The sequence below is a fragment of the Molossus molossus genome, unplaced genomic scaffold, assembly GCF_014108415.1.
Source record: "Molossus molossus isolate mMolMol1 unplaced genomic scaffold, mMolMol1.p scaffold_m16_p_12, whole genome shotgun sequence".
Lineage (NCBI taxonomy): Eukaryota > Metazoa > Chordata > Mammalia > Chiroptera > Molossidae > Molossus > Molossus molossus.
This window is the reverse complement of record NW_023425347.1, coordinates 86,990,454-87,061,938: the sequence shown is the minus strand read 5'-3', so window position 1 is coordinate 87,061,938 and position 71,485 is coordinate 86,990,454. Positions and strand designations below refer to the sequence as shown.

At 46.4% G+C, this 71,485-nt stretch overlaps 1 protein-coding gene and 1 pseudogene across 4 annotated transcripts; one reads left to right on the top strand and one right to left on the bottom strand.

Moving 5' to 3' along the window:
* Positions 1–16,780: 16,780 nt before the first annotated feature.
* PAFAH2 (platelet activating factor acetylhydrolase 2) lies at positions 16,781–57,052 on the bottom strand. 4 transcript variants are annotated; one of them, XR_004958917.1, is made up of 12 exons: positions 56,945–57,052; positions 49,072–49,212; positions 47,721–47,874; positions 46,836–46,932; positions 41,325–41,393; positions 40,829–40,970; positions 39,724–39,837; positions 34,193–34,284; positions 31,585–31,755; positions 29,505–29,659; positions 21,630–23,031; positions 16,781–16,823 (listed from the first exon to the last, which is right to left on the bottom strand). XR_004958917.1 is itself a non-coding variant. In XM_036256446.1 (11 exons), the coding sequence occupies exons 2-11, from the start codon at positions 49,159–49,161 to the stop codon at positions 22,937–22,939; spliced, it is 1,179 nt and encodes a 392-aa protein (XP_036112339.1). In that variant the 5' UTR covers positions 49,162–49,212; positions 56,945–57,052; the 3' UTR covers positions 21,387–22,936. The 4 variants fall into 4 exon arrangements, 2 of the variants coding, with proteins under 2 accessions (XP_036112339.1, XP_036112338.1); XR_004958916.1 differs by lacking the exon at positions 16,781–16,823 and having other exon boundaries at positions 21,387–21,788; positions 22,462–23,031; XM_036256446.1 differs by lacking the exon at positions 16,781–16,823 and having other exon boundaries at positions 21,387–23,031.
* Positions 57,053–65,120: 8,068 nt separating this feature from the next.
* Positions 65,121–65,239, top strand: LOC118627376 (annotated as a pseudogene).
* Positions 65,240–71,485: the final 6,246 nt, after the last annotated feature.

Genomic DNA, 71,485 nt, shown 5'->3' with positions numbered 1-71,485 from the left:
GTTGGCTCGCAGCTGTCCACCTCCACGGCTGGAAACCCTTCACTTCATAGTGCTGTTTCTGAGTGGCTCGGGCTGAGATGCAGAGGCCCGCTCTCCTCTCTCCTGGATCCCTCTCTCTGGGGCCCTTACCCTTTGTTTTCCCAGGTGCTCTCAGTTTTCCCAGCAGCAGAATGGGGCGCTTATTCTTTTTCCTGATCCCTTTTGTCATATGTGAGGTCTGCAGTGGTGGGTGGCAAGGATTTCTTATCACAAGTGCACAGGGGCTAACTGAAAAGGAAACATTTGTAATGATTAAAATAATGAGACAGTCCAGGAACACCTCAGGCTCCAGGCTGTCGCCAGGGGAGCCTCGGGTCCTAATCGGGACCAAGCCACTGACTCCCTCCCCAGCGGGGCTGATTTGATTGTCTGCAAAATGATGATAATAATGTCAACCCTTCTCATGGGAAGGAGAAGCAGAGCAGGTATGTGGAGGGAGTTACGGCTTGGGTGGGAGAGGATTAGAGATAAAAAGCATGAGCTGCAGGTTGAATTTAGAGCATGACATCATTCCTTTTAGGAGTCAAGAGTCTCTTCTAATTCACATTTATGAAACTGCATTTTGGAGTTCCTTGAATTCCTCATTTTGCTAATTTTCCACCTCTTATAAAAACAGGTGAAAAAAAGGAGAGACTTTAGTCCACAGAGTCCTGAGATTCAAGCCTTTGCAGGAGAAACTGGAGACTCAAAGGCTCACAAAGCTCCCGTCCCCCACCAAGGGCAGAGGAGGGGAAAGGAGGAGGGACTATGACAGCTTGGAAGGTGACTTTGGCTAGCTCTGGGTGTAGGATTTTCAGTGGGGAACAAAGAGGTCATGGGGCTAGATGCTCACTCTGAGCGAGGGAGGGGTCCCTCAACACCTTTCTGTTCCTTCAGTCCCACGCAGGGGCTGCTAAAGCAGACACTGTTGTCTGAGGACTTGTGGGCTCAGCAAAGATAAAAATGATATTTAGCAGAAGAGAGAAAAATGTATTCAACTCCCAGCCCAGTTATGATTTAGGCGCTGTCGTGGGCGGAATAGCAATGAGCTCCTTATTTTAAACAAGTGGTGGCGAGATGAAAATAGATTAAGTGTGTTGAATCAATCCAGGTTTTTGCAACCAGTGGATTGAAGACCACCTCTTTATCAGGCAGGAAGAAAAGGGAAACATGAGGAGTCTTTCTTAAAAATGAAAACCCCCTGTTTTCAGAGAGAAGTGTTCATATTGCTACAGAGTGGCTTTCTTCTAAATCACCCCAAGAGAAGGTTCAGACCTCATCTTGTGCTAGACTCAGGAAGGGAAGAAGACTCCAGCCCCTCCCCTTGGGCCTCTGGATCCAAGTAAGACCCTCCAGAAATAAGGGAACGCTGGATTGGATGGACCTTCAAGATTACATAGCAAAAGCTATGACAACTGTCCTCATCCTCATAAAGTAGGTACTTTTATCTACCTGCTGTAAATGGAGAAACTAAAGCCATTCTAAGGTCTAGCCCAAGGCCACACAATTCAAAAAACAGAGTCAAGATTTGAACTTAGCCTGTCTGACCCAACAGTCACTGCTCAACTGTCTCTTCTGAGAAAGGCCTGCCCTGATCACCCCAAGGAAGCGTGCAATACCTCATCCCTGGCCCTCTCTATGCCCCAACCCTATTTTATCTATCTCCTATATCTTTACTTGTTTACTTGTATATTATCTGTTTTCTTTCCCTAAAACCTAAGCTCCATGAGAGCAAATATTTTTTTTTTCTTTATTGATATTAGAGAGAGAGAGGAAGGGAGAGGGAGAGATAGAAACATCGATGAGAGAGAACATCGACTGGCCGCCTCCTGCATGCACCCCACTGGAGATCAGGCCCACAACATGGGCATGTGCCCTGACTGGGAATCAAACCGGCAACCTCTTGGTGCATGGGTTGGCGCTCAACCACTAAGCCACATCAGCCGGGTGAGGGCAAAGATTTTTATCCATATCCTTAATGCCTAGAACAGTGCCTGAAAAATTAATGAGTATTCAGTGAATAACCTTTGGCCTGATTTTCTATTGGAAAGTCAAGCATACCACTGTTAATAAAAAGCAACCCACTGATCCTTTAGAAAACCTGAAGGTTCAGACTCTGATGGAGTAAAAGGGAGGGCAAACAGACAGACAGCCTGCTTTTGGGAAGAAAGGTCATTTATAGAAAATGGCATCCTAGCTGTCAAAGTGGGTGAGATGCTGATACGAAGTGCTAGTTCACAAGTTAATTTAAGTGCACGCAGTGATCTGTGAATAAGAAAATAAAACAGGTAACTAGAGATGCTGGGGCAGACAGCAGAGCTCAGTCTCCAGGAAGAATCAACAAAGCTGTTCCCAGCTTCACTTGGCAAGATCGTGTGTGCACCTGTTGCCAGCAACTTTTTCTTCATTTAGGAAAAGAAAAGAGGGATGGGGAGATAACCCTGCCCTGTAGCACAGACACTGAAGATGTTCAAAGTCCCTTTAAAGCAGTAGTTCTTCAACTTGCCCAAACATTATTATGGGGCAAGTTTCTTGACCTCATTGGGGATTCGGTGAGATTCTGTATGTAAAACCCTCAGGACAAGGTCTGGAACATGGGGGCCTTATGATATTCACTATTAAATTGATATCCTTTTCTGAAAATCTGGTAAACATCACAAACTTTCTCTTCAGAAAAAATGGATAGTTGACCATACACACAATTTCGGTGGGTGGGGGATCAGGGGACTCTTCTTCTTCATTTTTTTTTTAAGTCATTTTTAAACTTTTCAATTACAGTTGATATACATTACTATATTCATTTCAGGCGTACACCCCAGTGATTAGATGTTACATAACTGACTAAGCGATCATCCCTATAAATTTCACACCTATCTGTCACCGTACATAGTTATTAGAAAATTACTGACTATATTCTCAGGGGAACTCTTCTTATGAACCTCCCAGAGGTCCACTGAATCAAGGGTTAGGAGCAAGTGCTCTAACGAGACAGGTCAGCTCCTGATCAACAGGATTTGGTTATCACTGGCTAGAATATATTCACACACCCAAAGAAACAATGTGCTGATTCAGTTTCGTAAACCTTGCAAGAGTTACAGAGGCAAAAACAGGCTGTCCCCACTCAAGCCCTACTAAGGAAATGGTGCTGTGGCCCAAGAACCAATTTTTCTATCCCTGGTGACAACGGGTTAGCTCTATCATGGGGATGTATACAGTAGGTGTTAGCCTGATATTTTGAACATCTGGATCATGTCACTTAATTCCCCTGGCTCTGACTGCATCTGGATCACCAATTTCTGATTATAATGTGGCTTCTGACAGTGGAGGGCCTAGAGGGACAGAAAGCTCTGGTGGATGGATGGGGCCGGTGGGGAGAGGTCTGGTCTCCCCCACTTACATTTTTCATTGAAAATCAGTACACTGGCATTCTGGATTCGTGGAACAGTCCGTGAGTACGGCTAAGCTCTCTCCCTCTGCTGACTATGTATCAGTTTTCCATGCCCAGAGGCTTTCTTTGGTGATACCTCGCAAACCCCAATGTGCTAAGATCCATAGCTCTTATTTCTTACTGAATTTTCTTATGAATAATTTCTCCCACAGGAATCTACCCAGAGGAAATAACTAGAAGTTGAGATGTACACATGTACATCCAAAGGATGTCCATGATAGTGGATCTGAAGGAACTTTTTGAGCTGATTTTTAGATTAACATGCAGTCGTAAGAAAAAAATTGAGAGATTCCATATACCCTTCACCCAGTTTTCCCCAGTGGTAATTGTCTTAGTTTGCACAGGCTGCTATAACAAAAACACTGGAGACTGAGTGGTTTAAAAAGCAAATGTGCTAGAGGCTGGGAAGTCTAAGACCAAGGTGCTGGCAGAAATGTGTCTGGTAAGTGGCTCTTTCCTGGTTCAAAGATGGCGGTCTTCTCACTGTGTCCTCACATGGCAGAGGGGGTGAGGGAACTCTCTGGGGCCCCCTTTATAAGGGCTCCACCCTCATGACCTAATCACCTCCTAAAGGCCCCATTTCCAAATACAATCACATTAGGGATTCGGTTTCAACATATAAATTTTGAGAGAATACAAACCTTTGGTCTATAGCAATAATATTTTCTATAATCATAATCAAGGAATTGACACTCATAGAATTCACACACCTTATTCATATTTCACCATTTTACATGCACTCATTTGTGTGTGTGTATTTAGTTCTATGCAATTTTGTCACATATAGATTTGTGGGACTACCACCATAGTCATGACAAACTAGTTCCACCACAGGAATAATGTTAATTTTTATAGTAAAAAAGTAAAAACAATCTCAGTGTCCAAATTAGGAGATTGCTCACATAAATTATGGTTTCGTTATAGAGTAAAATATTATTCAGTCATTTAAAATGGTGAACACATAAACATTATTAAATGTTAGCCCAGCTGGTGTGGGTCAGTGGTTGAGCATCAACCCATATACCAAGAGGTCACCAGTTCAATTCCTGGTCAGGACACATGCCCAGGTTGTGGGCCAAATCCCCAGTGGGGGACATGCAGGAGGCGGCCAATCAATGTTCTCTCTCATCAATATTTCTATCACTCTCCCTGTTCCTTCTTCTCTCTCTAAAATCAATAAAGAAAAACAAAATTTAATGCTCCTTTAAAAAAATAAATAAATGTTATATAAAGGTTGTTTAATATGGGACAATGCTCATAAGATAAAATATTTTATGAATGATCTATAATTTTTAAAGTAAGTGTTCAAATACTTGAAGAAAATATGTTAGAAGTTTATAGCACTACCTTTAGATGGTAGGATAGGTTGTGGTTTTCTTTTTTATTTTTTTCAAAAATTTTATAATAAGCATCTATTATGAACGAAATGCTTGTTTCTCCCCCAAATTTGTTTTGGGGAGTTAGAGAGTTGAAGCCCTAACTCCCAGAGTGATGGTATTTGGAAGTGGGGCCTTTTGGAGGTCATTAGGTTTATATGAGGTCATGAGGGTGTCCCCCCAATGACAGGATTCATGTCCTATAAGAAGAGGAATGGAGCCCAGGTGGGATGGCTCAGAGGACTGAGTGTCCTCCCATGGACTGAGAGGTCCTGGTTCGATTCCAGGTCAGGGCACGTGCCTGGAATGCGGGCTCGATCCCCCATAGGGGGTGTGCAGGAGGCAGCCTATAGATGTTTCTCTCTCACATTGAGTTTCTCTCTCTCTCTCTCTCTCTCAAAAAAAAAAAAAAAAAAAAGACCAGAACTTTCTCCTTCTGCTCTGCTCTGTGAGAACACCGAGAGAAGGCAGCCGTCTGCAAGCCCAGACGAGGGCCCTCACCAGAAACCGAATCAGCCCGGCACCTTCATCTTGGAGTCCCCAGCATGAGAACTGAGAAATGAATGTCTGTTGTTTAAGCCACCCAATTGATGGTATTTTACGACAGCCTCAGCTGACTAAGACAGCGTCTCTACTCAAAGAATGGGGATAGTGGGGTGTGGGTAAAACACGGGGGAGGAGGGAATTAAAATGAAAAACAAATAAAAATAGTGACTCAAGGCTGAGACCCTAAAGTGAGGAGGGACTGATCCCTGGGGCATCAACTGCCTTGTTTACACCAGGGTCCGGGGTCCAGGGGCAGTGGATCCCTTTCCCAGCCACCAGAGCAGTTAAGAGGAAGTCTTACAGGCTCTGCAGCTTTTTTGAAATCCTCACCTGAGGATATTTTTCTATTGATTTTCAGATAGAGTGGGAGGGAGAGAGAGAAACATCAATCGGTTGCCTCCACACAACCCCAACTAGGGCAGGGGACCCAATCACAACTGAGGTGCGTGCCCTTGACCAGAATCGAACCTGCAACTCTTTGGTCTGCGTGTTGATGCTCTAAACGCTGAGCCAAACCAGCCGGGGCAAGGCTCTGCGGCTTTTGAACTGGGTATTTCAGATTGGGTGGAGCAGGAAGGTGAGGGCATCCTCTGGGGTTACTTTATTTGTGGAAGACAAGGAGGCTGGAGGACTGAGTGCAGAAGCTGGGGTGCGGGCTGTGGGGTGGAAGCAGACAGCTAGTTCACCCTTGCCCATTCCACCTTCACCTCCTTGATCTGCATCCCAGGAGGGAGAGCAAGGGGGTGCGGGGCGGGGGGGAGGGTGAGACAAAGAATGGGTGGAGCATCTGCTCAGGCCAACTGCTCAGGCTGCTCAGGGGAGACAAATGAGGGCAGATCTGGGCCTGGAATCTGTCCTGGCTGGACCTGGGTGCACTCTGCCAGGAGACTGTGCCCCATCTGATAAGAGCACTGGCCTGGGAGGCAGCCATCTGAGTCTCAGTACAACTGTGCCTCAAAGCAGGGCAGTTTGGCAAAGCCAATTTGATATGGGGGACATTTTGACATGGGAGACATTTTGATAGAACTGAGTCAAAATATAAAATTACCATTAAAAAATTACCAAGTAGCTTATGAAAGACATATCCAACCCTTTTTCTCTGACGCTCACCTTACCCCTAATTTTCATTCCACCACTGACCTTGACTCTCTTCCTGATTTCCACCATGCCTCTGACCCCTCTCTACTGCGAATCATTCCTGACTTCAGAGGCGAGAGCTGGCACTGGGTGGGGCTTGGAGTGGAAGTGAGGATGCCTGCCTTACATGGACCACTTGAAAGTAAAAAAAAAAAATTTTTAAGCTATAATTTAATTATTTGGTTTTTAGGGTAATTGTCCTCATATGAATAGTGCTGTGCCAATGCATCCATGGTTGAATGTCTGCTTTAAAATCGTCTAAAGTATTGGGAGTGCTTTCTAAACAAGTGAAAGATCTTAGGGAGGGCTTCCAAGTGAAAAAGCCAGGGTCCCAGCAGGAAAAACAGAGGCAGCTCCACGCAGGAATGCATACCTTAGGATCCTTATGAGGACAGGGGTGGTGTGTCTGCCAGGATTCTGCTCTTTGGAGGGCTGCCTGCCTTTCTGCCATCCCACATGGTTCTGGTAAACATCAGTCACAGGGTCATGCCTGCCCCAGTGTAAGAGCTGGGCCATGCTATCACCTGTCTACGGCGACTGTAGAGGTGCGTACAGGATCCAAGCAGGGTCCGTCTCCTTCCACGGGGACTAATAATATGGTCCCTGGGACACAACATCCCCAAGATCTTCCTCTGGGATTATGGAGTCTGGGCTGCTGGCAGCCTTCTTGTGGACCATGCAGACGGCCAGCAACCCCACTTCCAAATTCTACTTTTGCTTAAGTTGGATCCAGTCTGCTTTCTGTCAGTGGCAACTAAGAGACCCCTAACACTGTTTCACTCCTTATTTTGCCACTTATGGGGATCCCAAGATCACCGCAAAGGAAGGCTGCTTATTGACAGGCCCTGCCCACTTACCAGATCCTAGTCAGATCTCCCACTCAGGAAAGAGATCCTCTGTGAAAGAAAACCTCACAGGCTTCAGAGGGAACCTACACCAGCGGTTTGTCTGTACTAATCGAACAAGTCCTTTATTCATAAATGGCTTTCAGTCAAAAAGAGATGCATATCTAGGCACATATTAGTGAAGTGTCTGACCTTTGAGGATAAAGGTCGGCCTCCAAAGTTCCCAGAAATAAAGGACGAAGACTTCATCAGATCTCCTAACAACAGTACTGTGTGCAGATAAAGGAGCGAGGACTTTAAAGTTCTGAGGGAAGAGACTGCACCTGAAATTCTCACCCCGGCCAAAGCAGCATACATATCTGAGGTCCTACAAGGCCTCCAAGCTTCCCTCTCAGGCAATCTTTCAAAAAAGAATGCATACTCCAGAAAAATAAAAAAGGAATCCCAGAAAGAACGTGAGACACAGGGAAATGAGGAACTAACCCAAGACACCTATGAAGGTGACCTTATATAAACCGCTTGAGTAAGAGTCTCCAAATTATTGAATCTAGATGATGGATAACAAGTATTCCTTGTATTATCACTTTTAGCTTTCTCTATGTTCTAAGTTTTTCTTAATAAAAAGGTGGAAAAGATATAAGTACAAGGGCTAGAGAGAAAAAAAGGCACATTTCTTTTTTTTTTTAATCCTCACCTGAGGATATTTTTTCTTTTTTTTTTCAGACAGGGAAGGATGGAGGGAAAGAAAGGGAGAGAGAGAGAAAGAGAGAAACATCAACCTGAGAGAGACACATCAATTGGTTGCCTCCCGTACGACCCCTAGCAGGGCCGGGACAAACCGCAACCGAGGTACGTGCCCTTGACCAGAATCGAACCCCTGACTCATTGGTCTGCAGGCCGACATGCTAACCACTGAGTTAAACTAGCCAGGGCTAAAAAGGCACATTTCTTTTATGTCAACAAGAAAAAAAAGACAGTTAAATGCTAAGATAAATGATCGGTTATCTAATGTTCTGTTAATAACATGGGTGTTTCCTAACTTACTAGGTTTTACCACTGAGATATTTTTTTTAAAAAAATTGTTTTACTTTATTGATATTAGAGAGAGAGGAAGGAGAGGGAGAGAGAGAGAGAAACATCAATGAGAGAGAACATTGACTGGCCGCCTCCTGCATGACCCCCACTGGGGATCAGGCCCACAACCTGGGCATGTGCCCTGACCAGGAATCGAACTGGTGACCTCTTGGTGCATGTCAATGCTCAACCACTGAGCTGCACCAGCCGGGCATCATTGAGATCTTTAAACTTAAGGGGTTTACTGCTGTCTCTCCAGAAAGGAATTGGTGTTCCCAATGTTCCACATTTTTGCTGACACTCATGTTTTCAGACTTACACATTTTGGCTATGAAATCTGAGTTTCGTTCTTATGGATCAGGGGTGAGCAATATGTTATTTGTCAGCATGGCTTAACAATCAGGACTGAACCAAACACGTGGTCCAGAGATGACACAATCAGGTATGGTGTTGGTTGAACTGAACTGGCCAAGAACACTTGTCCTTCAGAAAGTCCTTATGTTAAGGGGGAACCAGGCTACACAAGAAAGACCTGGACAGGAGATACACACCAAGAAAAGTGAAACTAACCAACCTGAGACAGATCCAGCAGCTGATGGGACAGGAGAGGGGTGCTGGGGCGGCTTGCCAGGTTGGCAGGGTGGAGTCAGCAGCAACGCTGGAACAGAGGGGAGGAACAGAGCTTGGTGAAGAGGTGAGGGGGTGTTTAAGAGATTATGGCCTGTTCCAAAGTTCAAAGTCAGGAGAAAATTCTTAAGCATTGAGGGAGAGAAGATGGGTGTTTGGCAGAAAGAATTCAAACTAGAGAATAATCAGAAAAAACAATGGGAAAGTGAAGTAAAATTACTAAATTGATTCATGCCTCGGTATCTTCACTTATAAAATCAGGATACTGGTAGTACCTTTCTCTTAAAATTGTTGAAAAAGTTATGTAAAATAATATTTTTAAGGTATTTGGTTTAATGCCTAGAATCAATTCAGTAAGTATTAGCTCTTTTTCAATAAGTCGTCTATGATCACCCAGCTCTTAAGTGGGTGTCTAGGATTTGAATCGTTTCTCTCATTCCAGAGCCCAGACTCCTAACCACTGCGCCTTACTGAATAATAACTACCACTCACTGAGCACAGTGCTCCAGACTCTAAATCAGTTATCTCATTTAATTTTTATAACATCCCTGAGCTTGGCATCAGCGTTTTATGAAAGAGGAAATTGAGCATCTTTTAACTCACTTGCCCAAGTTCATACAGTTGGTATACACTTTCCCCAACCCCAGTGGGAGTCAGGAGGCTTGGATCCCAGTCCCAGACCAGCCACTCATCAACCTTCATCACTGAACCTCAGTTATTTTTTAAATAACAGGGGCTAGGTTAGAGAATGATCTCCATGGTCCCTTTAAGTGCTCCTTTTCCGGGAAGGATCTGATGAAATCAGACAGCATCCCAGGTAGGAGGGAGGGGTATGTCTGAGCCCATCAGGATCCCCATCCCCATCTGACTGTACGTCAACCAACAGAGACCCAGAGGCACCGAAGATGAGTCCAGGTCTCCAGAGCATGAGTCCTCGTCTGCTCCCACTCCCTAGGGGACAAGCAGGGATGCTGCTCCAATTATACTGGATTGATGAGGAAACTCTAGGATGATGAAAAGGTAGGAGAGATGGCAGAGGACACAATGGGAGATCTGAATCACTCAGAAGAGAAGGCAAGAAGGGCCAGTCTTCAAGTTTTCAGTGAGTATGGGGGCTGGGTCCCATGGGGGCTGAGTCTTGAGCGAAAAGGTCAAGACTCAGGGTACCTGGGACCTGGCCCTAGTCCTGGCTCTGCCACTGACAAGCAGTATGGATTTTGTTTGGCAAGATACTTCACCTCTCCAATCTTTAGTTTCCACAACTAAAAATTTAGGGAAATAACTTTAAAAAAATCCCACCAATTTATACAAAGAAATGTATAATAGTATAGCTAAAAACATTTAGAAATGGCTCCTATAGTTGGCAATGGGTAGAACTACTAAGCAGTCCCGAGGGCTAAGTGGGTGGGTGTTGATGCAACAGAACATTAAGTGCTCTCTGGAACGCTGAATAACTAACATTTTTGAGTACTAACTATGTGCCAGGCACTGGGCAGAGGTCTTGACTTGATTTCATATCCTTGAGCATCTTCTGAGGTAGGTGTATTACAGCCATTTTTTCAGATGTTAGCTGAGGCCTTGAGAAGTTAAGTCACCCAACTAGTTAGTAAGTGATGACATCAGGACTCAAATCCAGAGATCCGACTAACTCTGAAGGCCATGCCCTAACCTTTACACCCTACTGCCTCAGACAGCTGGATGTGAGGACCATGCACACATAGAGAAATGCATTACAAAAGTGTTAAGAATTAGTCCTGGCTGGTTTGGCTCAGTGGTTAGAGCGTCAGCCCGCGGTCCAGAGAGAGCCGGGTTCGGATCCCGCTAAGGGCATGTACCTCCGTTGCAGTTTGTTCCCGGCCTCGCTTGGGGTTGTATGGGAGGCAGGCACTCGATGTGTCCCTTTCATGCTAATGTTTCTCTCTCTCTCTCTTCCTCTCTCTCCCTTCCATTCTATCTGAACAAAAATGGAAAAATGTCCTCGGGTGAGGCTTAAAAAAAAAAACTGTTAAGAATTACAAAACATATCTGGCAAGTTTGGTTCAGTAGCTGAGCATCAACCCATGCACCAGGAGGTCGTCAGTTTGACTCCCGGTCAGGGCACATGCCCAGGTTGTGGGCCTGATCCCCAGTGGGGGGCATGCAGGAGGCAGCCAATTGTTGTTCTCTCTCATCGATGTTTCTATCTCTCTCCCTCTCACGTCCTCTCTCTAAAATCAATGTAAGGAAAAATAAACTAAAAAAAAAAAAAAAATTCTAAAGGAAAAAAAAGGAAAAACAAAACCTTTGAGAGTGGAGGTTGATGTAAGAATGTTGCCACCAACCTTAGGCTTGGAAATTTAAATAGGCGATTTAGGATGCTGGGAACTTACTTGCGGCTGCTAAGGTTGAAATAGTTCTGCTCACTTTTTGGTAGTAGAGGTGATGAACCATAATACCTAAGTGAGGAGGTGAGTATAGACAATAGGACCTTTCTAGTTCTAATGTTGACTTTTCCAGGTGAGCAGAGAAGGTATAGCTGTACTTCCCCATCACCGAGAAGAGACCAAAAGTCTGATCACATGACTCTCCTGCTTTAAGCTTTTCAGTTACTTCCTGTTGCCTGCATCACTGGTTCTCAACCTTCGATTCACCTAAGAAATTTTAAAAACTACACATATCCATGTCTATGCCCAGAAATTCTTATTTTTTTTTTTTTTCTTTATTGATTTTACAGAGAGAGGAAGGGCCAGGGAAAGAGAGATAAAAACATCAATGAGAGCCCTGGCCGGGTTGGCTCAGGGGTTAGAGTGTCGTCACGCCAACCAGAGAGGCCCAGGTTCAGTTCCCGCTAAGGGCATGTACCTCGGCTGTGGTTTGTACCCGGCCCTGGTTGGGGTTGTGTGGGTGGCAGCCACTCAATGTGTCTCTTTCATGTCGATGCTTCTCTCTCTCTCTCTCTTCCTCTCTCCCTCCTGCTCTATCTGAAAATAAATGCAAAAAAAAAAAAAACAACAGAAAACATCAATGAGAGAACACAGACTGGCTGCCTCCTGCATGACCCCCACTGGGGATCAGGCCCACAACCCAGGCATGTGCCCTGACCGGGAATCAAACTGGCGACCTCTTGGTGCATGGGTTGATGCTCAACCAGTGAGCCACACCAGTTGGGCCAGAAATTCTTATTTAACTGACAGTTTTTAAATCTCCTTAGGTGATTCGGATATGCAGAAATACTTGAAAACCACTGGTCAACAAGATAAGGCCTAACTCATGCACTTGGCATAGAAGGCTCTCTGATTTCTTATTTTGTGTTTTTTTTAATTGTCACCCGAGGTATTTTTCCATTGATTTTCAGATAGAGTGGGAAGGAGGGACAGAGAAAGAGAGACATCAATGTATCAATTGGTTGCCTTCCGTACGACCCCCAACTAGGGCTGGGGAACGAATTGCAACCAAGGTACATGCCCTTGAACAGAATCGAACCCGAGACTCTTTGGTGGCCGGGCCAATGCTCTAACTCCTGAGCCAAACCGGTCAGGGTTCTCTGATTTCTTCTGTAAACTTGCCTACATCCTTATTTTTCACCTGTTTTCAATAAACCAGTTACAATGTACTGAACATGCTATGCCCTATTTACTTACCCTGCTATTTATTTCAGTGGCTTTATATGTTATTCCTCTGCCTGAAATACCTTTCTTCTCCCTTGTCCATCTGGAAAATTCTATCCGTCTTCAATACCATGGTAGCCAGCCTCCAAGATGTCCCCTAACAAGCCCACCTCCTTGTATAGTCCCCTCCCACACTGAACAGGCCTGACCTAAATATTAATATGATACTGTGCAAATGATGGAATGTGACTTCCCAGGATGGGTCATAAAAGACACTGCAGCTTCCATTTTACTCGCTTGGATCACTTGCTTTGGGAGAAGCCAGCTGCCGTGTCTTGAGCAGCAGCCCCTTGGAGAGCAGCCCCTTGAGGTACCGAGGCCTCCTGGTAACAGCCGTGTGAGGGAGCTAGCTTGGAAGTGGATCCCCCAGCCCCAGTCGAACCTTCAGATGACGGCAATCCCACCTGCTGTCTTGACTGCAAACTCACGAGAGACCTTAAGCCAAACCACACAACTGAGCCACTCTTGAATTCCTGAACCACAGGTGTGAGATATTTGTTGCTCGAAGCTGTTAAATTTGGGGATAATTTATGTGCAGCAATAGATAACTAATACAAACACCAAGCTCAAGTATATAATACTGTGAAGCCTTTTTACTCTGAGGTTGAACCCACCCTGTGCCACTCTGAGCCTCATACATGCCTTATGACAGCACTCATCACACAGCACCTGTTGACTTGCCTTTCTCAGTCCCATGAGAATGGTGCCAGCCATAGAGTACAGTACTTCAGTAAGTGCCTGTAGAATAAATGAACACATGAGAACTGCCATCTCAGTAGATTCTCAAAGGCCTAGCCAGGCTTCTTCCCTATACAATAACTCCAAAGTGTGGCTACGGTGAATCATGGATGTCATGGTGAGTGGGTCCTGAGTTTTTTCTTTGTACTCCCATAAAATCCTGGGGCTTATGGATGTATCTAAAACCTTAAACTGGAAGTCAGAAGGCCTAAATTTTTTTTTTTTCCTCACCCGAGGACATTTTTCCATTTTTTGTACAGATAGAGTGGGAGGGAGAGAGAGGAAGAGAGAGAGAGAGAAACATCGACGTGAAAGGGACATATCGAGTGGCTGCCACTGGCACAACCAACCAGGGCCGGGGACAAACTGCAACCGAAGTACGTGCCCTTAGCGGGAACCGAACCCGGGTCTCTCCGGACCGCAGGCCGATGCTCTAACCGCTGAGCCAAACCGGCCAGGGCAGAAGGCCTAAATTTTGATTCAAGTTTGCCAGCTACTTGTTGAAGTTCTATTGTTCATGGAACAATAATGTAAGGGCTCTTCCAAGTCTAAAATTTAAGGATTCTATATTTCTAGCTAGCAAATACTCTTATTTCATAAAAGAGAAAATAGGCTAATAGTTTTAAATCACAGCAAAAGTTCTCATATTTGGCTGCATTATCAGGAATGCCTCTGGAGCTTCTCTCTCTCTCTCTCTCTCACACACACACACACACACACACACACACACACATCCAGGGCTCCACCCTATACCTTGAATCAGCATCTCTGGATCTCTGGAGACATGGCCAGGATATGTTTTTTAGAGAGAAAGAAGAGAGGGAGAGAGAGAGAGAGAGAGAGAGAGAGAGAAGCATCAATTTGTTGTTTCACTTATTTATGCATTCATTGGTTGAGTCTCGTATGTGCCCTGACTAGGGATCGAACCTGCAACCTTGGTGTATCGGGATGATGCTCTAACCAACTGAGTTACCTGGCCAGGGCAGAACATGTGTATTTTTGTTTTTGTTTTTTTTGGTACGTGCCCCTAGCGGGAACTGAACCCAGGACTCTCTGGTCCACAGGCCGACGCTCCAGCCGCTGAACCAAACCGGCCAGTGATTCTGATGTGAATCTAGAGTTGAGAATCACTAATCTACAATATGTGGGTTAGAGATTTAAAAATATAATTCTGCCAGCCCTGGCCAGTTTGACTCAGGGGTTAGGGCACTGGGTTGCGGGTTCAAGTCCTGGTCAATAGCATGTACCTGGATTGTAGGTTCAATCCCTGGCCCTGCTCCGGGTAGTGAGAGAGGCAACAAATCAGAGTGTCTCTCTCATACAGATGCCTCTCTCTCTCCCTCTCCCTCCCACCCTCCCTTCCTTCCACTTTATCTAAAAATCAATGGGAAAAAAAGGTATCCTCATGTAAGGATTAACAACAGCAACAAAATATAAAATTCTGCCAGTTGGTTGGCTCCATGGTTTATACAGTACTGTATTATCAGACTGGCTCCCTGAACTGTTAACTTTACATGAGATGGATGGATGGATGGATGGATGGATAGATGGATGGACGGACGGATGGATGGGTGAATGAATGGAGCCAGTCCATCTCTACTGGCAGAAAAGCAATTCAAGGTGTACTGTCAGGACTTGGTCATGTCTTCAACAAAAATGACTCACTGTATGACCCAACTGTGCAGGGCATTTACTGGAGATCAAATTGTGGGTTATTTTAGCTTACATAGGGTAAAGAACCATTTTCTTCTTGTGATCAGAAGGAACAGAATTTAAAAGCACTGAATTTGGGACACAGCAGTTTAAGTTCAAATCCTGGCTCCAGCACCAGTCTTTCTGAATCTCACTTTCCTGATCTGTTGAAAGGGGATAACGCATTATCTTACAGGAATGTTGCTAGGATTAAATGTATTGACAATGTATGTAAAGCACTTAGCACAGTATTTGGCACAGAATAAGTGCTCGTTAGTAGCACATTATAGCAAAAATAAAATATGGCACATTTGCTATGAATAGCAACATGTATTTGTCCAGTGCTTGATCAATTACAAAGTGCTCTTATATCTTACATGGACCCCCCTCAGTTACTGAGGGGCAAGGCAGACGTTAGCGACCCCATTTTACAGAAAAAGAAACAAAGGCTCAGAAGGGTTCACTGGTTCCAATCAAATGGCAAAAAAGTGTCAGTGCCTAGATTCAGACCCGGGTGTGATTCCACGAAGATGACTGATTATATATGCACGCTTGGCAGGAACCGAGGGACCACCTGGCTCAGCAGGCTGAGGACTGTATTTCTTAGCAGCTTCTTTTTTTAGCTGAAAGCAAGATGGGAAAGACAAGCTGGCAAACTGCTCTCCCTCGTTTTCAACACTGGTGTGATTTGTGCTCAGTTCTGCCTTCCTTCTAACTCTCGACTGTTACACATCCACGTATCTCATTTGCTCCAGCTGCCCTTGGCTGCTTGTTGGTGGCTCTGTCCTGGGCCCCACAGCTGGGATCTGAGAAAACCAAAAAAAAAAAAAGGAAGCAGGGGCAGCCGGAGACATCAGAGGGCCGGGTGAATACCAGCTGTTCCCAAGTCTGGCTGGGAAACAAGAAGCCTGCAGATGGGGGGCGTGAGGGGGGGGGGATGAGGGGATGGCGATCCCCTCCAATCAACAGGAGGATGCTTTTCCCTGTCCAACAGACAGGGCCTGCTCCTGAAATAATGTAATAAAGTACAACACTAAATATGGCACAGAATATATTTCTCTTGGGTAGCAGAAGGACAAGAGATCAAATGTTAGTTGAATTTAATCGAAAAGGCTTTCATGGAAGAGGGGGAACCAGAAATGGGCCCACGGATTAGCAGTATTTGGTTGTACAGCGAGGAGGTTGGGGAGGCCCTGCACGCAAGAGAGGATCATGAGAAAGAGCGAGTGTGTGTTTGGGGAATGGGTAGGCATATAAAGGGAACTGTGGAGAAAGCAGAGGGCATGGGAGGAAGCAGAGGACAGAGCGGGGCAAGACCAGCCAGATGAGGGCCTGAGATCCAACCGTACAGGATAAAGAGAGTCCTGTGGATTCCTGATAACGCAGTGACACAGACAGAAAATGCCAGAACTGGCCTAGGGGACCAGCAAAGTCAACCACCACCACCTCACATCCCAATTGATAGTTAAGGATGCTGAAGTCATGAGAAGAAAAGCATACGCACAAGGTCATAGATGGAGAGACTGCGAGAGTTGAGACAAGAACCCAGGGCTCCGATCAGCGTGGTCCTCTTTCCATTAGACCACTTTGCCAGGCTGCTGCTTTGATATAAAAGTCGTGTTTCAGGCAGCTGGCAGCAGAATGCGGAGGAAAGGAGAAATCCGAGTCCAGGAGACTGTAAAAATGATGACGGGGTGAGTTGATGGGAGGGACTAAACTCAAATGAAAGAAATGGAAAGAACAGGCTGGGAGTGAGAATCACCAAGTGGGAAGAAACAGAAGAACTTAGCAAGAAATCAGATATGGCAGTGAGGGAGAGCTGTGCAGGGGTCATCTGCAGGCCATTCTCAGGCCTGGGGAAGTTTCTCCTGAAGTCATGGGGTGCTTTACCCCGACCCCTGCCTCAGAGGCAGCAGACAAGGATGAACACAACTAGCCCCTACTACCAGTTCCCTGTCCCCATGTCCTCTTCCCTTTGGCCACCTCTACACAGACCTTCTCTGATTCTCCCATTCAGCACTTTAGGACCTTCCGTTTACATCTGTGCACAGACGTGTCTGCGAATGACCAGGTATGATATTAAAGCCCAAACCAGAACCTAAGAGTGTAGACTTCTCCTGGATGAACAGTCTGCAAAGCTAGCACTATGTTGTGGATGATGTCTGATGTGAAGAGCAGGGAAATGAGAGCAAAGAGGATGGAAAAACTCTCTCTTCCTCTAGCTCCGCCCTCGCACGATGGTAGCAGCTGAGTGGCAGTCAGCAGGCTTCGCTGGGGGGGTAACTGTGAAACAGGAGAAGCTGGAGTAAGGGCTCAGACCATCTGGGGCCACTGAGGACAACAGCAAATTATACTTCACCTCTTAGGCATGTAAAGAGGACCAAATAAAACAATAATAGTAAAAGTAGTTAATGTTTAATAACTCCTTAGTATAGACACTGTGCTAAGTGCTTTCCATGCATTATTTCATTTATTATAACTTAAAAAGGTTAATACTATTAGAATTTCCATTTTACAAATGAGAACATTGAAACTCATATAAGCTGATAAATTAGCATAAAGTCACAGGGATAACAGTGTTGAGTTGTCTGATTTCAAAGACCATGTGCTGTCCTCCCCTATCAGCAGGCCCCTGACCCACAGTCCTCAGTGAAGCTCAACTCTGTCCAGCCGACTTCTCAGCAGTGCTGAGGACATCACACATCTCAATACAAGTTCGTATAGAAACTGCTGGAGAATGTGACATTCTTGATTCGACCTATCATGAAATTATATTCCATGTACCTGACAGTTTAAAGTGACAGGAAAGGTACAAAACCAGGTAGGTGTATTAGGCAATATGGCCTGGTGATTAAGAGCTTGGATTTTGATGCCTAAATCCCACCTTTGCCACATTCTTGCTGTGAGAGCTTGATCAAATCATTTCTTTATGGCTCTGCTTCTCATACCCAAAATGAGGCCAATACCACCTGACCTCGTGGGGTTACTATAAAAAGCAAATGAGATGATGCGTGAAAAGCACTGAGCACATGCAAGCAGGGCCTAATCAATGTCGGCTATGACAGTGATTACCATTATCATCACTGTCGCTGTCATTTTGCCATGCAGCTATGGCCAGGGACACTTGGCCTTTGTATCTGGCTGTGATGGGACAGAAAGTAAGCTCCCTAGTAAGGGCTGGGTCCTGAGTACAGAGTATGGCATCTCCTGTCCCTCTGTCACTTTGCAGGCCCAGAGGTAAGTGGTGCCCCAGAAGAAAAAGGGGGCAGATGAATGTCCCCGCAAGGCCAACACATGAAGTTGGAGTCCATCAATCAACATTTTAAGAGCCCAGTAGACGTCTTGAGGAAGGGCAAGGGGGCCGCTGTGTCAGGACACATACCAGAAAGGAGCTTGGAGACTGTGTTGGGGACACAGCAAGAAACAACCAGCCTCAGCCTGATGCTTCCAGGAAGCGGGAGGGTAGAGGAATCTCATTCCATCCTGTATTTACTCACCTCCCTCCCTTCCTGACACACCATTCCCTCCACAGAAACTTCACAGTATACCACTAGGAGGCCTCCATGAGCACAGTTCTGTAATAGGATGGGAACAGGAAGATGCAAAGGAAACACAAGACATCTTTGCTCTCAAATGGATTAACTGAATGCAGTTTATCAACACATAACAATGAATATGTAGAAGTATCTTGTTTACCTAAAGGCCATTTACCTGGTGTCCTTTGATTCCCTGGAAGCTAACCAAAAAACCAAGACAAAGGACCAAAAACCTTGTCATACCCCCTATGAGCAGTCAAAGGAAGGGTTACAAATTCTAAGCACTAAAAGCAGTGCATTTTAGTTGCAGGAGAATCCCTAAAACCCTCTCAGTAACTTCCTGGTTGTACTTTAGACAGCTGTAAATGATGTAGCTGGTCAGAGGTAATAAAGTGAAAAGGGAGAGCTGCTAGGGGCTGGCACATCAAAGGCAATGAAGAGTAATGGCTGGCCGTCTGACCACAGGGAGACTACACAAACTATGAAATGCAATCAAAGGACTAAGAGGACAGCTGCGGGGGGCACGTAGTGTAGGTGCAAAGAGCTATCCATACTTCATAGGCCGGAGTGCCACTGCTCCGACATTAGGCCTGGTCACACATACTTTGGCTCTCTTGGGATGCTATGGGATGGTAGGTGTGGCCAGATGACTTGCTTTGGTCAGTGAAATGTGGACGGAAACGAGTGTCACTTCTAGGCAGGAAGCTTTACCATGCTCTCTTCCAACACTGCCAGACTGTGGCAGTTCTGCCAGCCTGAGTCCCCAAGGAGGATAAAAATGATACAGAGAAGAGCCTCCAGCTGACAAGTAGCATGGGCAAGAAATAAACTTTTGTTGCTTTTCAGGGCTGCTTGTTTCTACCATATAATCTAGTCTATCCTGCCTGAAACATCCTAAAAGTTAAATAAGGTCAGTTCACATTAAGAAGTGTATGTAATGCACCCCTAGCAGTGTTATTTACAATAGCTAAGATCTGGAAACAGCCCAAGTGCCCATCAGTAGATGAGTGGGTAAAAAAGCTGTGGTACATATACACAATGGAATAATATGCAGCTGTAAGAAAGAAGAATCTCTTACCCTTTGAGATGATGTGGAGGGATCTAGAGAGTATTATGGTATGCTAAGTAAAATATGCCAGTCAGAGAAAGACAAGTATCACATGATCTCACTTATATGTGGAATAGAATGAACAAAATAAGCTGGTGAACAAAACTGATCTAGAGACATGGAAGTAGGGAACAGACTGACAAACCTCAGAGGAAAGGGGGGTGGAGGTTGGGGGAGGAGATAAACCAAAGAACTTATATGCATATATGCATAACCAATGGACACAGACAACTGTGTAGTGAAGGTGGGGGTGGTGATGGGTGGGATGGGAGTGAGGAGGAGGATAACAATGGGGGGGAAGACATCTGTAATAAAAAAATAAATTAATAAAAAGGAAAAAAAGAAGTCTGTGCGTTATCTTTTTGGTGAATTACCATTCAAAAGAGTCAATGTTATGTTTTGTGGCTTAAAGGATAATAATTTTCAGTTATAGGGAAAATTGACCTATTCCAATGTTGCTGGATAAATGAGAATATGAACTGAATGGAGGAGAAACAGATCCAGTTTCCAAACACTTCTTTCTCTAGGGAGGCTCCCTGTTTTCATAACATACACATGCATCATGTATGGCTCTAAGGTAGACAGAAGTTGGGTCTCATGTGCTGAAGCTGCCAGAACCCTGGTATCTGCAGAACCAGTCCAGGCACACCAGGGTGGCATCTACTGCTTCCATGAGTGCCGAGGGGCTCTGGACCCCAACGGGGGTCGAGAGGCCCTATTACATATCTGTCTGCACCCTCATGGAAGGAAATCCATCATGTTGAGTAAGCCAACAACTTCAGGATATCGTCTTTTTAAGTATATAAGAAACATTTACAAAATTGACCTCATACTGGGCCAACAAGCAAGTTTCAGGATGAAAATCATATGGGTCATTTTCTCTGACCTAAAGCAATTAAGCTAGAGGATGACTGGAAAAATCTTGTTTATTTATTTATTTATTTACTTCTCACCCGAGGATATTTTTCCATTTATCTTCAGATAAAGTGGGAGGGAAAGAGAGGGGGAGGATTGGGAGAGAGAGAGACAGAGAGACAAAGAAACATCGATATGAGAGAGACACACTGATTGGCTGCCTCCCATATGACCCCGACCAGGGCTGGGGATAAACTGCAACCAAAGTACGTGCCCTTAACCGGAATCGAACCCAAGACTCTTTGGTCAGCGGGCTAACGCGCTAAACGCTGAGCCAAACCGGCAAGGGTAAATCTTGTATATTTAGAAAGTAGGAATCATACTTTTAAATAATCCATATACGTATACATCCTCTCACTTAATCCTCCTAACTATAATACAGACCCCCATCTTAGAAATGTAGGAACAGAGCCCTGGTTGGTTTGGCTCAGCGGTTAGAGCGTCGACCTGCGGTCCAGAGAGACCCGGGGTTCAGTTCCCGCTAAGGGCATGTACCTCGGTTGCAGTTTGTCCCCGGCTCTGGTTGGTCATGTGGGTGGCAGCCACTCGATGTGTCCCTTTCGCGTCAATGTTTCTCTCTCTCTCTTCCTCTGCCTCCCTCCCACTCTATCTGAACAAAAAAAAAAAAAAGGAAAAATGTCCTCGGGTGAGGATAAAAAAAAAAAAGAAATGCAGGAACAGAGATAGGAAAGAGAACACAATTTTCTCAAATTTACCCAGTTAGTGATGGTGAAAACAGGACTCAAAACCAGCCAATAACTTTAGAGTCCAGGGCTTTAATGATATTCTCTTTACCCTACGTCTCATTGGAATTCATAGCCCCTCCCAAGGCTCACAGCCTCCACGGATCTGATGCTTCACCTCTTAAAACAACTGTTGAGAGGCGGGAGACCTAGGCCCGGCTTGTGGTGGTGGCACTGACCTGGGACCTATCGTGCAGAGACGCATTTCCCTTTTGCTCTGGCCTCCTCTGGGTCACCTGCTCGAACTGAGGTGAGAGGTCTAGAGCAGTGGAGAGGAGAGTTCCGGGCTGATCTTCCCAGACAGCTTTGAACTAGATTCCCCAGGAAGACTTTCTTTCCTTTTAAAGTTTTTTTCCACGTGGGCACAAGTGGTAAGCGAACAAAGAAAGACAGAAGGAAAAGTTACTTCCAGATGGCTCCCATCTTGCTCTAATGCAGATTAAGTAAAGACTAGTCCAACATCTCATTAAGCAAACATGAGTATTAATATCATTCATAGTATAAATGGAACAGAATAAAACTTCAACCTATATCGTGACTTAAATTTGGGGCTAGGGCCTCAGAGCCAGAAAACAGACAACTTACAGCACCCCGATTCTGAGCAAGTCGGAGGCTTGTGGTACCTAAGGTAAGAGACAGGGCCAAAGTGTGCCTAACCTTTCCAGGGGTGGCCTCCTGAACTCTAGCTGACCAAACTACCTCCCTCTGGGGCAAGAGCCTGGTCAAATGGCTACTTAACACTGTTATTCTGTCTTCTCCCAATTCAACCTCCTTGTGTCAAGATACATTTTTAGCAAAACTCCAAGACACCCAGAGCTTCTGAGGCTCAGCTGCTATCCCGGTGCTCTGAGGACAATGCTGTCTGCCCTCCTCCACGGGCTCACAAGGACAGCTTAAGTCCTGACTAAGCGCCCAGTACTATGCTTCACGCATGGAGAAGGCTTGAAAATAAACAGAAAGTCTGATGATGGTGCATATCCTAGAAAGATACCTAAAACGCTAAGAACTCACCAAGCGGCCCTGGAGAGGGAGAAGGCTGAGAGGTAAGAAGAGAGAGGGCCAGGTTGGCCTAAAGGTCCTGAAGATAGGTATTTTCACTCCATCCTTCGGCTTCATTTCTTCCGCTGCAGAAGCTATACTGGCCCAAGGTGAGGGAGTAGGCTTGCTGGGTTAACAGTGCTCATGGTGTTCAGCTCAGGGCTTGGGTGCTCCCCAGCTCCACCCCCACTGCTCATCCCCTACACCATCGGGGCTCAGGCCCCAGAAAGTCAGCGTGCCAATCAGTAAGTGACCCACATCCTACCATGAATTTAAGATCAACAAGTCCAAGATCAAAGTACCCAGTTATCCAATCAGCAGTGTGATCATATCTTTTTGATCTGCGAAGAAGGGCCCTGTCGACCACTTCCTGATAGGAGTTATGGAACGCGAGAATTCAGCTCAGCTTCTCTCCTATTTGTGACCTTTCAGAAATGGCCAGTTGTGTCTAAAGGCTAGACAGATGGTGTGGGGCCCCTGGGGTGAGCGATGGTCCAATGCCTTCAACGAGGTTGTTCCATTGGTTATAGTTCTCTTTCAGGTCTGAAAAAACAAACAAAGCAGGAAGGTTAGGTAAATCACTGGAAGGTTAGATCAAAGAGTTTCTAGCACAGACTTTACTAGGACAGCCTAGAGGACGAGTACCTGGGGCACTAAAAGGACTGGTTATAATGGTGGTAGCAGTAATGGTAACTATTATTCACGCAGTGCCTTTATAAGGTGCCTCATAAATGACTTGCTTAATCTACAATAACTCTATAATAACAACAAAAAGTAACATTTATTGAAGAACTCATTGTAGGGACTGTGCTAAACTGTAATTTTCACAATATCCCTATGAGCTAAGTACTGTTATTAGCCCTACTTTATAGTTGAGGAAACGGAGGCGCAAAGAAGCTGTCTGCCTTGTCCAACATCATTATAGCTGGGAAAGGACAGAAACAGAATTCACACCTTGGTCAGAAAAGCTAAGAAAATGGAAAGCCTACTCTCAGGCTCGGAGATGGTGCTGAGCAAGAAAAGGCCCTTTGCACGCCAGCCAGTGGATGCAAAGCCAGGGCCACCTCAGTGAGGGGCAGAAGGAATAGTGTGGCTCTATGAAGTAGTGTGGCACTGGGTATGATTCCAGAGGGGGCACTGGGGTCATGGGCAGATAGGTCTAACTACACTGTAACAACCGTCAGAGATGGTCCAGAGATGGAGTAGGGCATAGCTGAGCCAGCAAATAATGTCCTTGTTCAAAACAAACAAAACCTGAGACAGAAGGCAGGGACCACTCTCCTTCCACTTGGGATCCCAGTGCCCTGCAAAGAACCTGGCATGGAATAGATCAACAAATAAGTGCTACATATTCATTCATTCAAAAAATACTGAGCACACCCACAATGTGCCATAGTCTGTTCTTGGTTCCAAAAGTCCATCCACAAACAAACAGAAATCCTCATCCTCAAAGCTCACAAGCTAGTAGGCAGAGGCAACAGTAAGCATAATAAATGATATAGGATGTAAAGGTGAGAAGTGCTATGGGAAAAAGAGCGCCAGACAAGAGAAGCGGAGGTGGTGCCAGGGCACGGGGGTGAGGGCAGGTAGAGAAGGTACGATGTTTTAAAAGGCTGGTCACGGTTGGCCTCACTGGAAAGGTGAGATTTGAGCAAAGACTGGAAGGAGGTGGGAGCGAGCTACGAGATCGTACAGGAAAAATGTTCTGGCAGCGGGAGGAGCACCACGAAGGCCTGAAGCCAAAGCATCCCTGGAACATTGGAGGCTGGTGCAGCCAGAGTGAACGAGGCTCGGGGAAGAGCAGCGGGAGAGGTCAAGGGCACTGAGGGGAGGACCCATCGTGTGGCCTGGCAGGACAATGGGCATTGGCTTTGACTCTCGGAGAAATGGGGAGTCACTGGAAGATCCTGAGCAGAGGAAAGATCTGACTTACTCTAACAGGATCACTCTGGCTGGCAGAAGACTGTAGGGAGGCACAGGTGGCAGTAGGGAGACCAGTTAGGAAGCTAATACAGTCATTTTAATTTAAGTGAGAGATGACTTCACAGGATGGTAGCTGTGGCGTGACGACAAGTGATTAGAGTCTACAGAGATAGGGTTTTCTGAGGATTGGATGGGAGGTGTAAGAGACATGAACGAGGACTTTGGCTGGAGTAACCTGAAGGATGGAGTGACTGTTGGTTGAGAAGGGAAAGACTGCAATTGAAACTGGTTTTGTTTGTGATGTTTATTAGATGTTGAACAGTGGGTTATATAAATCTGATGTTCAAGAGCGAGCTCAAACCGGAGATACAAACTTGTCAGCTTGGAGGTGGCATTTAAAGCCACAAGACTAGATGACAGCAGGGCATGCAGACAGAGAAGAGGTCCGGGCACTGAGGCCCGGAAGCGGCGAAGCAGGCGGGAGGAGCAGATCCTGAGAGCAGAAAACCAGTGCGGTGTCTCTGACAATGGCATCGTCAGCTGTCAGAAGCTGCTGGGGGTTCTGCTGGGATGAGGAATGAGAACTGACCACTGGACTTAGCACCGTGAAAGGCACCAGCAACCCTGACGGAAACAGTTTTCATGAAGAACTAGGATGCAAACGATTGACTGGAGCAGGTTTGAGAGAACGGGACAAGTAGAATCAGATCGTGAAGACATTCTTTGAGGAGCTTTGCTGTTAGCAGGAACAGGGAAACAGGGTGGAAACTGATGGGGTCAAGAGAGAGATTTTTAAGAGAAATTTCAGCCTGAAATGAACCAGTAGAGAGGGGAAATTGACGATCTAAGGTGAGAGAAAAGAACTGCTGGCACGGCCACCTCGAGCAGGCCAAAAAGGATGAAGCCTCGCGTGCAGGTGGAGGGACTGGCCTTGCGTGGGGAGCTGAGTAGGAAACATCAGCAACCAGACAGAACGCTGAGCATGTGCACAAGGCGGGTGGATGGAGTGTTGGGATTCTGAGGAAGTGTACTGCTTCCCTTTTCCTGGGGAAGTGGGAAGCAAAGTTAATCAGCTGAGACACAGGAAGGGTGAGGGGGTGTTGGCGGGCTGGAGAGAAAGGAGAAGGTGTGAAACAGTCTTCCAGGAGCGTGGAGGAGAGGGTGACGAGGTGGAGGCAGGAGCCGCACGGGGTTCATGGGAAGCACCGATCTTCTCAGTGGAAGAAGACATCCCTGTGTCGGTGGAACGTGTGCTCCCAGGGGTATTCTTTAGAGGTGGCGAGAGGTTCAGCTCAGCCACCTCTTTTCGTTTCCCATGTGACAAGGTACTGTGTGGCCACCAAAAAGCTTTTCTCTCTTTGCAAAGCTAATTACCCCAAGCAGAGCGCCTCTGCGCCTCTGTTCAGACTCTGTCTTCTCTCTCGGCGCCTACATACTCCAGGAGCCTCCTACCTGGGCTCTCTGCCTCTCACCCACCCCATCTTGTCCATCCTCCGTGACGCGGCCAGACTGCAAATACAAGTCCAAGCATGACACCCCCCTGCTTAGAACCCAAGGACCCTCACAGCCTGTGAGGAAAAATCCAAACTTACTTCAGCAAATACATGGGCTTCTAGATCTGGCTTCTTCCCATTTCTCTACCTTCATCTTCCAACACTTCACTATCCTGAGCTCCAGATACACTACACACAGCCTCTCAAAGCTGACAGGCCCTCCAAGGCTTGGTGCCTCCTGTCCAGAAGACCCTCGCCCTTTCCCGGCCTGGTGAACCCTAATCGTCTGTTAAGATTAAAGACAAGCATCGCTTCGTCTGGGGAGCTTCCTTTCCCAGCTGTCCTTTCCGTCCTGTCAGGTGCCTGTCCTGTGTGTCCCGAAGACTGACTGCATCTGTTGGTCATCAGAGTCACTGGCAGAAAAGCAGAGCAACCAAGCACATGGGCTTTGGACTCAGACAGCCTGGGTTGCACTCTGGCTTTGCTCCTTAGTAACCAGATAACTGTGGACAAATTACTTAAATGTTCCAAGCTGCAGTGTTCTCACCTGTAAAATGGAGTTAATAATAAACTACCTTCTGGAAAAAGCTGTCTTCAGGATTACACATGAGAATGCATCTAACATAATGCAAGTATAAAGGAGGTCCTCAACAACCTTCCTCCAGTGTAAGACTCTCCCCGCCTTCCATCTCCTCTTCTGCTGGTCTCCAGCAATGCAGGTCTTAGCTCAGCAGACACTGTTACTAAAGCAAGTCCAAACATGCCATGTGGGGCCCCTGCCATCTTTAGCTCTCACCTAATGAAATGGTGCCGAAGAGAAAACAGGGAAAGTGGGCTGAGGACCGTGCAGTCAGGCCCCTTAAAAGTCATGAGACATGGATCCATTCCTCTCCTACCAGGTGATAAGAATGATGCTCTAAGGTCTCTATTAACCCTAAAGTCTCTAAACCCAGGCTGCTATAATGGCTGATGATAAGCAAGATGAAATGAACGGGCATAAATATAAAAATGCAAATTTAGGTTCAAAATGTCAATGCTTTCATAATAGGACAGATATGTTTGTTTTTTAAAATATGTTTTTATTGATTTCAGAGAGGAAGGGAGAGGGAGAGAGACAGAAACACTGATCATCTGCCTCCTGCATGCCCCGCACTGGGGGATTGAGCAAGAAACCCAGGCGTGTGCTGCCCTGACCAGGAATCGAACTGTGACCTCCTAGTTCATGAGATGACAGTCAACCAACTAAGCCACACCGGCCGGACTAGGACACATATGTTTTAAAAGCAAACTCAGCCCCAGCTGGTTTAGCTTAGAGGTTAGAGCGTCAGCTCGAGAACAAAGAGTTGTGGGTTCAATTATAGTCAAGAGCACGTACCTCAGCTGTGGTTCGATCCCCAGCCCTGGTCAGGGTTGCGTGGGAGACAACCAATCGATGTGTCTCTCTCACATCAATGTTTCTCTTTCCCTCCCTCCCTCCCTCATTCCCACTCTTATCTGAAAATCAATGGAAAAATATCCTCAGATGAGGATTAAAAAAATAAGAAGAATAAATAAATAAAAGCAAACTCAATCCAAAGCAAATTTGTTAGGCACTTGTTGGAAAGGTTAACACACGCAGGCCATCCACCTGGGCGTCTAGTGTCCGCACAGAGGCGGCAATCCTGCCAGACCAGGCACTGTCAGAACATGCCTAGCACATGCCGGTCAAGTCAGGGCACCACACTGTGCTTCCAAAGGCGATAATAAATGGCAACCTGCAAAACTGCAGGGGAACAAGTGGAGGGACCATGGATATTTAGCTTAATGAACAGGAAACAGAGTGGACACCAAGCACCAAGAGCTGCCCTGTGTAAAAGGTCTGAGGCGTCTCAGGATAGCTCTTGAGGGAATAACCCGGGCAAGTAGGGGGAAGCTACAAAGTATCAGATCTTGGTCTTAGGTTGGAGCGAGTTCAGACCTTAGAGATCCAGGCAGCCTGGCTCCCTCCGGAAGGAAACTGCCCTATGCACAGTGCCCGCTGAGGGACCAGCCTCGTGCAGATAAGGGCAGCCACCCTGACTGAATCAGAAAGGGACATCTGATCAGGAGCGCTCCGCGCCTAGGTTGGGCAGTGGCCTGCAATGTGTTTTGGCAGTAAAAATGAGCTGAGATGATCAAGTTGCCTGTCTTGGGAATCTGGTCTAAGAAATCCAAGAAAACATGGCAGTGAGCAGAGAGCAAGCCTTGAGTGGTTCATGCCAACCAAAGTTAAAAGAAAGGTATGAGGAAGCAGAAACTATGAATAAGTAGATTCTTTTTTTTTTTTTTATCCTCACCCGAAGATATTTTTCCATTTTTTGTACAGATAGAGTGGGAGGGAGAGAGAGGAAGGGAGAGAGAGAGAGAGAGAGAGAGAGAGAGAGAGAGAAACATCGATGTGAAGGGACACATCGAGTGGCTGCCACCCGCACGACCAACCAGGGCCGGGGACAAACTGCAACCGAAGTACGTGCCCTTAGCGGGAACCGAACCTGGGTCTCTCTGTACCGCAGGCCGACGCTCTAACCGCTGAGCCAAACTGGCCAGGGCTGAATAAGTAGATTCTATCAGCAAGAGAAAAAATACGGAATAGAAAGAAGAAAAATGCCGACTGGAACAAACAGAAACAGAGATGCCATCAGAGGAAGAGACAGAGCGATTGAGCCCATGAGAGAGAGAAGTCAGTCTTGTAAGCTACCTTGGTTCCCATAACATTTTTTATTTAATTTTTAGAGAGAGAAAGGGAGAGGGAGAGACAGATAGAAAATTTGGTGGGAGAGAAACATTGATCCGCTGCCTCCTGCATGCCCCTGACTGGGGATCGAGCCCACAACCCAGGCCAGGAATCAAATCGGCAACCCCTTGGTTCATGGGTCGATGCTCAACCACTGAGCCACACCAGCCGGGCGGTTCCCATAATTTTTCATGTTCATCTTGGCAAGGTGTACTTTCATAAACAAACTCTCTGTTTTTAAGGTAAATTAGTGAATCTCTCTAGTCCTTGTTAGAATATCATCTCTCAAAACCACTGACGTTTCCAGGGGTGGTGAGGGCTGACCCTCATGGCAGGGCACTCTCCACGCTGCTTGACCATTGGCAGGGAGGACAGGGAGCGTTATCTCCTGTGGGTAGGAGGCTGGACCAAAGACTTCTATGGGCCTTGCCAGTCAGCTGGTGTGATTTATGACATTAGTCATAATCTTCCCATGCTTTGTTTTTTTTAAAGCACTTCTACAAGTATAATCCATTTCTCATTATAACCTCCTCTGCCATACAGATGAGGTAAGTGATAATGAGTTAGGACAGAGATAGTGGAGTACAGAAAGGTGAATATTCCATTTACAGTGAGGAAACCAGGCTCAGAGAAGCTAAATGACTAGGTCAGGGTCATTCAGGTAGTAAGAGTCAGGATCTCCAAACTTTCAGCTAAGTGTTCTATCTATAATTCCACGTAACTCTCCCTCAGCCAGGGTTTCCTGTTGCCATAAATCTCCCTGATCTGAGACATATCAGTACAGACCACTGTGCATGGAAATCTACGGGACCCCATGGCTGCCCCACTAGCCCCAGGTCTGTCCTTACCAAGGTGCTTCTGCAGGAAGGCCAACATGGCCCGCACCACAACCTCCTGACCTTCATAGGGGTCCAAGCTCCCACGGGTTTGAGTGGAGAAGAATTTACCAATCCAGTTCCCAGACACAAAGGCAAAGTCAGTTTGACTCCGATGAACAGAACCACTAGAGGGAAAGAAAAACAAATAACTGGTAAGGGTCTGGAGGCTAGGGCACACAAATATATGTTAAGCACCTACTATGTGCAAGGTACTTAATGTGCATTATTTCATTTTCACAATAAGGGAAGTATCTTCCCCTTTGACAGAATCAGCAGAGAATGATCTGCCCAAGGTCACACAGCTAGTAAGGGTCAGAGTTAGGATTTGAACACAGGTGTGCTTGGCTTCAGAGCTGCTCAGCTCCTAGACCACAGTGCCCGACAGTGCAGGGAACGGCTGTTCGCTGGAGCGGGGACAGGGCCGAGCAGGCAGCGTGTGCGGCACCTGCCATTCCTGCGTTGTTACAAACTAGAGCACCATGGCTTTCACCTGTGACTTCGAACAGTCGCAAGACTTATCCGCTCCTGTCTTCAGAACTGTACCCCAAAGTAAGCAGGAAAAAGGGATCTAAGAGAGGGCAAGGGCTTGTAAAAGTACTTTTTAAGTCCTTTGATAAAAAAGACATTTAATACAAAAGTAAAATTCTCACTAGGTTCATTTTGGGCTAAATTACTTACAACTAAAATAATCAAATCAACGAGGAAGGAAAATCTAAATGCTAAACGTTGATACCATGCACACACAAAAACTGACTTTAAAAAATTATATTTTTTGCCCGGCCGGTGTGGCTCAGTGGTTGAAGCATTGACCCATGCACCAAGAGGTCCCCGGTTCAATTCCCAGTCAGGACATATGCCCAGGCTGTGGGCCCAATGTGGGGGGCCTGCAGGAGGTGGCCAATTGATGTTCTCTCGATCGATGTTTCTATCTCTCGCTCTCTTTCCCTTCCTCTCTCTCTAAAAATCAATAAAAATGAAAATAAAAATGTATTTTTTAAGGCACATGAAAAAGCATAAAGAATAATATAATGAATACATGAGTATCCAGCACCCAGTTTAAGAAAGAATACATTACCAGTAGTTAAATCTCCCTTGTGCACCCAGTCCCAACTGCTTTCACCTCCTTTTCCTCCAGGGGTCACAATTATCCTGACTCTGACTGGCCTGGGGAAACTTCCAAGTAGTCTTCTGTTGCCAGGAAGTCAAAATGAAGGGGGAGGAGCTGGCCCCATGAAAGAGAGCCAGGGCCAAGATGAGCAAGGGAAGAAGCCGCTGATCCTGAGCGGTTCCTAGCCTTCCAGGGCTGAGGACTTGGCATTTCGACTACCTGGGTGATTCCCAAGGCCTGTGGCGTACAGTTACTTGTTTTGCTGAAAGGGGGCCTGAAACCCTCGAAATGTGTGTTGTTAGGCTTGAGTGCAGGACAGGAGCGAGGCAGAGACCTATCAGTGAGCCTTCAGCCCTGCACCTGCAGCTCTAGGCCACTTCCTACACATGGTACATTTCTTACAATTACTCGAAACTTTTCTGTGAAAAATTGCTTCTGAAAGAAAACTACCTGACAATGCTAGTGATAGAAGTGGAGAGAATGTGGTTTCTCTTAGCCAGAATATAGACGGTTTCTGGAAGGTATCTTAATTTAGATCGTCATAAAGGTCTCTGAAGGTCTATTTTCTAAATGTCAAAGGTCTACCAGCTGCACATTCTTCCAAAGACCAGATTAAATTCTCAAATGAGGTTAGAGATCTCTGGAGTCCACCCAGACCCACACTTCTTCCTCCCCAACACACAATCTCATGATACCCTTTTTTTTCCAGAATGGAACAAAGAAATCATGTCAGAGTCATATAAACTAGTGAAGAAATCACTGTAGGTGGAACTAAGTGGAGAAGAACAGATACGAAATCTAAAAAATTTAAGATTTTGAAATTCAGGAAGCATTCAGGTATCCCATTAATAGGCAGAGTTTCTGGATAATCCCAAAGTAATTAAAAGAGCCAGAGCTCCCAGGGAGAGGACACTGGGGATCGTGACCCTGGGGTTTACTCACAGGACAGTTATGATCCTGGATTGTTCATGCTGTGCACACACCTTCTTCATCAAGGTAACACTCTCCATTGTCTGGAATTTCTCAGTATTAATGAAGAATACAGGGCCTCGGGCCTTCGGATAAAAGTCACGTTCCAGTGGAAACATCCAAGCATCCAGAGCCACAGCACACCTGGAACAGGACCAGATATTTGGAACTGCTGTGCAGAAGCAGTTAGGGCAGCCTGGCCGGTGTGGCTCAGTGGTTGAATGTCGCTGGTTCGATTCCCAGTCAGGGCACATGCCCAGGTTGTGGGCCAAATCCCTAGTGGGGGGGCATGCAGGAGGCAGCCAATCGATGCTCTCTCTCATCAATGTTTCTATCTCTCTCCCTCTCCCTTCCTCTCTCTCTAAAATCAATAAAGGACACAAAAACAAACAAACAAACGAACGAACAAACAAATAAATAAATAAATAAGCAGCAGTTAGGGCAGTGGGGGAAGGGGTAGAGATCTCCCTTCAGTGCGGTGAAGGTTCAGACAGTCAAGGAGATACCAGGGTCCACACCTTTCAGTTAGGATCTTGGATACAGACCACATTCACCTGTCGCCAAAGATCCTTCTAGATTTTAAGCTTGCTGAGGCAAGGATCAGACCTGCTTCCTCTGGATCTACTCTCAGGCAGCTGACTTCAGTTACTCAGAACAACACTTCATTCATTTAATTCTTTATTCAACATTCATTGAGTACCAACTGTGCTTAGGCCTGTGCTCTGGATACAGGGATAAATGACACAGTTCTTGCTCTCAAAGAGCTCCCATTCAAGAAAGGGAGGCAAAACAAAGGTAACAAAATACAGCTTAGCAGCATGATTGCACAAACTGCTATGTGAGCCCAGAGTGGGCGTGGCAGGGGAAGCCAGGGAAAGCCTCCTTGGTGTCAGAACTCGAAGATCTAGCCAGTTTGTCAAGCAGTAACCAAGGAAGGGCAAAACTAAGGCCCTAAGATAAGCCCCCGCCTGAAATGCTCCTCCAGTCTTCTCTATCTCAGTCAAGGATGATCGTCTTCACTCAAGTGATGAATCCACCAATGAAAAACCTTGATTCCTCTCTTTTCTTCACTTTATACATCATGCAGCCCTGAAAATTCTAAAACATATCTTGACTCCATTCACGTCTCTCCATCCCTCCACCTCCACGCTAATGCAAATCCATCATCTCACCTTGACTCTGAAATAGCCTCCTTCTAACTAGTCCCCTTGCTTTCAGTCTTGTCCTGCTACAATCCACTCTTCTCATAGTAGCCAGAGCAATCTTTTTTTCTTTTTTTTAATATTTTTTATATATTGATTTTAGAGAGAGAGGAAGGGAGAGAGAGAGAGAGATAGAAACATCGATGAGAGAGAACATCGACTGACCGCCTCCTGCATGCACCCCATTGGGGATTGGGCCCACAACCTGGGCGTGTACCCCAACTGGGAATCAAACTGGTGACCTCTTGGTGCATGGGTCAATGCTCAACCAATGGCCACACCAGCCGAGCCAGAAGGATCTTTTTTTAATGTAAATAAGATTTGTTTTCTCTGCTTAAAATCCTTCAGTGGTTTCCTATCAAATTTAGAAGAAAACTGAACTTCCTTACTCTGACTAAAGGCCTTGTGATCTGGCTTGTCTATCTTTCTGATCATATCTTTAATTTCTTCCCCTTTACTCACCATGCTCCTCCCACACTGACACAGCAACCTTCCTTCTACCTCTGGGCCTTTGCATTAGCTGTTCCCTCTGCCTAGAATGATCTTTCATTAGACATTGACATGGCTGGCTTCTCTGCCTATCGAATCTCAGCTTCTCACTTTCTCAAAAAAGCCTCCAGATACTCTAGCATATCAGCCTATTTTATTTTTAATCCTCGCCCAAGGATATTTTTTCCACTGAGTTTTTAGAGAGTAGAGGGGGGAAAGAGAGAAACATAGATGCACATATTGACTGGTTGCCTCCCACATGCCTAGGGGCCAGAGATGGAACCTACAGCCCAGGTACATGCCCTTGACTTGAATTAAACCTGTGACCCTTGGTTTCACGGGCCAACATTCCAACCACTGAGCCACACTGGCCAGGGCTACCTATTTTATTTTCTTCATTGCCCTTGGGTGGTGGGGATTTGGTTATCTGTTAGCTTGTTTACTAGTCTATTTCCTCTCACAAATTCCATGAAATCAGAAACCTTGTTTTCTTTTTTTTTTTTTATCCTCACCCGAGGATATTTTTCCATTTTTTTGTACAGATAGAGTGGGAGGGAGAGAGAGGAAGGGAGAGAGAGACAGAAACATCGACGTGAAGGGACACATCGAGTGGCTACCACCCGCACGATCAACCAGGGCCAGGGACAAACTGCAACCGAGGTACGTGCCCTTAGCGGGAACCGAACCCGGGTCTCTCCGGACAGCAGGCCGACGCTCTAACCGCTGAGCCAAACCGGCCAGGGCAAGAAACCTTGTTTTCTTGTTCACCACTAAATCCCCAGCCCCCAAAACAGTGCCCAGCACATAATACTTGTGTAACAAATACTTGGTGAATGAATGAATGAATGAATGGTGTGTGGAGCTTACAGCAGCATCACTGGGAAACTCACCGAAACTGGGTCTCCTTGGCCAAAGCCAGAATAGCTGTGGCCCCTCCAAATGAATGTCCCATTACAGCCACACAGCTCATGTCGAGGCTGCCCTGAGGAAAGCAGAGAATTTAGCCAAGTCTGAAACTAAGAAGTGCTTTTGTAGGAATTCTTCAGGGGCAAGAGGAAGAAACAGTGAGACAATGATGCAGAAGCACAATTCAGTGGGTGAGCACCATCCCTACCACTGCCACATTAAAGAAACTGCTAAATGCCCTGGCCGGTTTGGCTTAGCGGTTAGAGCGTTGGCCTGCGGACCAGAGAGTCTTGGGTTTAATTCCCGCTAAGGGCACGTGCCTCGGTTGCAGTTTATCCCCGGCCCGGCTGGGGTCATGTGGGTGGCAACCACTCGACGTGTCTCTCTCACATCAATGTTTCTCTCTCTTTTTCTCCCTCTCTCCCTCCCGCTCTATCTGAATATAAATGCAAAAATATCCTCGGGTGAGGATTAAAAAAAAAGAAAGAAAGTAACTGCCAGCTGGCCCAACAGGTGTGGCTCAGTGGTTGAGGGTCAACCCATACACCAAGAGGTTTGATTCCCGGTCCGGGCACATGCCCAGGTTGTGGGCCAGATCACCGTTTGGGGGGCATGTAGGAGGTGGCCAATCAATGTTCTCTCTCATTGATATTTCTGTCTTTCTCTCCCTCTCCTTTTCTCTCTCTAAAATCAATAAAGAAAAAAAACCCTGCCAACTGGAGAGCAGCCTGTCAGGCAATTCCTGGGCTGAACAGCTTTCTATAGGCAGGAATTCTGAAAACCATGTTTTTCATCTTGATTTTTGTCATCTTACCACCTACAATACCTGGACTAGAGTAGACATTCAAATATCTATTAATAAATGAATAGGTAAAAATTATGTGGTCCCAACCTGACTCATCAGTCTAAGAGCACATTAAAGGTAAGAACTCTCTGCCTGGCCAGTGTGGCTCAGTGGCTGAGCGTCAACCCACACACCAGGAGGCTGATGGTTCAGTTCCTGGTCAGGGCACATGTCCAGGTTGTGGGCCCAATCCCCAGTGGGGAAGCATGCAGGAGGCAGCCAATCGATGTTCTCTTTCATTGATGTTTCCATCTCTCTCTCCCTCTCCCTTCCTCTCTCTGCAAAATCAATAAAGAAAAAAAAGAGAGAGTAAGAACTCTCTATCCTCTAGATCCCTGTCTTAGAACCAGCCCACTGGGATGACACGTGCACATGTCAAGTACAGAATGGGGGAGCTCCTGCTGCTCGTCCACTTTGCTCTGAAGCAAGGCCTGCTTGTAGAGAAACCAACTCAGGTTCTGCTTCCTCTGGATCTCTGTCCTGACTTTTTTCTCCAGCAGAGTGAGTGTGCCCACATGAACATGCTCTACACATAATCTATTTCTAGTTGTCTCTAGAAGACTTCAGGGCATAGTTATATAAAAAGCCAGCAGCCCTGGCCAGTTTTGCTCAGTGGTTAGAGTGTTGGCCTGCGGTCCAGAGAGACCCGGGTTCAGTTCCCACTAAGGGCACGTACCTCGATTGCAGTTTGTCCCCAGCCCTGGTTGGGTCATGCGGGTGGCAACCACTTGATGTGTCCCTTTCATGTCAATGTTTCTCTCTCTCTCTCTCTCTCTCTCTCTCTCTCTCTCTCCCTCTCCCTCTCTCTCCCTCCCACTCTATCTGAACAAAAAATAAAAATGGAAAAATGTCCTCTGGTGAGGATAAAAAAAAAGAAAAAAAAAAGCCACTGCAGCTGTCTGCTAAGGGGCTTGGGAAATCTCTAGGCTCTGAACCCTTATTCTCCCATTTCTGACCCCAGGCTGTGTATTTAAATTCCCCCTTTACTCAGTGCTTCCAGATCAACAACTTGGTCGGTGGCCTGTTCAGGCATTTATATAGGTTAATATAACTCTGAAGTCCAGGAGTACACAGAGAACTCTCCACCTACCACATTCCCTTTCCACAGAGTTGCCACTCCCTAAACCCAAACCTGTCTTTGCAGAACTTACTGATGTATATATGGGGAAACACGAATATATACTTCCTCCCTTTTTACACAAGGGATATTGTATCTTACCTTTTTGCATAACAATGTTAGTACATAACGAGCTTTCTTATCTTTTTTTTTTTTTTTAATCCTCACCCGAGGACATTTTTTTTATTTTTTGTTCAGATAGAGTGGGAGGAAGAGAGAGAGAGAAACATCGATGTGAAAGGGACACATCGAGTGGCTGCCACCCGCACGACTCAACCAGGGCCAGGGACAAACTACAACCGAGGTACGTGCCCTTAGCGGGAACCGAACCCGGGTCTCTCTGGACCGCAGGCCAACACTCTAACCGCTGAGCCAAACCGGCCAGGGCTCTTATCATTTTTTTTACAACTACATTTGATTTCATCATGGTACAGAGAGCTAGTGATCACCAAATCTGTTCCTCTTCTTCCTGGACACATAGCTGGATTCTATTTCCAGCACCTAGATGTGGCCTTGTGACCCAGTTCTAGCCAACAGAACGTGAGTGAAAGTGAAATTTCTACTTCCGGGCCTCTTTCATACAAACCTCCCATTCCTGGCTTAATGTACACAGTGAAGGTGGGTTTCAGAAGTGGAAGATGGCCCTGACTGGTTTGGCTCAGCGGTTAAAGCATCAGCCCATGGACCACAGAGTCCAAGGTTCGGTTCCTGCAAAGGGCACGTACCTTGGTTGCAGGTTGTCCCTGGCCCTGGTTGGGTTGTGCGGGTGGCAGCCACTCGATGTGTCCCTTTTACATTGATGTTTCTCTCTCTCACTCTTTCTCCCTCCCACTCTATCTGAACAAAAAATGGAAAAATGTCCTCGGGTGAGGATAAAATAAATAAATAAATACAAATATAGTAAAAAAAAAAAAAAAAAGTAGAAGACGATAGAGCTATTACAGCTATAAGACAAAAGTAGCCTGGATCCCTGAGTTGCTCTGCACAGGGGCATCCATTTTTGGATTTTATGTAGGAGAGAAATAAATTTCTATTGTGGTAAGCCACTGAGATTTGGGGTTTATGTGTTATCGCAATTAGCAGTACCCAAGTGAATATACCCATTGTTCCACAATCTATTAAACTAGTTCCTTCATCGGTGAACATTTAGAACACTATCCATCTTTTGCCATTGCAAACACTGGGATGAATAACCCTGTACATATATCATGTTGCATGTGCACAGGTATCTGTAGAATAAATTTCCAGAACTGAAAATTGCTGGGTCAAAAAATATGTGCATTTGTTAATAGCTGTTGCCAAACTGCCCCACATGGGGTAATCCGTACTCTCACGGGCAATGTAGGAGAGTGTCTACTTCCCCACAGCTTTGCCAACAAGAATGAGCACTCAGTTTTCGGACCTTACTCAATCAGATAGGTGAAAATTTACTTAGCTCTTTTTTTTTTATCCTCACCCGGGGACATTTTTCCATTTTTTGTTCAGATAGAGTGGAAGGGAGAGAGAGAAAGAGAGAGAGAGAGAGAAAGAGAGAGAGAGAGAGAGAGAGAGAGAGAGAGAAACATCGACGTGAAAGGGACACATCGAGTGACTGCCACCCGCACGACCAACCAGGGCTGGGGACAAACTGTAACCGAGGTACGTGCCCTTAGCAGGAACTGAACCCGGGTCTCTCTGGACCGCAGGCAGACACTCTAACTACTGAGCCAAACTGGCCAGGGTACTCAGCTCTTTTTATTCTGTATTTCTCAAAATGCTACCTCTTAATTAATCCAACTATACTGTAGCCTGCCTTCCCCAGTGCCTGTCTCAGGCTCACAGGCATGCAGGCCTGGCTGGGCTCCAGTGTCTGGGAGCCCTGCTGATCTGGTGGGGATTGACAGACACACACAAGAGTTGGATTTCAGGTTCTGCCTTACCTATTGGCCACCCAGTCAGGTGCCTCTCACTGGAAGACTTTACCAGAGCCTTTATCTAACCTGGTTAGTGAGGCTCAGTGAATCGAGCATTGTCTTATGAACTGAGAGGTCCCGGTTCGATTCCAGGTCAGGGCACATGCTTGGGATGCAGGCTCGATACTCAGTAAGGAGCATGCAGGAGGCAGCTGATAGATGTTTCTCTCTCACACTGATGTTTTTATATCTCTCTCCCTTCCTCTCTCTCTAAAAAAAATCAATAAAAACATTTATATATATACACACACACACACACACACACACACACACACACACGTTTTTTTTTCTAAAGAGGTTTTGGGGCACACAGCACAGTCTTTGGGATCCAAAAGCCCCAATTTAAATTTTAACTCTCCCACTTACTTAGCTGTGTAATCTTGGGAAGATACTTAGTCTCTTTGATCTTTGGTTTCTACATGAAAAGATAATAATGCTTATTGCATACATTTGTGTGAGCTGCTCTTACATAATAAGTACTCATAAAGCAGTAATTGTTATTTTATATATATTTGCTAAGTGAAGAAAAAGGCCACAAAACAGCCTGTAGTAAACAACATTATTGTTTTTCACACACACACACACACACACACAATGCATTCTAAAAGAACTGGAAGGCCCTGGCTGGTTTGGCTCAGTGGTTAGAGCGTTGCCTGCGGTCTGGAGAGACCAGAGTTCAGTTCCCGCTAAGGGCACGTACCTCGGTTGCGGTTTGTCCCCGGCCCTGGTTGGGTCGTGTGGGTGGCAACCACTCCATGTGTCCCTTTCATGTCGATGTTTCCCTCTTTCTCTCTCCCTCTCACTCTATCTGAACAAAAAAATATAAAAAAACTGGAAGAACAAATATCAAAATGTCAAAAATATTTGTTTCCTTTTTCTTTATGTTTTTGTGTGATTTCTTAGTTATCTAAATAGAGTCTGAGCTACTTTTGGACTTAGGGGGGCAAAACTGGGTAGAGGAGGAAAATGTAAATAATAGGCACCAAACTGCCAGGGCAGTTTCTATCCTCTTGGGATTTCTTAGGGTTCCCTCAAAGAAAGGAATTAGCCTGCAGGGAACATAGGTATTTTTGCTGCTGGACAGCCCTTCCTTTGGGGAAGGGACCATCTCCTCCCTCAACCGTGTGGCTCTGTGGGGCTGTCAGACGTGGGTGTGTAACCTAGGCAGGCCAATCAGATTACCCTCTCCCTTTGGCACAGTGATTGGCTCAGAGGGACATGTGACCCAAGCAGGGCCACAGCCTTCCCCAGATTAATGGAAGCCAATAGAGTCTCTTTCCTTTTAAATCTGGAGCTGAGCTGAAATACAGGCTTGGGCTACCAGCAACTCCCTCATGCCTAATGGAGAGATTCTGGTAAGAATGAGGCCCACATACACAGAGGACTGAGACAAAGGAAGAGGAGTGCCCGAGCTTTGACGGCCATGTTGGAGACACTGATCCAACTACAATGGCTCAAAGCCAGTCTGCCCCTGCTGTTCCTAGTTATTTGAGCCAGTATATTCTCTTGGTTTAAGCTAGTAAGTTAGGTAGTTTCCTGTTACATGTAACCAAAAAGTCCTGATGAATACATGAGCTCTGGTCATACCAGTTGCTGTCATACCTTCAAGGTCATCAGATCCAATCCACCGGGCAAGATGTTGAGGACGGTCTGCCCAGAAGTGACCTCTTGGAGGATCTTCAACACTCGTGTGCACTCTTTGACCCGCTGATGCACCTGCAACAGAGACAGTCCCGGTGGGAGCTGGAACACTACACAACCATCCATTGAGAAACTCGCTCCCCTAAGGAGCCAAGGAAGAATGAAGGGATAGTTTGCTCACCCACGTCTCAGCAAGCACCATGGGCCCCACATGCCGAGAAAGGCTCAGCTCCTTCTCAGCAGCTCACATAACAGTACATCACCTAACAGGACAATGGAGTTGGACCTGCTGTTCACACTCTGCCTACCTACCCCTGGGGTTGTCAGGAGGACCAAATAAGACAAAGTATATGAAAGCATTTTGAAAACAAAAGGAAATAAAGTTTTATCAATCCAGTATTGGATTCTACTTGCCTATTCATTGCCCACATCTACTGTTTCTGGCTGCCTAGCACTTACCAGCTCCACTTCTCCTGCTCTGCCTGAGGATTGCCCCCTACCCTGCAAAAAAAAATAAATCTAACAATGTTAGATTTCTGATGGGAACGTCCCACTTTGGTACTTCTCCCCAGCCTAGGAGTCTCCCTCCAGGATTTTCCATACTGCAGCCTGGGGCACGGGTGGGAGACTGCAGGAGCAACCTCCCAACAGTCCCATTCTCTCAGATGGCGAGGTCAAACCTATGCAAGCTCAGAGCTGTCAATAACTGTGATTCTAATTTCATAAAGTCAGCCAGTTTGCAGAAGAGACCAACCAGTGGAGGATACAGGGATGAGGTTGAAAAACAAGTCCTGATGGCATTTGGGTCTGGTTCCAATGGTTTTGCCCTTCCTACAAGTCCGCTTACATAAGCCAACCAATTCTTTTTGCCCAGCAAACTTAAGTTGGGTTTCTGTCACTTGCAATTATAGAGTCTTGATTAATATCTCATTTCTCCCTATTGATGTGGCAAGTTCGGATTTATTAAGACTGAGATTTCAAGAGAGGTTAGATAAGTCTTCTTAGTGAATGCAGTACAGGGAGGACAGGCTCATTCATTCTTTTTCCCCAACTAGCACAAGCCTACCTGGCAATTCCGAACATGAAATTCCTTCTCCCCTTCCTTAATCTGACGGTAGGGAATCCATTCCTCCTCTAGCAACTCATTAGTGGGCTGCCTCTCTTCTGGAGCCTGCTTGCAGAAACAGGTGGTCGCAGCTGACCCATCTCTGAAATACACATGCCACCAGAGAGAAATCAGAGGACACTCTTGAGCTTATTTCTCCCCTTTACCAAATCCTCCTTTGCAGCCAAGACACTCTGGATCATCCTTAATAGGGGGAAAATCTGGGGGTATGCATAGAATAGGAAAAACATGGATTTTGGAGACTGACTGGGTTTGAACCCCAACTCAGCTATGTCACTTTCAACAAGTTATTTAATATCTTTGAACCCTGGCTTCCTCACCTTTAAAATGGATATGGTACTTCCATGGTTGTTGTGAGGATTAGGGGACTAGCCTATATCCTAGCCCACCGCAAGTACCCAATCTACAACAGCTCACTATGACTGCCATCCCTCACCTGTGCTCGGTCACAGCAACCACAAAGCCACGGGAGGCCAGCTCCATGCAGAAGGCTGAATATAGTGTCCTAGAGATTCAGGAAGGAACAGAGAAAAGTGATCAGAAAAATGGCCTATCCTTAGCCCCCATTCTAATCATTCTCTGCTAGTGACCATCTCAGAAGACTGAATGGAGGAAGTTTCATTTGTAGCAGCCCTTCTCAAGATGTTTCTCAGCCAGAATATCCCTGCTCTCAGCAAGGCGCCCAGTGTCCTCCTCTGGGAAGCATGTGCAAATCAATCCATGGTGTTTTCCAACCCTATACACTGACTCTCATCTACACACACACTACCACCACCACCTCCAATACAGTTTGGCTACTTCAACAACTGCATTTTTATTGTTATATTGTATGTCTCCCAAATAAGTTGGTTAAGCACCTTGAGGACAGGGACTCAGGCTATTTCTTCAATTATGCAAACATGTATCTGTGATTTAGCAGGTGGAATTTTATGCATCTGTGATTTAGCATGTGGAATTTTTGTGTGTCCTCCAACTTTACAGGAAAAGAGAGGAATATGGCAGAAACTGTTAACTGCCTACTCCAAATACCTTTCCCCCTTCCTCCTTAATAACAGAATCTGGTTTTCAGCTGAAGACACTGTCATGCCATCAAAACATGACATTTCGCCCTGACCGGTTTGGCTCAGCGATTAAAGCATCAGCCTGTGGTCCTGAGAGACCCGGGTTCGGTTCCCGCTAAGGGCATGTACCTCGGTTGCAGTTTGTCCCCAGCCCTGGTTGGGTCGTGCGGGTGGCAGCCACTCAATGTGTCCCTTTCACGTCGATGTTTCTCTCTCTCTCTCTTCTTCTCTCTCCCTCCCACTCTCTCTGAACAAAAAATGGAAAAAATGTCCTCGGGTGAGGATAAAAAACAAAACAAAACATGGCATTTCCCAGCCTCCTCTACAGCCAGGTTTGTCTGTGTGACTGAGTTCTAGCCCAGCAACAGAAATATAATACTACCCTCAGTAACTTATAATATACTTAGCCCAATGTAGCCAAACATGATCACTTCAACATACAATCAAAAATTTTAAAAAATAATGTAGTATTTTAATATGTTTAAAATATGAAGTCTTTGAAATCCAGTGTATTTCATATTCATATCACATCTCTATTTGGACCAGCCACGCCTCACATGCTCAATAGCCACATGTGGTTAGAAGCCGCTATAATAAAACAGTGCTAGTCAATGGGATGTGAGCAGTTGTGTTATATAGAACTTAACGGACATATCTTTTTTAAAATATGTTTTTATTGCTTTTTCAGAGAAAGAGGAAGGGAGAGGGAGAGAGATAGAGATAGAAACATTGATCAGCTATCTCTTACATGCTCCCCGCTGGGGATCGAGCCTGCAACCCGGGCATGTGGCCTAACTGGGAATCGAATCGGTGACCTTTTAGTGCATGGGACAATGCTCAATCCACTCAGCCATACCAGCCAGGCTCAGGAAATCTTAATAAGGTGAGTGCTCCTTTCTTATGGCCTGGAATATGGATGTAATGGCTACAGCAAAAACAGCCACCCTGCGTCATGAGGTATCTTTAGGAATGGAAGCCACCATGGCAGAGCAAGATTATAAAAGAAGTCTGCTTCTGATAACTTTGTGGGACTTCATAGCAACCCTGTCTACTGCTAGCTTTCTTTTATCTGTGAAAGAAATCAATGTCATTTAGGTCACTATTATTTGGGGGTTTTCTGTTAAATATAACTTCCCCAAATCCTAACTGATTCAGGAAGGTCAGATTCTTTAAAAAAAAAAATTTTTTTTCCTTTATTGATTTTACAGAGAGAGGAAATGAGAGGAAGAGAGAGATGGAAACATTGATGAGAGAACATTGAATGGCCGTCTCCTGCATGCCCCTCACTGGGGATTGGGCCCACAACCTGGGCATGTGCCCTGACCGGGAATCGAATCAGCGACCTCTTGGTACATGGGTCGACGTTCAACCACTGAGCCACACTGGTTGGACAGGGAGATCAGTTTCTTTCTTTCTTTTTTTTTAAATCCTCACCCAAAGACATTTTTGCATTTATCTTCAGATACAGTGGGAGGGACAGAGGGACGGAGAGAGAGAAACATTGATGTGAGAGACACGCATCAAATGGTCGCCACCCACATGACCCCAACTGGGGCTGGTGACAAACTGCCATGGAGGTATGTGCCCTTAGCAGGAACCGAACCTGGGACTCTCTGGTCTACAGGCCGACGCTCTAACCGTTGAGCCAAACTGGCCAGGGCAGGAGATCAGTTTCTTAAGTGTCTTTTTCTCCTGAGAGGCAATGAACTGGACATAAGAGCCAGAGAGATTGCTGATCCCTTTCTAGTTCAAACTATGTAACCCTGACAAGTATGCCTTTCAGAGCCTGCCTGCTCTTCTGTAAAATATACACCCCCTGCCTACCCAAAAGGACTATGTGCAAACCAAAGGAGATAATGGCACATTGCAAATGGTTAGGTACTGTTTAAATGCACACACCCTTCTCTGGGATGGGAAGCCAAGAGTCTATGACCCCTGGAAAGGATTTCAGAGCCCGAATTAACCACAGAAACTATGCAAGGAGACCACGTCCCTTCCCCTCCCCATTTCTTGGAATTTTGCTCTGGTTAATAAAGCATATTTATTTGTAACTGGCTCACCCAGGTCTATTGAGGTGTGATGACTCAACACAGATTCAAAAAGACTACTCTCCAAAGTCATGTGCTCATCTGCAGTATATATAAAATACCTGTGAACTTAGGAGAGAATGTTTCTTAGCTTCTTTTCTCCGCTAGACTGTCTTTCTGAGGGCACGTACTCTGTCTTATTCATTACTGAATACCCAGCCCCGGCATAGGTCCTGGCACATGGCAAATACTAAACTTACTGAATAAAAAAGCAATATTGAAAACCAGCTATTATCTTTCTACCCTCATCTCACATCAACTCCCCACTTCCTGCCTTAGGCTCGTTACATGAGTCCACATTCAGGCTCCTCTAGTGGATATGAATTCCTTGTTTTGTTATCTCTGAATGTATCACTTTCCTCTCACACCAAGAGGTTGGCACAGAGCAGGTGCCCAACAGATATTTTCTGAATGAATGAGATCCTAGAGAAACATAGCCTTTGTATTCATTCAATAAACATTTACTGGGAAACAACTACTGTCCAGGTACTGCCCCGGACACAGGAAGAGAGAGAAGACAGACGTGGTCTCTGTCTTCACAGAACTTACAATCTAGTCAGAAAGACAGACACTAAAGAATTATCATGCAGCCCTGGCCGGTTTTGCTCCGTGGTTAGAGCTTTGGCCTGTGGTCCCGAGAGACCCGGGTTCGGTTCCCGCTAGGGGCATGTACCTCGGTTGCAGTTTGTCCCTGGCCCTGGTTGGGTCGTGCGGGTGGCAGCCACTTGATGTGTCCCTTTCACGTCGATGTTTTTCTCTCTCTCTTCCTCTCTCTCCCTCCCGCTCTATCTGAACAAAAAAATGAAAAAATGTCCTCGGGTGAGGATAAAAAATAAATAAATAAAATAAATAAATAAAAAACATGAAAACATGTCATTTAAAAAAAAAAAAAAAAGAATAATCATGCAGGCCAGCTGGTGTGGCTCAGTGGTTGAGTATTGACCCATGCACCAAGAGGTTGCCAGTTCAATTCCTGGTCAGGGCACATGCCCAGGTTGTGGGCCAAATCCCCAGTGGGGGGCATGCAGGAGGTAACCAATTGATGTTCTCTCTTATTGATGTTTCTATCTCTCTCTCCCTCTCCCTTCCTCTCTCTCTAAAATCAATAAAGAAAAAAAAAAAAAAGAAGAATCATGGAAATAGTTAATCAGTTACAATTATGGTAAGCACTGAGAAGTATAGATTGTCTTACGAAAAAACACATTACTGGAAAACTTAAACTAATATAATGTAGGAGTAAGGATGTGTGTCCTTAACTAAGTGACATCCAAACAAAGCCTTGAAGGTAATCTGGAATTAGCTGGGCAAAAGAGGGAGAGGGGGAAGAGGAAGAGAAGAGCAAAAGAGCACATATTCCAGGCAAAGGGAGAAGCCACAAAGCACAACACGGATGAAAATTCTGAGGCAGAAAATAACACAGTGAAAGGAGGTCAGTTTGTCTGGAGAGCCGGAGTGGGGTGAGCAGCAGGAAATGAGGCTGGAAACTTTGTCTAGGACCTGCCTCCAGGTAAGACCATGAAAAGAGCTGAACTAAGTTCAAGGGGCTATTAAGAAGATTTAAGTAGAAAAGTTCACTCATTCATTCAATAAATATTTATTAAGCACCTACTATCTGACAGGCACTGCTCAAGATGCTGGAACAACACAATCATATTTGGCTTTAAAACAGATCTCTCTGCCCTGGACTGTTTTTCTCAGTAGTTAGAGCATCAGCCTACAGATGGAAGAGTCACGCGTTCGATTCCTGGTCAAGGACACGTACCTTGGTTGCAGGTTCCATGCCTGGCCCTGGTCAGGGGTCTTTTGGGGGCAACTAATCAATGTGTCTCTTTCATATCAATGTTTTTTTTTTCTTTCTCTCCCCCCTCTTCCTTCCACTTTCTCTAAAAATCAATGGAGAAAATATCCTTGGGTAAGGATTAACAAACAAACAAAAAACAATATATCCCCCTTGCTATGGTGTGTACAGTGGTTTGGGGGGACGAGGCAAAAACAGATGCCTTTGAGATATGAAATACTCTGGGACATAAACTAAACTTATATGTTGATGCGTAAACAAGAACATTCACAAGTTTAAATAGGGACATATGTACTAGTTATTGAGCTAAATAAAACATCGAGGTGTAGAAATCAGAATTCGTGCAAAGAATTCTGACTGGACACTGACTTATAAAATTGAGGCCAGAGTCTCCCAAGTCCAGTGGTAAAAGAGATCTTACAGTTCACCAGCCTGCGTCCCTCCGGGCAGAACGAGGACTGCGTGTGTGTATTCCGACTAGGCCAGTCTAACTGAATCCTCACAAACCACCCTGGGGAGCAGCATCCCCACGTGACCGATGATGAAACCTAGGTGCAGAGTTCTACCACGTCCCAGCTCACACAGAGCGCGGGTGGTGTGGCTGAGAACCCACAAGGGCAGGGAGCGAGTCCACCCCACTCACTGCTATGTCAGTGCGGTCATCCTCCAACGTGTGTGGAATAAATGACTCTGACTACAGGGCTCAAGCTCCTTCTCACATTTCTGTGCTGGTATGTAGGAAGAAAGCTAGCAGTGCTGATTTATGTAAATGCTGGAACATGAGACGCGAAGGATGTGAAGCCAGATGAAAGGCTCCGCCAGGTGGAGCAGCTTGGGAAAGGCCTTTGAGGGAAGGTGGACCCAGTGCTGTGGAAGGAGGCAGATGGTGGATAAGACAGCAGGCAGATGGAAATGTCTGTTTCTCTGCCCTTTGAGAATAAGACTCAGCAGCTGTCACCAGGCACGGAACATGACAAGGTCTGAGGGAGGAAAGCTCTTACCTGAAGGCTCCCAGGCCATGGGAGAAGATGATCAAGGGGTATCCAGAGTCCTTTGTCTTCAAGGGGCCATTCCAGCTAACAGGCAGGCGACAAGACCCTGGCAGAGACACGGGCTATAGAATCTCTAGCTGCCCCAGAGCTGTAAGCCCAAGGGTGGCATAAGCATGTGAGGGAACACATGTCCCTCCTTTCTGGAGGACCACCATGTACCCCTGAGCAGCCCAGGGCAACCAATCCACTTTTCTTTCCCCTTTTCTTCCCTAGAAAGCATGACACAATAGAAAACGGGAAGACAGATCCAAATTGGAAGTACTGAACAACCAGGGGGTAAATCACTGAGATGCCAAGGCAGTGGGTAGAGTTCCTAGTGGTGGGGTCTTTGGGGGAAGTGGATGAGTCAATGGAACCCTGCCCAGAGGAGGAGCGCGCCAGAGGGGGAGCCGCAGGAGACAGTACGCTCTCTGGCAGCTAAGAACGTTTCTTTGATCTACACAGCCGGCAGAGTGGGAATTACATGCCAAATACATGAGTAACAGCCACCAGCTATGGAGCACATTCTCTGTTCCCATCGCTGCACTAGAGGTTTCACATACATCTCACACTAGAAACCTGCAAAGGTGAGTATTCAGGCAGGCTACATAACTTGCCCAAGCCCTACAGCTAGTAAATGATAAAGTCTAGAGTCAAATCCAGGACAATCTAACTCTACAATAAAGTGCGTATTATATACTTCTCTCCCAACTCTCCACACCATGCTGGCTAATGGGTGCCCCACTACAAAAGAGCTGGGCAATGCAACCCGTAAGGTACTGTGTCTACCTGGGGATTTCCTAGGAACATAGCCAAGAAGCTGGGAAAACATGTAGGGGTGAGGCCAGCTCTTACCCACAGCCAGGTTGAAGAGCAACCCCCCCCAGCGCTTATTGAACTGCAGGTAATCGGCCAGGCCGGTGCAGTACTCATAGCGGGGGATCCACAGGGGCTGCTCCGCGGTCTCCTCTGCTTCCTGGCAGGGATAGAAGAGTCGAAAGAAGCTCCCCTGTAGGAAAGAATAGAGCAGCTGCAAGATTTCCCAAGCATCGCCGGATTTCCCAACAGACACGCTTAACAGGTGTTCGGGGCACCAGCAAAGCACCAAAATGGGAAAACTTTAGCTTTAATTCATATACCTGAATTCTGCATTCAAAAAATCCAGAAAGAAGCAATTTTAGTTTTAGAATACACATAAGGCTTGTTATTTCAAATAGCCAACTGTATTTTGAATTAGATCTTGGGGGCCCCAAAATATTTTCAGTGCCTGGAACATCGAAAGATTAGAATCTGTCCCTGAGCCCAGGCCTGGAGGAGCCCCAGGAGTGAGAGATGAGCCCTCCTACTGAAATGGGTGGCACGGATGGGTCACCTCCAGGCTGGCCCCTGGGAAGCAGCAGCACACTCTTCTTACACAGGAGTAGGTAAGAGGTTACCAGGAAGAATGTGCCTCTCACAAGGAAGAGGGGAGTCCAAGGGCCAGCGGAGAAGGATCTAGGAACTGATGGAGGAAAAGTCTGGAACCAAAGCAGGAGGGGAAAACAAATGAAGGCAGGAGAGGAGAATAAGCAGACTGTCACCCTGGCCAGTTTGCTCAGTGGTTAGAGCATCTGCCCATGTACCAATGAGACCCGGGTTCGATTCCGGCCAAGGGCACGTGCCTTGGTTGCAGTTCGTTCCCAGCCCTGGGTGGGGTTGTGCGGCAGGCAACCAGTCAATGTGGCTCTCTTGCATCGATGTTTCTCTCTCTCTCTATCCATCCCTCCTAGTCTGTCTGAAGATGAATCGAAAAATGTCCTCGGGTGAAGATAAAAAAAAGAGAGAGAGAGAGACTGTCTTCCTATCCAGGGTGGGAGTCACAGGCCAGTGGCACATGGTCCACTGCTCTTCCTCTCACACACTCAGATTGGTAAGAGATCAAAAACCTTTCCAGGATCAGGCATCTGCTCTCAAGGCGGGTGAAAGGATCCTGCCTGAGCCTTTCCTGCTAGCTGGAGAAAGAACCCATCATCTCCAGAGAAGTTCTTCACTGGAAGGAGGAAGAAAAGAGTCAGAGAACACAGACCTAGGGGTCTATAACCAGACCCAGACGAGCTCTAATTCAGTCCCCCGCACCCCTGGGAACTGCACCATCAGACTGGCTGTCGGTAAGTCACAGAGCAGGCAGAAGCAGTGCAGAGGTGCAGGGAGGAGCTCAGACACTTACCTCAGGAGTCTGGCCCTCCATCACATCCCCGCAGCCCACCAGGTGGGGTCCTGTGACAGGTGGAAAGCCCACGGACTGGTTGACCCCCATCTCACCACCAGCTGAATCGAGTAACGACTTGGGCAGTGCTGACCTTGATGGCTGGAGTGTGGGACACAAAACAACCTCTTGCTGGTTCCCTCTTAACTTCCTGTTGCTTACACATGTCATCTGCCACCACTGTCCACCCCTCCTTATCACCCCATCCTCCCAGCCAGTGACTCATCTTCCACATCATCGGCTTTGCTACACTGCCTTTGCCAAGGGTTAGGGGCTGCTTTTTTTGTTGTCAGGGACAGGGTGGTAAGGAGATGTCTGTAAAGAGCAGAGACAGCTTCCAGGCTCCTCAAAACCTACTAATAAGTGTTTACTCAGCAACTACTTTGTGCCCAGCACCGCAGTAACTGCTGCAGAGAATATAACACAGACCTTGTCCTCACGAGGCAAAGAATAATAACTATTTAGATCTATCATTATTGTGTCAGCACTGAACTAAGATCTTTACATTCTATCATTTCATTCTCTCGACAAACGTCTGAAGAAGGTAATTAATTATTAAGACCCTGTTTTAGAGATGAGGAAACTAAGGTAGAGAGAGGTTGAACAACTTTCCCAAGTCACACTGCTGACAAGTGGCAAAACCCAGGTCTGCCTGATCCAGACCTGAGCTCTTAACCCTTACTGATCCTGCTCATGGGGAGACTCAGTTATACAGTTGACCTTTGAACAACATGGGTTTGAACTGCACAGGTCCCCTTACACATGGATTTTTTCAATAAATATACAGCCGGCCCTCCATTTCTCTGGGTTTCGTATCCTCAGATTCAACCAACCACAGATCAAAAACAGCATTTCGATCTGTGTTGGGAATCCACAGATGAAGAGGGCTGACTGTATGCATCGTTTCACACCATTTTATATAACAGACTTGAGTATCTGTGGATCTTAGTGTCCATGGGGGTTGGGGGGAGGAGTCCAGGAACCAATCCCTTACAGATACTGAGACACAACTGTAGTTGAGTTTTGGGGGGTTAAAAGTTATTCATGGATTTCTGACTGTGTGTGAAGTTGGTACCCCTCACCCGCCATATTGTTCAAGGGCCAACTGCATATTTATAAAATCACTGACCTAAACTACTGACTACAAAGGTGGCACTTATGCTGGGTCTTGAATCATGAGCAGGGCCCTGGCTGGTTTGGCTCAGCAGTTAGAGCGTCGGCCCGCGGACCAATGAGTCGCAGGTTCGATTCTGGTCAAGGGCACGTACCTCGGTTGCAGTTCATCCCCAGCCCTGGTTGGGGTCGTGTGGGAGGCAGCCACTCGATGTGTCTCTTCCCGTTGATGTTTCTCTCTCTTCCTCTCTCTCCCTCCCACTCTATCTGAACAAAAATGGAAAACTGTCCTCGTGTGAGGATAAAAAAATAAAATATGAGGAGGACGTAGGGGCAGGAAAGAAAAAGGAAAGCATTTCTAGACAGGACATAATATAAGAGCAAAACAGGGCAGAGACAGGAAAGAGTATGATGGGGCAGCAGCAAAACTGGAGCCTTCAACGCGGCAGCTGTGCCCACTCCTGACTAGAAAACTGCTATAACTCGGCTTCTTCCGACCTGGGGCCAAGGCCACTGCTCCCATCCCTCTTCAGTCTCCTCACCACCGGCACCACCATCAGCATTATACTTACTCTGTGCCAGGAACCGCGCTAAGTGCTCTCTATGAATTATTTAATTGAATCCTTTCAACAATCCTCTGAGATACTTACTGTTATCTCATCTCACAGATGAGGAAAAAGATGAATGATAAAGTCAGCTAGCAGAGCCAGAATTTGATCACAGGTAACATGGCTGTAACTGTGGACAGTGTCATCAAACTTCTCAATATCCACTATATCTTGCCCTCTTATACAACAGCGATGTGATTTGGTTGTGGCTGATCCATCCCTAATCTCTAGAGTTGGGCCTTAATTGACCTGAGCCAATCGGCCCTTGGTATCTCCTGGTCAGTATCCAGATGAAGAGTGGGTACGTGACATAAATTGATTCAGTGACAGTAAAGCCCAGGACTCTGGTTTGATGGTGAAGGGTGGGAAAGTTCTTGTTTGAAACTACAGTGATGTGCAGATGTGAAGCCTTGAACTGTTGTTGCAGCCACTTTGCTACCTTGAGGAAGAAGCTGCCCATAGAGGATGGCAGAGCTGAGAGAATCAGAGAAACAGGGTCGTATTTGTGAAGACATTAAGAGTCTCTGGATTAGACTACACCTCAAACCTGACCCAATCCCAGATTTTCTAATTACATAAGTCAATAAATCCCCTTTTCTGTTTAAACCAACTGAGTTTGGATTTCTGTTGCTTGAACCCAAAGCACCTGAACTGATATACTGAGTCCTGAGCCCGCATTTTTAGTTACTACATTATCCTGCTTTCTTTAAGATGCTCTGAGATGGATCAGAGAGTTTAAGTCAAAGTACGTTTGGGCAAGAAGAGACCTTAGAGATAATTTCCATCACTCCTCCCACAATCATCTCCGCCCCCACCCCCCACCAGCCCAGTACATACATGTGCTTTATTGATAAAATCAAGGGCCTACATGGTTAAGTGAGCAGCTGAAGGTCACAAGCAAAACTATATTACACATTGATCTCCTGATTGCCAACTGTCTGATCCAGCAGAAACCCCAAACAACCAACAATCCTATTGTCATTCTGTTTAACTTTGGAAGATGATAAATGATTTTCTTTCTACTATGCACTCCTTCATTTTCTTTCTCTGAAGCAAATTTAAAAGTAAACCCAATTCGCCTGACCAGTGTGGCTCAGTGGTTGAGCGTCGACCCATGAACCAAGAGGTCACCAGTTCAATTCCCGGTCAGGGCACATGCTCAGGTTGTGGGCCCAATCCCCAGTGCGGGGCATGCAGGAGGCGGCCAATCGATGTTCTTTCTTTTTTTAATTTTTTTTCCTTGATTGGTTTTAGAGAGAGAGGACGGGAGAGGGAGAGAGAGATAGAAGCATCGATGAGAGAGAACATCAACTAGCCACCTCCTGCATGTCCCCTACTGGAGATTTGGCCCACAACCTGGGCATGTGCCCTGACTGGGAATCAAACCGACAACCTCTTGGTGCATGGGTCGATGCTCAACCACTGAACCATACAGGCCGGGATCGACGTTCTCTCTCATCGATGTTTCTCTCTCTCTCTCCTCCTTTCCTCTCTCTCTAAAATCAATTTTTAAAAAAGGAAAAAAAAAGGTAAACCCAATTCTGTATTTTTTTTTTAATTCTCACCCAAGGATATTTTTCTATCTATCTTCAGATAGAGTGGGAGGGAGGGAGAGAGAAAAACATCTACATGAGAGGGACACATCGACTGGTTGCTTTCCGCACAACCCTGACCAGGGCCGGGAAGTACCGCAACCAAGGTACATGCCCTTGAGCGGAATTGAACCTGCGACCACGGCCGACGCTCTAACCACTGAGCAAAATTGGCCAGGGCTAAACCCAATTCTTTTTAAGGAGTTAGGCTACGCTCCTGATGCATTCAGTGGACTATTTAGCCAGAGTGAAATAGAATGTGTGCTGCTTAGTCTCAGACCCTGACCTTTCCCCTTGTAGTTAACGGCATACACAGGAACACAAGACACATGTCACCCACATGACAATGAAGTAGCGGAAAGTTCTCATTGCCATAAAACAGGGTCAGATAAAATACTGCAGTTCTGCCCTGGCCGGTTTGGTTCGGTGGTTGGAGCGTCGGCCTGCAGTCCAGAGGGACCGGGGTTCGGTTCCCACTAAGGGCACGTACCTAGGTTGCAGTTTGTCCCAGCCCTGGTTGGGCGTGCGGGTGGCAGCCCCTCAATATGTCCCTTTCATGTCGATGTTTCTCTCTCTCTCTGTTCTTCTCTCTCCCTCCCACTCTATCTGAACAAAGAATGGAAAAGTGTCCTTGGGCGAGGATAAAAAAAAAAAATAACTGCAGTTCTAAGAAAGAGAGCTCCTTTAGCTCGGGAGTGGAGAAGGTGGATAAAGTTGACTTTCAAGTAGAAGAAAGAGTGTGAGCAAAGACACAGAGGTAAGAAAGCACGGATGAGAAACAAAGAATAGTCAGTAATGGATGCCAACGAGAAATGGAAGGTGTGATCAGATTTGGAAGGTAGCAGTCCTCAAATGCTAGAGTAAGGAGATGGAATCAGCTCTGGAAATGAGGTCATAGATATGAGAGCAATGACGTCTGAAAACCCAAGTTTGAACCCTAGCTCCTTTGCTGCCTAGCTTACCTTGGGCAAGTTTTTCAATCTCTACGCCTGATTCCCTGTCTGTACAATGAGAATACTATCCTTCTTCATAGGGTCACTATAGAGATATATGAAATAATGCATTTAAACCACCCAGTGCAGTACCTGGCTTTTAGGAAGTAGCTGGGAAATATCTGTTGATTGAGTGAAAAGCAGAAATAAGATTTGGCAACCGAGTGAATTCGGAGTCAAGGGAGAAGGAAGAACCAAGGATGAATCAGGTTTCTGAATTGGGTAGAATGATAGCAGCTTCTTGTGGGAAGAGATTTTGGTCTTACCCCACAGAGAACAGTGCTTGGGACTGGAATCAGGATGAGTGAACTTACAAAGAGCTAAACAGAAGGAGAGTAAAATCCTCTGAGAATCCTGGAAAGTTCCTGGAAAGGTTATCAACTAAATTAAGTCTGGAAATAAATAAAAATGAAAGAAGCTAATTGGCCACAGTGAGGCTAACATGAAACTGATTCTGCATTCCCTGGACTCACACTGACTAATGCCCAAGTAGAACAGGGAGATGGAAAAATCCAATATGACTTGCAAATTTTGCCTAAGAAACATCCACACAGAGCATCCAGAGTCATTTCTAGTAATGTTATGGAATTTTCCAAGGAAATTAGTCTAGGTATCTCTACTTTGTTTTGCTAACCTTTTCTAAACAATTCATGGTGGTGCCTAGAAGACTCTCCATCCACCCTTCCAAACCTGCCCCATTCATCAAGGCCCCATGAAATCCCTGGTCTTCTCTGAAGCTTTCCCAAGTCCTTCCAATCTTCCTTTCTCTCAACTCTAGGCACTATTTGCATTCTCCTCTGGTAACTAATCACTGGCTGCCCTATGACAGTTCTTAGATTAGAATCTATTCTAACAGTTTTCAATCAGTGACTTGCCTAAAGTGGTCCAAGTAGAATCTAGATCAGAGATTCTTGAACTTATTGTTGCAATCACCTGAGAAACTTCAAAAACACAGATTTTGGGCCCGGCTGGTGTGGCTCAGTGGTTGAGCGTCAACCCATGCATTAAGAGGTCACCAGTTTGATTCCTGGTCAGGGCACATTCCCAGTGGGAGGCATGCGAGAGCAGCCAATTGATTCTCTCTTTCATCGATGTTTCTACCTCTCTCCCCATCTCCCTTCCTCTCTCTCCAAAAATCAGTAAAGAAAAAAAAAGATTTTGGGGCCCCCATTCCCAGAGGTCAGATCATTTTGAAAAGCTTCCCACGTTTCTGATCAGCAAGGTTTCAGTACCTCTGGTTCAGATGGTACACAGGATTTTTCTTTTATTCAGACACGTGTGCATGCAACATTTACTGAGTGTTCCATTCCACCATTTTTATTCAGTGTTCCAGTTCATTCTTTTCTCTTTTCAGTTCATGTTCATATAAATGAAATGATTTCACTTGGTTTAATCCCTGCGCCACCAGAAGCATATTCATTTCTGCCAATCACTAGGCTCAATGTAGTACCCTGCAATAATAGATCTTAATAATCCATTTATCCAATAAATGCTCTTTAATTTTTTAAACACGCCTTTTCTCTTCAAATATACTACAGAGAGAAAGACTGTTTTGTACTTCTTTGCAGGCCAAACCATTTATTTTCATTCTTTTCCCATATAGTAGGGACTCCCAAAAATATCCCTTTATTTGGCTTTATTTTAAACCCTCTCAATTCTTTAATCTGTCTTTTTGTTTTCTTAATTCTCACCTGAGGACACTTTTTGCATTCATAGAGCAAGAGGGAGAGAGGAAGGAAGAGAGAAACATCGATGTGAGAGAGACATCGATTGGCTGCCACCCACACAACCCCAACAGGGCCAGGGACAAACTGCAACCGAGGTACGTGCCTTTGGTGGGAACTAAACCTGGGACTCTCCAAACCGAAGGCTGATGTTCTAACTGCTGAGCCAAACCGGCCAGAGCTATCTCTGTCTTTTTATCTAAAAATAAAACTATATGTTATAGTGAGGAAAAGAAAGGCTTTGGTGAAGTCCAAATTCACCTCTGCCACTTAATTAGCTCTATAATCTTGAGCAAGTTCCTTAAATTCTAAGCCTCTGATAATTTATGCACATGATAGAAATAGTAACCATCACTCATGAAGTTGATGAGGATTAAATTAAATAATATATGCAAAGCACCTGATATATAGAAGGCACTATAACCATAAATGATAGCTCTGACTATAATTATAACCACTTGACGTGTTTGGGCCTAAATTCCTTGTATGTAAAATGGGGACATAGTAAAATTTAAATTAAGAAAAGTGATATTGCCTAGGGCCCGGTACATTTTAAGTGCTCATAAAATGTTAGGAATTAATAATGTTGTGCCTCTCTTTTATCATACCTAGCCAAAGTCTCTTTGATTTTTTCTGGATTAAACTCTTTAGCAAAATGGACTCTCTCCTCCCAATCTTTCTGGGCCTGAGACACCCCTACCAAAACCACAATCCACTAAACAGGCCCAGAAGAGCCCACAGGGAATGGATAGGGCTTATGCTGCAGCTGTCCATCTCCTGCTGGGGTCCTGTTTCCAGTGATCAGAGACCTCCCTCTGCCAGCTGTGTGGACTTCTCATCACTGGCTATTTCGGGACAGAGTCCAAGATAAGCACTGCTTTTGGGCTGCCTTTCAGGGAAAGCTCTCTGGAGACTTAAAGCTCATTAGCCTGACCTTTGGTCTCTGGAGGAAGTGAGGAAATATCATCCTGCTCTTAGAAAACAGAGACACCAAGCACTCAGGGGACAGGCTTGAGCAACAAGGGGACAGAGCTAAAAAAGGAGCCAAGATACGATTGTTCCAGAGCATTAATAATTCTAATAATAATAATTTCTCTCGCTTGTGGAGGCTTTACAGTTTTCACAGCACTTCTACACATATTAGCTTATTGGCTGCACAACACAGCCTCACCCTAAGAGTGACAGAGCAACCATTATCTCCATTTTGTAGATGAAGAAAGTGAGTCCCAGAGAAGTATGGTCACACAGCGAGTGAGCTGCAGAGTTGGACTAGAGCCCGGGTCTGCTGACTTCCAGTCCTGCATGGGCTTTTCCCGCAATAAGGAATGGCGAGCCTTCTTCCACTAGCATGAAAAACAGCAAAGTGAAGGTAATGGTGAAGCACACAGGTGTGGCGCATAAAGTCCAGGTTTCAGAGAGGTGAAGCCGTGGGCTCAGGGTGGGTTTTGGGGATGGGTCTTTTTTTTTTTTTTTTTTTTTTGGTATGTGCCCCTAGCAGGAACCGAACCTAGGACTCTCTGGTCCGCAGGCCGACGGTCCAACCGCTGAGCCAAACTGGCCAGGGCTTGGGGCTGGGTCTTAAGACAACAGCGTAGGGTGGGATTCCAGGAGTGAAGGGTGGAGAAGACGCTGGGCGAGCTACGGGTGTGGGTGGCTACTGGAAGCGTCTGCGTAGGAATCAGAAAGCACGAGAGATTAACGTGAAGTTCCGGGGATGAGAAGAGGAGCCCTAAACCGGGCTGGGATATGGAAAAGTCTGCAGACACCTCAGTTCAGAACAGGAGCTTTCCCCCTATCAAACTTACCCAGACAAGTTGACCTCTCAGAAGCAGCCCACACGGTCACCTCGACGGAAACAAGAAACTGCCCCGGGGCCCACGGCCCTTTAGTAGTTGTAGTTTCTAAAACTCAACATTGAGGCTTGAAAGCACGTCGCACCTCTCTGTCCTGAACTACAACTCCCGTGGTGCACCGCGCAAGATTGCGCATTTCGACCCTAGGACTACAACTCCCACAGCTCTACGCGGCCCTTTGTCGTTGGGTGAAACCGCCCAAGGCCCGCGATGCGGCGCGATTCCTCCCCCTGGTGGTCAAGGAGCCGCCTCCGCGATTACAAGGCTCGAATGGAGGTTTCTGCCTATAGTCCCGTTAGCAACTATCAGCCTCACCGTTCCTTAAATAATTACTAGGCGTGCCGACAAACAGCCTGGCTTCACTTTATTTTTAGGGACGTGAGATCTTGTTTCGAGTCCCTCCGCCCCAGTTTTGTTGCCGTTGAGAATATGAGACTGATTGTTTAGGTGAAGGGTGTATTTCCTACCAATCTTTACCTGTCGACACTTGTAATTTTTCATTGTCCTTCTCCAAGAACAAGGAGACATGAGAGATCACCGGTCCTCTTGTCCCCCGGCCCCTGCATCGCCCTCACCTTGCTGGCCCTGTGCTGCTTCTTAGGGACACCTTGGTGGGTGAGATACAATACCCAGCCTCAAAAGAATTCACAGTCCACCAGAGGATTCCAACAAATGAATAATTACAACACAGTGAAATGTACTCTAATGGGAGAAACTCAGAGGGTTGTGGGAGCTTTGAAAGATGGTACCTGCCCCGGGGGAAATGGAGTCAGCAAAGCTTCTTAGGTGTTAGAGAGAAGTTAAATTGAAAATGAAGGAATAGAATTTAGGAGTACAGGGAGTGTGAAGAACGTTTTACCCTCTGCTGGAGCACAGAGTGTAAGGGGTGGAACACAGAGAGAGACACCCGAGGAACAAGGAGGACCACATCCTCAGGAGCCTTGTCAGCTTTCATAAAAAATTGGGGGCGGGGAAGGGATGGGGACATCTGTAATGGTGTCAACAATAAAAATAGTTAAAGAAAAAGAAATTTAGATCATTCAGGCAGCTCAAAAACTTTCATTGGCTTCCTACTACCTATTTCTTAGCCTGGCATTCAAGGCCTCCCCGACCTGGTCCCCACCTTCTCCTCCAAGAGTGTTGCTGGTGCTCACCTGTGACAGGAATCCCTTCTCTTCTGCCCTGCTCCACTCCCAGCTACATTTACCTCCTCACCATTCTCACAATGTATCAGGTCCTACTTGTCACTTCCACACTCATGCTCTTCCCTCCTCTAGGTACATTGCCCTGCCTGGTGTCCTGTCTAACTCTGTTCTTACTTGAAAATTCTTGCCCTAGCGGGTGTGGCTCGGTTGGTTGGGCGTCGATCTGTGCACCCAAAGGTTGTGAGCTTGATGCCCGGTAGGGGGCGTGCAGGAGGCAGCGATGTTTCTCTCTCCCCGCTCTTCCTTTCTCACTAAAAATCGACTTTAAAAATCTTTTTTAAAAATAGAAAGAAAAGCCCTGGCCAGTTTGGCTCAGCGGTTAGAGCGCCGGCCTGAGGTCCAGAGAGACCCGGGTTCGGTTCCCGCTAAGGGCGCGTACCTCAGTTGCAGTTTGTCCCCAGCCCTGGTTGGGTCGTGCAGGTGGCAGCCACTCAATGTGTCTCTCTCTCTTCCTCTCTCTCACTCCGCTCTATCTGAACAAAAAATGGAAAAGTGTCCTCGGGTGAGCATTTAATTAATTAATTAATTAAATAGAAATAGAAAGAAAATTCCTCTAGGTCACCCTTTCTCTCCGTGAAGTTTCCAGTCCATTCCTAAGGGACCTCTTCTCCCCCCCCCCCCCCAAGGGACCTCTTCCCCCCTCAGTTCCCCCTTTCTCTCCGTGAAGTTTCCAGTCCATTCCTAGGACCTTCTCCCCCCCCCCAAGGGACCTCTTCCCCCCTCAGTTGCTGGAATATTTGTGTGCGCCTCTCATTTGGGGGCTTAATTCACATAGCCTTGTGCCATCTCCTAGGTGGGAGATTTTAACCCTGCAATAAATTGTGAGCAACTTGAGGTTAGGTGCTGAGTTCCACAGCTGATCCTTCCACGCAACCCACCCCGGGAGTACCCTCAAATCACCGGTGTGCTTTTGGCTTCTTTAGGCTCATCCCTCCTCCTGATACACTGTCGCCACTACCATCCTTCCAGGAGCCAAGATAAAGTCATCAGGAGAGAGTGATGGCAGCACTGCACTGTGGTAATTAAGCTCCGGATTTAATTAAAGCTGTGGTTGGTGGCAGTGATGGCAGAACATGAAAAGCTTAGTGCAGAGCAGAGTGGTTCCCTTTGGCTAACGAATTGGTTTTCTGCAGCTGGCCCAGGACGCTCATGATTAACCAGAGTCCTGAGGCATGAGAGGGGCAGCTAGAGGTCATTTCTCTGTCTCCTGATCTAAGACCAGGCCATGCTAGGGACATTTGCTAGTTGAGTTTTAAACTTCCCGGAACAGGGATGTCACAGCTGCTTTTGTCACTGTTAGGAAGATCTGCCTTGAGCCCAAACTGTTATTTTAAAATATGTTTTTATTGATTTCAGAAAGAAGAAAGGAGAGGAAGAGAAGCTGAACCATCCATAGGCTGCCTCCTGCACGCCCCCTACTGGGGATGGAGCCTGCAACCCCGGCATGTGCCATGATGGGGGAATCCAACCAGCGGACTCTCCTTCCATTGGATGACACCAAACCAAACGAGTCACACCAGCCAGGCCCATTTTGTAACTTTTGACAATAATATTTTATGTTCAATGATCCATCAATGTATGATACCTGTGTCAATGCCATTCCTGTGAAAGGCCACCAGAAACACACCTGTAATTGAATACGTTGGATACTCACTGCAGGGAGGCAGAATACACATGATGGGAAACTGTGGGGGCATCTGAAAAGAGGGTACAGAAAGGACTCTTAGGATTTGGACTTTTGTTGGATGATTTCAGGGAGGGTTTAAGGAAGCAGGGCTTTGCTCTGGATTGGACGCTGGCAGGAAGTGGGGGTAAATCTATGACTGGGGATTTTAGTGATTCTTATCTAGAAGGAGGGAAAACAGCTGAGGTTAGAGCAGTCATTAGTAAGAAGCAATAGTCTATTATATGAGGGTAGAGGAGTGGTTGGTCCCTTTTGCTCGCGTGTCGTCTGTGTTCAGACATGATTATGAAGTGGTCCTATCTGTATCGTGATTCATCAGGGTCACAGAGTGGCCTTAACTGATATGGATATTCTGTGAAAGTGTTTGTGTTCAGCCAGGGAACACCAGAGACCAGCTGTGAGTGCAGGCCAGCTATTAGGGACTGCTTTTCTCTTTTATATACTAACATATGTTGATGTCTCCTCTGGGCTAGGTGCTGGGTATATACAAATGATTTGTCTTAGTATCCTTAGGAACCTCATGGTTGGTGGGGAAAGTGGACAAGAAAACAAACCCATACCATTGGAAAGCACTGTGGTGGAGGATCTGGGCTCTGGAGACAGGCTATGAATTTAAATTTCAGACCTACCACTTACTAACTGTGAAATCCTGGGCAATAACTATTCTCTAAGCTCCAGTTTCTTCATCTGTGAATGGGGATAACAATAGTATTTACATTATAAAGTCGATGTAGGATTAGATGAGCTAACTCATGGATCACTGATTACTTAAAGGGCTTGGATTTGACAGAGGTGGACCCAGGTTTTGTGGGGCTTGAAGCTTATACAATTTGGGGAGCCCTTTTTAAGAAAAATAATTTTGGGGGGGTACGTACCCCTAGCGCGAACCGAACCCGGGTCTCTCTGGTCCGCAGGCCGACGCTCCAACCGCTGAGCCAAACCGGTCAGGGCAAGAAAAATAATTTTTATAAAAGAAAAATAATTTTTAAATATCTTACCTTTTCAGAATTTGCATATGATTGTGTGAACACATTGCAAGGTCCCCTCGCAGGGCCTCAGAGGGGACTCTGGAGCTTACATTTAATTAGCTACTTGGTAACTCTGACTCTGAGAAGGAGCAAAATTATGAAAGAGCTTTATTCTTTTCAAATCACTGCCTCCAAGCTCTCCTAAAACATTCCAGCTGTGGCTCAAACCAACTCGAGCTCTCCTAGCTCTTTCTTGTATTATAGCCTGGAAGTTGGTAGGCAATGAGCTAGTGATGAAGGAATCAATTGACTTGGGTCCTGCTCTGAATACAGCTGCACTGTCTGACGGTGGGGTGGGGCAAAGGTGTAGTGTCACCATGAAGAGAAGGTATTTTCACACTGAAAAATGAAAGACGAAGCAGGCAACTCCATCGAATATGATAGACCTTATTATAGGATAATTTACTTATGGGAAGACTGGGCAGGAGCAAGGCAAATTATTCTCTGCTAAAGACTCCAGTTACGATATTGTTTTATAATCTAACTCAGGTACCAGTGATTGACAAGACAAAGGGACAAAGAACACAGTGGTGCCAGGGACCATACTATCACCAATTTGATATTCATATGGGCTGTCATCTGGCCATTACTAACAAAAGTATTTATGGTAACAGTTTAGGGAACACATGTAATCATTAACTAGAAGGCTTGGATATGCTTACTGAGGACAGTGAGGTTGCTCAAAGGTCACAGCACGAAAGGACACAAAGATGGAGATAGCTTTTGTTCACTCCATACCTGCTCCTACTGTTTTCAGCACTGGGACCCAGCTGGAGTCCTTTTTTAACATCCTGTTAACAGGTAGAATATGTGCATAATAAAGGTCAAGAATAGTAACTGTATGCCCTGGCAGATTTGGCTCAGCGGTAGAGCATCGGCCTGCGGACCAATGAGTCCCAAGTTCAATTCCAGCCAAGGGCACATACCTTGGTAGGGGTCGGGGCGGTGCGGGAGGCAACCAGTCAATGTGCCCCTCTCACGTCAATGTTTCTCTCTCTCTACCTGAATATAAATAGAAAAATATCCTCGGGTGAGGGAAAAAAAAGAATAGTAACTGTGCTTCTCTAGTGTTGTTACTATAATAATTCTTCCATTCAAAAATATTTATTGAGCACCTAGTATGTCCCAGGCACTGTGTTCAATACTGTAGGCCCAGCAGGAATAGAGAGATTAATTCCCTACCACACTGTGCTTTAATTCTAGTGAGGATAGATAGTTAATAAACAAATATATAACCAAGACAAGTACATACTATGTTAAATGCTCTACGGAAAATAGGATGCTTTGATGAAGAATAAAAGAAGTGAGCTACTCTCAACAGTATGGTCAGGGAAGATTCTCTGAGGAGCTGGCATTGGCGCTGAGCCCAACCACACCAACCATTTCCTGTGTACCTACTATGTGTCAGGTCATTAGGAACTTTCAAACACTTTACCTCATTCAATCCTCTTGGAAAGAATGTCATATTCTTTCTATTTTTCAGACAAGAAAACAGAGGCTCAAAGAGTTACTAACAGATAGTGCTGTATCTGTCTCATATCCCCTCATCCCTCCTCTGAGCTCCCTTTCCAGGGTAGTAGATTCTAGTATATTGTGAGCCCTGCTTCCCTGCCTGAAGGAAGGCATCTACGAACCAGGAAGGGAGGGCATTGTGTGACCCACCCCAGGGCAACCTTCAGCCATCAAGGTAGTACATGCCTCCTCATCCTTAGATAGGATCACTTTGAGGTGCATTTCATTGTCTCTCAGAGAGTCCCCAGAAGAACTGAACCCAGCTGTTCACGGCAGCAAGCTGCACTTTAATGCACCCAATATTAGCTCTTCTCCCCCACCTGTCTCACCTTCTCCATCCCCTCACTCCTGCCTCTAGAAATCACCTCCCAAATAGACTACCAGCATCCAAGCCTCAGGGTTGGCTTTTGGAGGAACTCAAAATAAGACAGGGCTTAAGTGACTTGCCCAAGGCCTCCAAGCCAAGTGGCAGAACTGAACTTTGCATATAGGTCCACATGGATTGCATTTCAGTCTTAACCCCTACACCTCGTGACAAGGAGCCTGAAGATGGGACTGAGCTTGCTATCTGACTCAAACCCCTTCGTGTTCTGACCCTGGCTGATCCTTCCTGTCTTGTCTCCCTTCTCCTTATTCTCAGCCACCCCTTGCACTAAGCATAGCGAACTGCTTGGGAACATAACACTCTCAAACCTTGCATGCCCTGTCCCCCTCCATGCCTTTGCAAGTGCTGTCTCCTCTGGCGATACATGTGTTGAAGCCGTTGTGGCCCATTCAGTGCCCACCTTCACTCCCTCCCTGCCACCTGCCACCTGATGAACTCCAGCCTCCAATGTCCAGTGTCCAGCACTGGTAAGAATCATGTTTGTACATGTGGTTGGCATACCTGATCCCATTCAGTTGGCACACTGATTTTGAGATATCAGTAGTGTCATTTCCAGTTTGTATGTAGGTCAGGAAACCAAGGTTGACAGAGGCCAGGTGACTTATGCAAGGTCTTAGAGTTAATGACGGGCAAAGCCGGGATCAAAACCCAGATCTCCCTGTCAGCTGATGCCTGGCTGGAGGAAGAGGATAGGAATTGGGGTCTCTGAGGCTGCTCCAACATCCCCCCTCTGTCAGGCCTAACTTTACAACTAAGGGGATACCCACAAGGCAGACTTCAGAGCCCTGGCTGGCAGGAGTGGGGACTGCAGAGCCCAGAGGAAGAAGGCCAGGCTGAGGCGGCTTCCTGCAAAGGGAGGGGCAGGATGTCCTGCCCTCCCCCACTTAGGAGGGAAAACTGGTGAGGGCATTCATTATTCTTTCTACTTTCGGGCTCTTTCCATTCCTTCAGGAGTGTACTTGGCCTTGGCAATGGCCTGCTTCCCAGAATCTGAAGAAAAAAAAAAAAAAAATTCTTCTTGGAGGTGAAGCCAGTTCAGGGAGGCCCAGAGGCCAAGCGGGCCTGAATTCCCACTATTACTCTTCTTTTCCTGGCTCCCAGCCTTGTTATCATCAAGCCTATCAAATGCCTGAAGAGGCTCCCCAGCCTGCAGAACATGAGCTGGCCTGGCAGGTACCAAGTTCTCAGCAGGTTTGGAAAATGAGGATGGGGTGAGGGTAGAACCTTTACCGGCAACACTGTATCATCCTAGCTCAAGCTCCTTCTAGAACGGCTTTCAGCTTCCGTGACAAAGTTTGCAGTCCTTATCCGAAGCCCAAGAGCCCTTCCAGGTCTGGATCCACTTAGCCAGTTAGATTCACTCCTTCTCATCCAAAGTGACCGGCCGGTCCCTAGCGGTGCAGCACTCAGCCAGGCATTAGCGTGTGCTGTGTCTTTCCCGTCTGCCCCCCGGCCAGTTGTTCAAACCCAGCAGAGTTAGCCCTCTCTCTGAGAAATCCTTCCTGGCTGAAGCCCTAATACACATCGACATTTCTGCGGCAACACACGTGACATGCAGTGGAATTACCCGTGTGCAGGTCTGTGTCGCCTCACAACCATGGCTCCTTGAGGGCACGGTGCCATCGGATTCGTCTCTGTGAGCCTAGCCCAGAACCTGGCACAGTGGGTGCTGGTTAAAAGAATAAGCGAATGGGTAAGGTCATCCAGAGCAGGGGTTGCAAACACAAATGCCTTCAGGGTCCAAGTAAGTCAGGTAAATCCGTGGGACCATATGGGGGCATGAGGGACAGTGAGGACCTTGCATAAAGGAGTTCAGATTTAACGAAAGAATGAGTGGGTGGAATTCAGCCTCGGCTCAACACTATAATAATAAAATAATAGTTTTTGCCAGTCTGGTGTGGCTCAGTGGTTTAGTGGACCCCTGCACCAAGAGGTCGCCAGTTCGATTCCCGGTCAGGGCACATGCCCAGGTTGTGGGCCCGATCCCCAGTGGGGAGCATGCAGGAGGCGGCCAATCAATGTTCTCTTTCCCTTTCTCCCTCTCTCTTCCTCGCTCTCTAAAATCAATAAAGAAAAAAAAAATTTTTAATAATAAAATAATAGTTTTATTTTTTTTAATGATTTTATTGATTTTTTAGAGAGAGGATGTGAGAGAGAAATATCAATCGGCTGCCTCCTGCACGTCCCGTACTGGGGATCAAGCCCACAACCTGGACATGTGCTGTGACTGGGAATTGAACAGGACCTCTCAGCCCATGGGAGGATGCTCAATCCACTGAGTCACATGGCCGGGCTAAAATAATAGTTATTTTTACCGTCAGGTAGGATAATCCTTACCAGTTCCTCCTTTCAGAGGGCAGATTGGAACACGAGCATTGGAGATCACATGATTCATAATTAGGACCTGCAACACCCTGATTACTCCTATCGGATTTTTTTTAAAAATGAAAGAAGAAAAAAAAAGTTATTTTAAACTTATTCTGCCCCAGGAGATAAAGCGCAATGATTCAGAGTGTGGACTCGACATGAGCTGCTGGGTTTGTGGCCTAGCTCTCCTGCCTCTTCGCTGTGGGACTTTGGTCATGTCACTTAACCTCTCTGAGCGTCAGTTTCTTCACTTACAAAGTCGATATAGTAATAATACCTGCCTTATAGGGTTGTTGCGAGGGCTCAGAGTGAACACATGGGAAATACATAAAAGGATGCCTGACACGTGGAAAATGCCCAAGAAGAGCTAGCTGCTATTATTCCTGGAGGGTGAGTGTTCAGAGGCCTCTCTGAGAAGAGGACATGTACACAGAGCCCTAGATGCCAATAGGGAGCCACCATGCTGGGCTCTGGGAAAAGAATGTCCTAAGGTAGAAACAGAAAGAAGGCAGTGGGGCTGGAGCGCAGTGAGCAGGGGACGGGAACAGGGGACAAGGTCTGGAGGGCAGGCAGGGGCCAGATCATGGAGGGCCTTCTAGGCCATGGAAAGAAGCCTGGATTTTATTCTGTATGATGGAAACCACTGGGGAGTTCTATTTAAACTATGGATTTTGCCCTGGCTGGTTTGTGTCAGCGGTTAGAGCATCGGCCTGCGGTCTGGAGAGACCCGGGTTCGGTTCCCGCTAAGGGCATGTACCTCGGTTGCAGTTTGTCCCCGGCCCTGGTTGGTTGTGCGGGTGGCAGCCACTCGATGTGTCCCTTTCACGTCAATGTTTTTCTCTTTCCCTCCCACTCTGAACAAAAAATGGAAAAATGTCCTCGAGTGAGGATAAAAAATATATATATGTGGATTTTATTATTATTTGGATATAATAAGGCCACAGAGCAAGAGACAGCCATTTGAAAGACAGTTGGTCACACTCACAGACCCTAAGAGGAGGAGTCACGCCGTGCGCAGGGGCCACGCGGAAGCACCAGGCTGGTCTGTCCTTATTGTGGTTTCTATGGGAAGAATGGATGAGGCAGGGTAAACCAGCTTAGGACTGGCTAATATGAATAATTTTAGTGGGCTCTGAAGCATAGGGACTGTACCCAGTTGTCTGGTACCTGGTCCTGGGGTGACTAGGGCAGGGGGGTAGTGTCCCTGAGAGTGAGAGTCCAGCAGAGCAGGTGGTTGGGACTCTGGGCTCTGGATTAATTGGTTTGCATTTGATAGGCAAGCTCAAGGGTGAGTTGCTTACCATCTCTAGGAAGTGGCTAGTCCTGGGAGGGGGAGTCCCTCCAGAGTCAGCGAGCCCCCCCCAATGTCAAAGCAACAAAATACAGAAATTAAAACGATGTGGTTAATGCAGAGTTACAGCCAAGGAGGGATGGAGTTTACCTCTTAACAAATTCTCTGGCTGCTGTGAGGAGCATTTTAGCGACAAGAGGAAAGCAGTGGCCTCTGGGTGCACAGTGATGACCGCCTGCGCCGGGCTGGAAGCAGGGGAGGCAGCAAGGCTAGTGTCAGGTTTGTTTGGAGGTGAAACTGACAGGACCTGGTGGCCATCTGATGAGGACACTGGGAGGATTACACGTGGCAGCTTGAGGCCCATCTTGTTTCTGGGATTCGCGCCTGTGTCTCCTTCCCCGGTCACGGACTGTGCTGTCTCACTCTGACGATGTTACTGGCAGAGTACAGGGATTCTAGGAAATGCTGCTTCCAGATTAGAGAGAGAAATAAAGTGTCCAACACAATGCCCGGCACATAGTAGATGCTCAACAAACCCACAGCCTTTTCTTCCATAAGGGAAAGTAGGAAGTCCAGCAGGTCTGATGTCAGACAGATCATGGCTTGGTCTACCATCCAGACCTGTGATTTCACCTCTCTGCATCTCCCTTCCCCATCTGGAAGCAGAGTTAAGAACATTTAGCACCCTGGTCGGGTAATTCAGTTGGTTATAGTGTCGTTCGGATACACCAAGGTTGTAGGTTTGATCCCCAGACAGGGCACATACATGATGCAACCAATGAATGGATAAATAAATGGAACAATAATCTCTCTCTCAAATCAATTAAAACAAAAACAAAAAACAAGAGTACCTAGCACTTGTGGTGGTTGTGAAAATTAAATGAGGGGCCAGGCTCCCAAGATGGGGGTTTAGACTGAGCCCCCTGCATCTCCTCCAGTGAGCCCGCCTTTGGGCCTAACCGCTTTCCCAGCTCCCACCTCTCTACTGGGTGGCTCCTCAAAGAGCCAACAGAAAGCTGTGTTTACTCTGCCAGAGTGGCATCCCCAGGGAGGCAGAGAGGAGAAATAAATATTCATGCCTCTGCTTTGGAAAGCAGGCTGATAATTATCTGCCTGGGAGGTAAACATTTGCGAAGCTGGCCCCATTGGTTAACCCCTTGGCCCCCAGGGCTGAGGTGAAGTTGTCTGGGTTGCTCTGGGAGGATTCGGGAACTTTCTGGAGCCTTCAGAGATCTAATTCAGTTTGAAACAGCGAGGAGGATGGGACAGAATGACTTCAAGACCAGGGTGTGACATTTGCTCTACTTGGCCTATTCAGCCCTGCAGTCTGCCAGACCCCTGCCCCCAAAATACATGCCCCAAAGGAGCAGCCAGGGCCGAAAGCCTGTTCTGCGGTTTCAAGCAGGGACACTGTCCTGTGTGAGGAGCTGGACCAGCGATGCTTGCTCACTTCAATCCCCTTTGGCTTTCTCCAGACAAAGAAACCCACCCTCCCTAAGCAGAGACCCACTTCCCAGGGGAGGGGAGCCCAGCCCTGCCACGTCTAGGTGTGGCTGGTTAGAAGGTTGCCTTGGGCTAACTATAATTATTCACACATGTGCATACCTGTCCAGTTTGCCAAGCACTTTCCTATGTGTTATCTCATTCAACCTGCCCCACAATAAACCAGTGAAGCAGGAATTAGCCCCCTGTGATGCAGTGGTTCAAATCCAGGCTCTGTTACTCACTGGGCTGTGTAGCTTTGGGGCAATCACTTCACCTCTCTGAGCCTCACTCATCTCACCTGTAAAATGGGGAGAATAGCTACCCATACCCCTCCTGCTCCAGCTTAAATGAAATCATGGATCCAGCTCTGGCCAGTTTGCCTCTGCAGTTAGAGCATTGGCCCGCGGACCGGAACTGGAGAGTCCCGGGTTTGGTTCCTGTTAAGGGTACATACCTTGGTTGCAGTTTGTCCCCACCCCGGTTGGGGTCGTGTGGGTGGCGACCATTTGATGCGTCTCTCTCACATCGATGTTTCTCTCTCTTTCTCTCTCTCTCTCTCTCCCACTCTATCTGAACAAAAAATGGAAAAATGTCCTCGGGTGAGGATTAAAAAAAAAGAAAGAAATCATGGAACTAAAGAGCTCAATAGTGCCTGGTGCAGGGTCTGCAAATTTGTCAGCCCCTCCTTCAAATTCCCCATTTTACAGAGGAGGAAAATGAGGCTCAGTGAATTATCAAATCATACTCATCTGAATGTTTTTAAAAATTATCATACAAATCGTGAGCATGAGTCTAAATAGTATTTCACTTATTCATGAGGAAACTGTCAAGATGACAAAGCTGGTTCAGAGGACTGATGGATATAGTCAAAGAAGCATAGAGAATGCTGTAATGAGATTCCAGTGACAAATGCCCTACAGCGTGTGACCTATGACCTGTGGGTTATAACCTGTAATCTCTACTGGCCAGAAATCACTTATATCAGTATTGAATATCTGTTGTCTACAAATTAGCATCTCGGTTCTCAGACCTATGAGAGGCCTGGGCCTGAATACACAGGGAGCCACATGACCTTTGGGGCTTGTTTGATGATTTCCCCAGTGGATTGATGAAGGTCACACAGTCTCCTCATTGCCTCACTTCTAAATTTTGTAAACTTTTCCTTAACAAGGTCAAGGGTTAAAAGGATGGGAAAGGGAAGAACTGATCTTCTGAACTGTGTCAGGATTACTTCTGAGCAAGAATTCCAGATCTTTTTGCTCTAGAAAGCCTAGTCCTGCTACCATGCTCAGCTGATGGTGAGAAACTGAAGGCCCAGAAAAGGGGTGTGGCTTGTCCAGAGTCTCATACAATGCCTAGGGGGGGAGCAGAAGCCAGAACTACCCCCTCCTATCCCAGGTCCCCTGGGCTACATCCCTGGTCCTCCCCCAGGTGGGATCCAGGTGTGGATAATCTACTATGGGCAGGAACTGCTCTGGATTGTGGTGGCGCTTAGGGGAGCAGACTCACTTTAGTTGGGGTCCTGTGGGGTTTCACCAAGGTTTGGGCTTATCTGTGCTCAAGCAAGTGAGAGCTGAGACCCTGGAGGCTCCTGCAGCTTCCAGCCCCCTGCACTGGGTAATAATGTTGCAGCGAGACACCCAGACAGCTCAGAGCTGGAGGAACAAGCCGCAGCAAAGCAGCAGATGGGTTTCCATGGTGATTGCCTCCTAGAGCTCTAAGTATCTTTTTTCTGAGCAGAGATGGAGGTGCAGCAAGAAGAGCATGGGTGCAGGCGGGAAAAACCTGGTTCTGATCTACCGCAGATGGAAGCTTGGTGCCCCTTGGGCAATCATCTCACCTCCCTCTGGGTCTGACGAGGGACAAAGGATACCATTTGTTAGGTGCCCGGCATTATCTTATTTAATCTTCTTTCCATCAAGCCTTTGAGGAAGAAGCTATTATTAGCATTTTAAGATTTTTTTCCCTTTATTGATTTTAGAGAGAGAGGAAGGAAGAGGGAGAGAGAGAAACATCGATGAGAGAGAACATCAATTGGCAGCCTCCTGCATGCCTCCCACTGGGGATTTGGCCCACAAACCTGGGCATGTGTCCTGACTGGAAATCGAACCAGTGACCTCTTGGTGCATGGGTCAATGCTCAACCATTGAGCCACACCGGCCGGACTACAGATGAAGAAACAGAAGCACAGAAAGGTGGAGTAACTTGCATAGGAACACACAGCTTGTTAAGAGCACCTGAGCTGTGCTCTCAACCATAGCACTATATAGTTCTCCAGGCCCCTTTTTCTTGGAAGACTAGATGCATTCCTTCTGGAGACTTCATGCCCATCCCAGAAAAAAGGATGGCAGGGAAGCAAAATCAGGGTGCAAAGAGGGAACACTTCAGATCAACACAATGAAGTCAGCCTCCATTTTCTGCCTGGGCACCTTGGCCAATATGACACCTGACACCTCAGGCAGGAAGCAACTCCAAGCTCAGACAACCCCCAGACACCCCATACTCACCCCAGGCAGCATGACACCACCACAACCATGAAACAAACACTGCTGTGCTCAGGGCTCTGGGATGCTATCCAGAGCACCTCCTTATCTTCAAACCCACATAAAGGCCTGCTTCAACCCTGCCCTGCAGGAAACAAGTCTTCTGCCTCCTCCCAGAAGCCTCGGCATGCTGAACCAGAGCCCAGACTCCCTCCTCCTCCTCACTATTGTTCTCTTCTCTCCTGCCTGTCCCACTCTCATCACCCCAAAGTGTTCGTTTCTATCCCGTTGATCAGAGCCCAGGTATAGGACAGGTACTCCTGGTGGCTTTAATGGAGGCCCAGAGCCCTTAGCAGAGCCCAGAGATGTATTTTTAGGATGAGCCCAGCTCAGTCCTGCCTGCCAGGATGCCCTGCCTTCTCTTTCTTCATCCAAGCCCCAAGGCAAGTACATGAAGGGAAGTTCAGACAAGCCCAGCCCCACCTGGCCTGAGAGCCTCCCCTGCAGGGAGGAAGGCAGGAGAAGGCCTGTGTGGTACTCAAGTGTGGGCAGAGGCCTGAGCAAGCCAGGGGGCCCAGAGCTGTGGGTAGGAGCTGGAGTGCCTGTCTCCCCACCCCCATCCTCTCATCAGTTGGCCTTGACCTCCTAGCCCTCCCAACTTTGTCCATCCATCCATTCATTCACTCACTCAACACGCTTTGGTTGAACATTTATGCTGGTGCTGGGGATGAGAAGGATGAATTTCCAGCCTTAGAACTGGACTCCTGACTGATAGAAGAAACGTCCAAACCTGAAGAGAATTTTTTAGTTTATTTGAGCCAAACTGAGGACAACTGCTGGGAAGCAAAATCTCAACAAATGGAGATGAAAAGACGGTTACATTAAATCTATTGGTGGTGGATTGAGGGGGCAGGAGAAAGCAAAGGGGGGCAATCTCTGGGATTGGAAGAGTAAAATGAAGAGACACATAACTTCTTTTACATTGGTGGGTACAGGATAGTTAATAATTAACTTTTACAGCACGGAGATGAGGAACACGATAACAAGAAGGGG

Excerpts from the sequence above, each read along its gene's own strand:
- PAFAH2 (XM_036256445.1), bottom strand. The coding sequence starts at position 49,161 with ATGGGGGTCAACCAGTCCGTGGGCTTTCCACCTGTCACAGGACCCCAC. Across the intron at positions 41,394-46,835 it reads CATGGCCTGGGAGCCTTCAG|GACACTATATTCAGCCTTCT; the intron begins GTAAGAGCTTTC and ends CTGAATCTCTAG. Across the intron at positions 31,756-34,192 it reads GCCAAGGAGACCCAGTTTCG|GTGTGCTGTGGCTCTGGATG; the intron begins GTGAGTTTCCCA and ends GTCCTGTTCCAG.